The sequence below is a fragment of the Perognathus longimembris genome, chromosome 2, assembly GCF_023159225.1.
Source record: "Perognathus longimembris pacificus isolate PPM17 chromosome 2, ASM2315922v1, whole genome shotgun sequence".
In the NCBI taxonomy this organism is placed as follows: Eukaryota; Metazoa; Chordata; class Mammalia; order Rodentia; family Heteromyidae; genus Perognathus; species Perognathus longimembris.
In genome coordinates this window covers 142,788,991-142,860,403 of record NC_063162.1, presented here as the reverse complement: position 1 = coordinate 142,860,403, position 71,413 = coordinate 142,788,991, and the positions used below count along the sequence as shown (strand labels likewise).

At 45.3% G+C, this 71,413-nt stretch overlaps 2 protein-coding genes across 2 annotated transcripts; both read right to left on the bottom strand.

Annotated features, from left to right (window-relative positions):
• Window positions 1-7,934: 7,934 nt before the first annotated feature.
• Window positions 7,935-17,074, bottom strand: LOC125345663 (zinc finger CCCH-type antiviral protein 1-like). Its single transcript, XM_048337715.1, has 4 exons — window positions 16,671-17,074; window positions 15,223-15,358; window positions 10,569-10,830; window positions 7,935-8,376 (listed from the first exon to the last, which is right to left on the bottom strand). The coding sequence occupies exons 1-4, from the start codon at window positions 17,072-17,074 to the stop codon at window positions 8,225-8,227; spliced, it is 954 nt and encodes a 317-aa protein (XP_048193672.1). The 3' UTR covers window positions 7,935-8,224.
• Window positions 17,075-23,673: 6,599 nt separating this feature from the next.
• Window positions 23,674-65,361, bottom strand: LOC125345662 (zinc finger CCCH-type antiviral protein 1-like). Its single transcript, XM_048337714.1, has 14 exons — window positions 65,033-65,361; window positions 48,723-48,858; window positions 44,720-44,972; window positions 42,342-43,007; window positions 41,985-42,230; window positions 41,062-41,160; window positions 39,589-39,712; window positions 38,850-39,027; window positions 38,110-38,230; window positions 36,505-36,607; window positions 29,959-30,043; window positions 27,960-28,090; window positions 25,704-25,834; window positions 23,674-24,481 (listed from the first exon to the last, which is right to left on the bottom strand). Exons 1-14 carry the CDS (start codon window positions 65,359-65,361, stop codon window positions 24,228-24,230), a joined length of 2,856 nt encoding a protein of 951 aa, XP_048193671.1. The 3' UTR covers window positions 23,674-24,227.
• Between the last annotated feature and the right edge of the window lie 6,052 nt (window positions 65,362-71,413).

Genomic DNA, 71,413 nt, shown 5'->3' with positions numbered 1-71,413 from the left:
ATCATAGTAGGAGACTTTAATACCCCACTCTTTCCAAGAGACAGATCCAACACCCAGAGGATTAGCAAGGGAGCTGAGGAGCTAAGTAACACCATATCCCAAATGGATCTGACAGATCTATACAGAATCTTCCACCCTACAGAGACCCAATACACCTTCTTCTCAGCAGCCCATGGATCATACTCCAAAATAGACCATGTCATAGCCCACACAAAGAACCTCAGCCAATACAAATGTAGTGACGTCATCCCATGTATTATATCTGACCACAGTGGATTAAAGGTAACCCTCAATAACAACGGTTACCACAGAGGCTATACACATTCTTGGAGGCTAACCCCCACACTATTATCCAACACTTGGGCCACAGACCAAATTAAAGATGAAATCAATGAATTCATAAGCCACAATGACAATGAAAATACATCACAAAGAAACCTATAGGACACAGCTAAGGCAGTACTGAGGGGCAAGATCATTGCCCTCAGCACTCACATTAAAAGAATGGAAGCAGAGCAGGTGAATAACCTCACGATGAAACTAAAACAACTGGAGAAACAAGAAATGATCGAATCTAAAATGACTAGGAGGAGAGAGATCACAAAGATTAAAGAAGAGATAAATCTGATTAAAAATAGAAAGACCATTCAACAAATGAATAAGACTAAAAGCTGGTTCTTTGAGAAAATAAATGAAATCGACAGACCCCTCAGAAGACTTACAAAAAAAAAAGAAGAGAAGAGACTCATATACGTAAAATCAGGGACTCCACCGGAAAAATTACAAGTACACATGATATTCAAACAATCATAAGGAACTATTTCCAGAACCTCTACTCACTAAAAAACAATAATTTTACAGAAATAGATCAATTCTTAGAGAAGTATAAAATGCCCAAACTGAACCAAGAAGAAATAAACCAACTAAATAAAGCAATAACGTACGGTGAGATACAGGGGGTAATCAAGAACCTCCCAACAAAGAAAAGCCCAGGCCCAGATGGATTCACCAACGAATTCTATAAAACCTTTTGTGAGGGCTGGGGATATGGCCTAGTGGCAAGAGTGCTTGCCTTGTATACATGAGGCCTTGGGTTCAATTCCCCAGCACCACATATACAGAAAATGGCCAGAAGTGGCGCTGTGGCTCAAGTGGCAGAGTGCTAGCCTTGAGCAAAAAGAAGCCAGGGACAGTGCTCAGGCCCTGAGTCCAAGCCCCAGGACTGGGGAAAAAACAACAACAACAACAAAAAAAAACCTTTAGTGAGGAGCTAATACCAATACTCCTCAAACTCTTCCACAAAATAGAAACAGAGGGAGAAATCCCAAACTCATTCTACGAAGCTAATATCATACTCATTCCCAAACCAGGCAAAGACCCAACAAAAAAAAAGAACTACAGAACAATATCATTAATGAACACAGACACAAAGCTCCTCAATAAAATATTAGCTAACAGGATCCAGAAACTGATCAAGAAAATTATACATCATGACCAAGTAGGCTTCATCCTACAGTGACAAGGATGGTTCAACATCCGTAAATCAATCAACGTAATTCACCACATAAACAGAACTAAAATCAAGAATCACATTGTTATCTCAGTTGATGCCCAAAAAGCCTTTGACAAAATACAACATCCATACTTATTAAAAGCTCTGGAGAGAACAGGAATAGATGGAACATTCCTCAAAACAATAAAAGCCATATACAACAGACCAACTGCTAACATATTAAATGGAGAGAAGCTTAAATCATTCCCCTTAAACTCAGGAACAAGACAAGGATGCCCACTCTCCCCACTTCTTTTCAACATAGTGCTGGAATCCCTAGCCATAGCAATAAGACAAGAGGAGGACATCAAAGGGATCCACATCGGTGAGGAAGAAATAAAGCTATCCCTATTTAGAGATGACATGATCCTATATCTGCAGGACCCAAAAAACTCAAGTCCCCAAACTCCTACACCTAATAAACCATTTTGGCAAAGTAGCAGGATACAAAATCAATCCACAAAAGTCAGCAGCTTCTCTGTACACCAGCAATGTACAAGCAGAAAAGGAAATTATGGAAACAATTCCATTTACAGTAGCCAAAAAAAGAATAAAGTACCTAGGTATCAACCTAACCAAGGATGTGACTGACCTATTTAATGAGAATTATAAAAATCTAATAAGGGAAATCAAAGAAGACACAAGGAAATGGAAAGACCTCCCATGCTCATGGGTAGGCAGAATCAATATAGTGAAAATGGCCATATTGCCCAAATTGTTATACAAATTCAATGCAATCCCCATCAAAATCCCAGTTACATTCTTCACTGAAATAGAGAAAGCAATCCATAAATTCATATGGAACAGCAAAAGACCTAGAATAGCCAAAGCAATTCTAGGCAAAAAAAGCACTACAGGTGGTATCACAATACCAGACTTAAAGCTCTACTACAGGGCCATCATAACAAAAACAGCCTGGTATTGGTATAAAAACAGACCTGAATACCAATGGATTAGAATTGAAGATCCAGAAATAAAACCGCACTCTTACAGTCAGCTGATATTTGACAAAGGAGCTAAAGACATACAATGGAATAAACATAGCCTCTTCAACTACTGGTGCTGGGAGAACTGGGCAGCCATATGCAGAAAACTCAAAGTAGACCCAAGCCTATCACCATGCACCAAGATCAACTCAAAATGGATCAAGGACCTCAATATCAGACCTGAATCCTTGAAACTACTGAAGGACAGAGTAGGAAAGATGCTAGAACTTATAGGCACAGGAAGGAACTTCCTGAATAGAGACCCAGGGGCACAACAAATAGGGGAGAGACTCGACAAATGGGACTACTACAAATTAAAAAGTTTCTGTACAGCTAAGGACATAGCCACCAAAATAGAAAGACAGCCAACGATATGGGAAAGGATCTTTACCAGCACAGCAACAGACAAGGCCTGATATCTATCATCTACAGAGAACTCAAAAACTAAGCCCCTCCAAGCCCAATAAACCAAAACCCAAAGAAGCTAAAGAGAGACTTCACAAGAGAAGAAATAAAAATGGCAAAGAATCATATGAGGAAATGTTCAACATCCCTGGTAGTAAAGGAAATGCAAATAAAAACAACCCTGAGATACCACCTCACCCCAGTTAGAATGGCCTATACTCTGAACTCAGGCAACAACAAATGCTGGAGGGGGTGCGAGACAAGCCAAACACAAAAAACAAAGGGGCATGATCTCCTTGATATACGACTGTTAAGAAGGGGTGATGGAGAGACAGTAGAGACCAGGTCTGTGAAACCAAATACTACTTGTCAAACGGTATTTCCCAGAGGATTGGGGCAGCGCCCCAACATTATGTAACTAAAACCAAACAACTACTCAACATATAAAGGTCAAAAATTGACCTCTCAGGGGAATACAATAGCTCAAAAGCTATGTATGTACATTCATATAAGACTATTGTCGACATAATGTCTAATATCGGCATTACATTTAAAGCCCTAGGCGAATTTTCTTGGGCGTAGGCCATGTGGCTACTGTATATGTTCTTGATACATTGTATATTGTATATATGTCTACTTGACCTAGAGAAGGGAAAGAAAAACAGGGTGTAAGATATCACAAGAAATGTACACACTGCCCTACTATGTAAATGTACCCTTTTTGCACAACACTTTGTCAAAAAATTTGTGTTTGGGCTGGGGATATAGCCTAGTGGCAAGAGTGCCTTCCTCGGATACACGAGGCCCTAGGTTCGATTCCCCAGCACCACATACACAGAAAATGGCCAGAAGCGGCGCTGTGGCTCAAGTGGCAGAGTGCTAGCCTTGAGCGGGAAGAAGCCAGGGACAGTGCTCAGGCCCTGAATCCAAGGCCCAGGACTGGCAAAAAAAAAAAAAAAAAAAAAAAAAAATTGTGTTTAATTAATAAATAAATTACAAAAAAAAGCCTTTGGAAAAATATTCCTCAGTAATGACAGGGAAGCTTTAAAACACAATAATCTATTATTCCTAAAATAAAAATGGTATTATGAATCAATGTACAAAACTTCAAATGCCATTTAGAACAACATTTATACTTTGGCCATCTATCAATGAAAATCAAAAGAAATTACTGCAGACACTATAAAATACAAATAAACTTTATTTATAAATACATAGGAAAAAACATCAAAAGTATATAATCAGATAGATTTTATTTCAGGAATCTGAGGATGTTTTACTATCATGAATACCTGTAATATAATCAATCATCTTGGTGATTTAAATGATAAAAATACTATTACATAAAGATGCCAATTAATTTGACCAAACTTTTAGCTTCCAATAAACAAGAATAGGTATTATTTCTCTTGTATTTAAAACCAACTGACTTCATGTTAAATGAAGAAATGAAAAATAATCTTTTCATCATATTGTTCATATTTAAAGCAAAGTAACAGAAATACATGAGAGAAAACCATTTTCCACCTATGATATCATATTTAGAAAAATGAACTGGTGGGGCTGGGAATATGGCCTAGTAGCAAGAGTGCTTGCCTCATATACATAAAGCTCTGGGTTCAATTCCTCAGCACCACATATATAGGAAAGGCCAGAAGTGGCACTGTGGCTCAAGTTGGCAGAGTGCTAGCCTTGAGCAAAAAGAAGCCAGGGACAATGCTCAGGCCCTGAGTTCAAGCCCCAGGACTGGCAAAAAAAGAAAAAGAACGTGGCTACATAAAACTATGAGAACAAAGACTAATTGCCAAAGGTATTTAAAAATTAACATTTTAAAGATAGACGTAAAACACCCAAAAAAAGCATGAACATAACACATTTATAAAACCTAGACAAAAATAAGAAAACAGTATTATGAAAATAAGTACAATAAAAAAGCCACATTAGGGGCTGGGAATATAGCTTAGCTGTAAAGTGCTTGCTTAACATGCACGAAGCCCTCAGTACCACAGAAACAGAAAGAGCCAGAAGTGGAGCTGTGGCTCAAGTGGTAGTGTTAAGGAAGCCAAAGGAAACCAGGGACAGTATTCAGGCTCTGAGTTCAAACCCCAAGACTGGCAAAAAAAAAAAAAAAAGAGACTTCAGCCTTAATAGAAAATAACTAGTATCTACAAAGCTTAAAGAGTTCATTTCAGATCTAAACAATTCCACTAAAGCACTTTAAAAATATTTATATAACACATCCGTAGAAAAATTGAGTATTAAAAATTAAGTAGGAATGGGAGACCAATATCTTACTGATTCAAACAGATTCAAATACAGAGTTTAATTCAGTATATATTTTTTATTTTTTTGGCCAGTCCTGGGGCTTGGACTCAGGGCCTGAGCACTGTCCCTGGCTTCTTTTTGCTCAAGGCTAGCACTCTGCCACTTGAGCCACAGCGCCACTTCTGGCTTTTTCTGTTTATGTGGTGCTGGGGAATTGAACCCAGGGCCTCATGTATACGAGGCAAGCACTCTTGCCACTAGGCCATATCCCCAGCTCCTATATTTTTTATTTTTTCAAAGTCTTAATCTCCGAGTATTAGAATTACCATGTATAATACATGTTCTCACTCAGAGGCAAAGTATTGGAATGTAACACAACACGGTAAGTCCTACGCTGGTGCCCGAGGAATTCTCTAAGAACCATCTCTAGGGGTCAGGAAAGGTTAATTATTATTTTCAAGACTGTAATTTTGCCAGGGTTCCGAGGCAGCCAGAGATATGTTGTAATGGCACTTATAAAAGAGGTAACATCACATGGAAACACAGAGTCACAAGACAAAACAGCACATTCCTCAAATTGCAGGGGGGTTAATACAAACAGAATTGGTCTACATTTTAACAACTCAATTAAAAGTCAATACTTAATCATCAGAACGTTTCTGACAAAAGTCTCGACTTCCAGCTTCTTCAGAACAACTGGACAGGGGCTGGGAATATGGCCTAGTGGCAAGAGTGCTCGCCTCGTGTACATGAAGCCCTGGGTTCGATTCCCTATCACCACATATGTAGAAAATGGCCATTGCTGGTCTACTTCACTGTTCCAACTCATCCTCCTCGGGCCTGTAGGATTTAAGCCATGCCTCTTGCCCTATCACATGCAGGCGTCGCCAGAAAGAAAAGCAATGTGATTAGGTTTACTTTCCAAAGAGCAACAGGACAGCTGGAGGCAAGGCAGGAGAAGAGAAAGGAAATAAGGAGATCAATGAAATCCACACAACCCAATTAATTACATTAAAAATTAAAGTGAGGGGCTGGGAATTAGCCTAGTGGTAAAGTGCTTGCCTCACATACATGAAGCCTTGGGTTCAATTCCTCAGCACCACATATATAGAAAAAGCCAGAAGTGGCACTGGGGCTCAAGTGGTAGAGTGCTAGCCTTGAGCAAAAAGAAGCCAGGGACAGTGCTCAGGACCTGAGTTCAAGCCCCAGGACTGGCAAAAAAAATTTTTTTTAACCATAATCAAAGTGGGGGCTATTTAGCATTTCCTGCAAAAGTAAAAAAAATTCTAAAAACAGCTAACTTGAAAACCACTGAATTATATCAGCACCTACACCCTGAGTTCAATTCCCAACACACACACAGACAAACACACCAAAAAAGTTTCTTTGCCTCAACCCCTGGACTGTAGGCGTCACCGGTCTATCACTGAGTAAACATCCACCTCTATCCTAGGCACAACTAGATAAGGCCATTTTACAGAATAAATACCAACAAAACGCTCCTTAAAGTGGAATATTAAAGAATTGAATACATTCCAACAAAGATTATAGTGAGCCAATAACTTCATATATAATATATAGGAGAACACAACTCTAAGATGTATAAGAACACATAATGTAAAAGTCTACTGAGCCTTTTAATGTTAAGGGTATACTTTCATATATGTTACATAAGGGTTGCAACAAAAATATATAGAATAAAATGATAGAGTAAATAATAATAATAATAATAATAATAATAATAATAATATGTAAAGATATATTCTCTTTAAAGAAGCTAGCACCAAGGCTGGGGCAGGGCTTGTGGTAAAGCACTGTGTCCAGCATGCATAGAGCCCTGGGTTTGATTCCCCAGTACTATTTCAAAAAAGAAAAGGCTGGGAATATGGCCAAGTGGCAAGAGTGCTTGCCTCATATACATGAAGCCCTGGGTTCAATTCCTCAGCACCACATATATAGAGAATGGCCAGAAGTGGCGCTGTGGTTCAAGAGGTAGAGTGCTAGTAGCCTTGAGCACAAAAGAAGCCAGGGACAGTGCTCAGGCCCTGAGTTCAAGACCCAGGACTGGCCAAAAAAAATTTAAAATAAAAGAAAAAAAAGAAAAAAGACAAAACCTGGAAAACGCAGAATGAGAAGAAAATGCCCCAAACATAATACAGAAAACATAATTTTAGAGAACTGTTGTTGACAACTAAAGTTAAAAAAAAATTACTGTATAGCTCATAACTCACTGTCGTAAGAAAAATTACAGCAATTTCTCACTTTGAAAAGGACATTTCTTCCAATAGAGTTCATGAGGAAAATTTCTCTAAATTAAATAAATCTAGTTTGATGAAAACTTACTACATTGTCCCCATTTCTCAAATATTATGTTTTTGGAGGCAGTTAATATTTTTCTTTTTTAAAAAAGCTTTCACTAGGCCAGGTGCGGGGGCTCATGCCTGTAATCCTAGCTACTCAGGAGGCTGAGTCACTGTAACCCCTCTGTACATCACCTTGACAATAAAATTAAATTAAAATAATATAAAACTGAAACTGCATGGTAGGATCTGCACTAGACTCACCCCCTTCTAGATGCAGAGTTTGTTTGTTCATTTGTTTTGTTTTGTCAGTCCTGGCGCTTGAACTCAGGGCCTGAGCACTGTCCCTGGCTTCTTTTTGCTCAAGGCTAGCACTCTGCCACTTGAGCCACAGCGCCTCTTCCAGTTTTATCTGTGTATGTGGTGCTGAGGAATTGAACCCAGAGCTTCATACATGCGAGGGAAGCATGCTACCGCTAAGCCACATCCCCAGCCCCTGGACTCAAGAGTTTACCCTCTCTTGCTTATTCTATGTTCAACCCCATCTCCAACTTTTGCCTCCCAAGCTGACATTTTCTCCTTTTCCATCTTTAGTTGCCACAAGCTGTGAGGTAGGTATTAGTATGAACACTGTTCATAAGTAAAGAACCAACTGTTACAAACAAAAGCTTATTAGCAAAGCCGTGCTTTCGAATCTTCCAAGATGGTCAAACTTCTCACTTCTCCGATGCCCTTTCAGGTTGACCTGGGCAGGGCTGGCCAGCTGACAGAGCAGGGACAGGGACAAGAGGCCTGGCTTCTGCTGCCCCAGCCTTGTGTGCTCCTTGTTCCTCAAGGTCCTGTGAGTGCTCCGTAGAAGCTGAGTTATCTAAAAGGAAAAATGAAGAGACGAGCTTGCCAATGACACCTTTACTGTCAAAATTCCACTTTATACTGCAGTACCTGCCCGGCGTCCCAGGCCTCTGACAAGATTCCTGATACAGGAGCTTGGAGAGTTAGTTTGATCTGCATTCAAATATATAACTAATATATTAAAAGTGTAACAAGAGCCAGCTAATGGTGGCTCATGCCTGTAATCCAGGAGATTTGAAGATCAAAGTTTGAAGCAAAACCCACGCGTTTCCAATTAACCAGCAAAAAGCCAGAAGTGGAAGTGTGGCTCAACAAACAAAAAAGCCAAGCAATATTGCAAGGCCTTGAATTCAAGTTCCATTGCCAACACACACACACACACACACACACACACACACACACACACACACGAATAAAAGAACTGATGTCAGTGGCTCATGCCTGTAATCCTAGCTACTCAGGAGGCTGAGATCTGAGGATGACTGTTCAAAGCCAGCCCTGGCAGGAAAATGTCTGTGAGACTCTTCCCTCTAATTAACTGCCAGAAAAGCAGAAGTGGTGCTGTGGCTCAAAGTGGTAGAGTGCTAGCCTTGAGTGAAAAAGCTCAGAGACAGCGGCCAGATCCTGAGTTCAAGACCCACAACCAAAAAACAAAAACAAAAACAAAACCTTTCATTAAATGTAATAAAGTGATCTTATACGTTCTTTAACTTCCTAGTTATGAGAGGAAAAGGCGATCTTTTCTGTCAAACCAAATATCTCCCATCTTGTGACCAGTCACTGTTCAGTACTGGTATTTCTTAGAATTCATTTGTTTCTTGTCTTCAAATGCTAACCATCAGCTGTGTTGTGTGGTTTGTGACCAGCCAGCCATGTTAAACAATAGAGCCCCTCCACTCCACCTTGAGTAGGAACTTTTGTTTTGCTTTTTGCCAGACCTGGGGCTTGAACTCAGGGCCTGAGCACTGTCCCTGGCTTCTTTCTTTTTTTTTTGGCCAGTCCTGGGCCTTGGACTCAGGGCCTGAGCACTGTCCCTGGCTTCTTTCTGCTCAAGGCTAGCACTCTGCCACTTGAGCCACAGCGCCACTTCCGGCTTTTTCTATATATATGGTGCTGGGGAATCAAACCCAGGGCTTCATGTATACGAGACATGAGCACTTTACCACTAGGTCATATTCCCAGCCCATGAGTGGGAACTTTTTCGAGAGGTTGGAGTACTTTCTCACTTTCTTCTATTATCCCATCACACCTGGTAACCAATTGAAAAAAGGAGCCCGAGTCCTAGACGAGGAGGAGGGACAGCTTGGATTGGGACAAAAGCCAAGCAGTCGGCCCTGCCCAGTGTGCCTGCCAAACTCTGGAGAGAGTGGCTCCGCACCCTTCCCCGCAGAAGCAAAGAGCCTTCATCCCTCCTTGATCTCTTGTGGATCTATTCATTTTCTGCCAGTGGAGGGCCGTGAGTTTCCAACGTAATTATTGGAGCATCTCCCTCCTCTGCTCCCAGGCCAGCTGTTCAGACGGCTCCAAACGTTTCTAGCTATATGCTTCATTTCAAATGAGAGGATCGGGGCTGGGAATTTGGTCTAGTGGTAGAGTGCTTGCCTCCTATACATGAAGCCCTGGGTTCCATTCCTCAGCACCACACATATAGAAAAAGCCAGAAGTGGCGCTGTGGCTCAAGTTGGCAGAGTGCTAGCCTTGAGCAAAAAGAAGCCAGGGACAGTGCCCAGGCCCTGAGTTCAAGTCCCAGGACTGGCAAAAAAACAAAAACAAAACAAATAACAACCAACCAAAGGTTTACTGTCCTATGTTTTCCAAGGATAAAGGTGCAATGAAAGTAGAAAGTATTTCATCCAAGAGTTACTTTCAAGTGTGTGTGTGTGTGCGTGTGTAGGTGTGTGTGTGTGCACTAGGGCTTGAACTCAGGGTCTCATACTCTTGCTTGGCTTTCCCACTCATGGCTGGAGCTCTCCTACTTGAGCCATACCCGGACTTCCAGCTTTTTGCTGATAAAGTGGCAATTGTCTCTCAGATTTGTCTGCCTGGCCTAGCCCCACGTGTCTCAGATCTCAGCCTCGAATAGTGAGGATTACAGGCATATGCCACCACCAGCGCCTGGCTCTCAAGTGAGTTTCCCTCCTTTCTGCGGTGAAGAATGAAGTACCGCGCTCCCGATGCTTGGTTCTCGGCCCCCTTGGAGATGCCTACCTTTCTTCTCAAGCGTCTGGTGCAACTTCGCATGCTTGTAGGCAGAGATGATCTGAAAATTCACCACACTTGAGATGCTTAGTTCTTGGTCCTCCAGCCACCTGAGGGAGGCAGCGTGGATGAGCTGATGGGACCATCTGCATGTCTGGACTAGGCACTCTCCATGCACAAAGTTCTTGCACACATGGAACTTGGTGCATTTCTCCTTGAGATTGCAGTACCCGAAGGGGGGGCAGCCACCTTTGTTGTACAACAAACAGACCTGGAGCGGAAGTGAGGGAACATATCAAACATGAGAGCTCACTGTGTCTTCTTTTGTTTTTACTTTTTTCATGTGGGTACCGGGACTTGAACTCGGTACCTCGTGCTCTCACTCACCTTCCTTGCTCATGGTTGGCTCATTGCCACTTTGAGCCACATCTCTACTTCAGTGTCCACTTTATTTATGTACTTATTTATTTTTGCTTGTGGTTCTGGGGCTTGACCTCGGGGCCCTGGATGCTGTCCCAGAGCTTGTTCTTGCTTTTTGTTTGTTTGTTTGCTTGTTTATGCCAGTCCTAAGGCTTGAACTCAGGGCCTGAGCACTGTCTCTGGCTTCTTTTTGCTCAAGGCTAGCACTCTACCTCTGAGTCACAGCGCCACTTCTAGCTTTTTCTATATATGGGGTGCTGAAGAATCGAACCCTCCATGTATAGGAGGCAAGCACTCTACCTCTAGGCCATATTCCCAGGCCTCCCACAGCTTTTTGACTCAAGGCTAGCATTTGAGCCACAGCTTCACTTCCGGATTTTTGGTGGTTAAGCAGAGATGAAAGTCTCACAAACTTTTTTGAGCACACTGGCTTTGAGCCACAGTCCTCAGATCTCAGCCTCCTGAAGAGCTACAATTACAGGCGTGAGCCCTCAGCATCTGGCTTTCAAGCCCTAAACCACAATTTCTCTAAGCTGGGAATTACATAGTATCTTCTTTCAACTCTTACATTTAACACTAATTGTAATATTAATTAAGATTACAAGCTCACACCTGTAATGCTAATTACTTAGGAGGCTGAGATCTGAGGATAGATAGAGTCTCAAAGCCACCCTGAACAGATAAATGCAAGAGACTCCTATCTCCAATTAACTAGGAAAAAGGCAGAAGTGGCAATATTCCTCAAGTGCTAATTTTGACTCAAGTGTTTTCACTAGCCTTGAGAAAAAAAGCAAAGAGAGAGCCCATGGCCATGAGTTCAAGCCCCAGTACCAGGGCTTGAAATAAACATAACAAACCTTTAGAATATTCAGAAAGAGGAACGTGTTAAATGACAAGACAGGAATGTAACTGCTTATTCTGAAATATGCACAATTGTAAAGAACATGTAACCTACTTAAAAACAAAACATCCGGGGCTGGGGATATGGCCTAGTGGCAAGAGAGCTTGCCTCCTATACATGAGGCCCTGGCTTCGATTCCCCAGCACCACATATACAGAAAACGGCCAGAAGTGGCGCTGTGGCTCAAGTGGCAGAGTGCTAGCCTTGAGCAAAAGGAAGCCAGGCACAGGGCTCAGGCCATGACTTCAAGCCCCAGGACTGGCAAAAAAAAAAAAAGTTATTTTTTTTGTTTTGTTTGTTTGGCCAGTCCTGGGGCTTGAACTCAGGGCCTGAGCCCTGTCCCTGGCTTTTCTTTGCTCAAGGCTAGCACTCTGCCACTTGAGCAACAGCGCCACTTCTGGCCGTTTTCTGTATAGGTGGTGCTGGGGAATCAAACCCAGGACTTCATGTATGTGAGGCAAGCACTCTTGCCACTAGGCCATATTCCCAGCCCCTGGCATGAATTTTTTAAAACAAACACATAATTTTAATGCAACTTAACCTTCCAAGTTTCTACAATGTAGTTTTACAAATTTAACTAGTTCTAAATCTAATCTGCAAAAGGAAACAAGAACTGATTAAACAAACAAAAAGAAGAATAACAGGCAAAACGACCTCTATTAGCTATCAAAATATAGTTAAACAGTGGGACATAGCGCCAACCTGAAGATCAAGAATAGACCCCAGTCCAAAAATCAGAACACTCTTAAAACTCAGAGGAGTCAGATGCCTGGCTCATGACTATAATCCTAGCTATTCAGGAGGCTGAGATCTGAGGATCGGGGTTTGAAGTCAGCATGGGCAGGAAAGTGTACGAGTCTCTCACCTCCAATTAAACACAGAAAAAGCCAGAAGTGATGCTGTGGCTCAAGTGGTAGAGTTCCTTGGGCAAAAAGGAGCTCAAGGACAGTGTAGGGCCCAGTGTTCAAGCCCCACGACTGGCTAAAAAAAAGGGGGAGGGGGTGCGAATGTGGCTTAGTTGTAGAGTGCTTGCTTAGCATGCATGACGCCCTGGTTTCGATTCCTTAGTACCACATACACAGAAAAAGCTGGAAGTGGCACTGTGGCTCAAGTGGTAGAGTGTTGGCCTTAAGCAAAAGAAACTCTGGGAAAGTGCCCAGGCCAGTTCAAGCCCCAGGGCTAGCCAAAAACAAACAAACAAACACACCTAGGGAGCATAGAGAGAAGTAGGTTGGATGGTACAAAGTTTCAGATAGAATGGATGGTTCTGGAAGCCTCAGGTACAGTGTGATAGAGTTGATAATACATATTGTATCCTAGGTTACTGCTTACAGTAGCTCATGCAGGTCCTTATCACCCCCCCCCCCAAAACAAAAAGAGCCAAAAAATAAAAAGATAAGCATTGACAGGTTGACAGGTGTGGTGGCCCAGGCCTGTAATTTCAGCCACTATAAAGGCTGAGTCAGGGCTGGGGATATGGCCTAGTGGCGAGAGAGCTTGCCTCGAATACATGAGGCCCTGGGTTCGATTCCCCAGCACCACATATACAGAAAACGGCCAGAAGTGGCGCTGTGGCTCAAGTGGCAGAGTACTAGCCTTGAGCAAAAAGGAAGCCCAGGGACAGTGCTCAGGCCCTGAGTCCAAGGCCCAGGACTGGCCAAAAAAAAAAAAAAAAAAAAAAAAAAAAAAAAAAAAAAAGGCTGAGTCAGAGAGATTCCAAGATTAAGGCGAGGCTGGATCAGGACCTTGTCTCAACTGATTGTTGATAGCTCACGCCAGGAAACGGCCAAGGAGAAACCTGTGGCTCCTAAGAGCCGCTTCTGGGTACGGATTCTGCTGCAATGGTGGCCACTGCCCCCTGCACCAAACTCCCAGCTCACGATGGATGACTCTCCTGCCTTTGGACTCCAACATCGTTGGAGTTAAAACAGGACCACCATCATGAATGGCAGTATTCACGATGTGTACAGCACCTGCAAATGCTTATAATAGAATCACGATGCTAAATTAGAAAATCCTGCTTTTGGCGGTGGGGTCTGGCTTGGTTGTTTTGTTTTTATTTCATTGGTGGGTCTCACTGCATAGCAGAGGCTCGCCATAAACTCACAATTCTCCTGCCTCACTCTACGAAGTGCTAGGATTACAAGCATGTACCACCAGGTTGGAAAATTCTACTTGTGATAGTCCCATAATAGTCACGTGGAGTCCTACTTCCTTTTTAAAAATTCTTTATACAGCTAAGCAGAGACAAACATGCTAGTTTGCTATAGTAGCAATTATACTGGGTATAACTTGAGACTCAAAAATTAAGCAGGCATAATGGAATGGTTTAGTTCTGTAATCCCAGCTGCTAGAGAGGCAGAGTTTTGGGAGGGTTGAGGTTTGAGACTAGCCTGGGCAAAAAGTTCGTGAGCCCCCAGCTCAATAAATATGGGTGGCATCAAGTGCCTATCATCCCTCCTACGTAGGAAGAGAAAGACCGCGTCCATGTGGGTATAAATGGGAGACCACAGTCAAAAATAAGTAGAGCAGCCGTCGCTGGTGGCTCATTCCTGTAATCCTAGCTACGAAGAAGGCGAGAATCTGAGGATTGAGGTTCAAAGCCAGCCTGGGCAGGAAAAGAAGTCTGTGAGACTCTTATCTCCAATTAACCACCAGAAAATCAGAAGTGGCGCTGGGGCTCAAGTGGTAGAGCACTAGCTGTGAGCTGAAGGGCTCAGGGACAGTGCACAGGACCCGAGTTCAAGCCCCACAAACAACTAAATAAATAAATAGGGTTTGGTGATTTAGCTCAGTGGAAGAACACTTGCCTGGCAAATACAAGGTCCTGAGTTCAATTCTGGGCTCTGGAAAAAAATTTAAAAATAAAATAAATTTAAAAATAACTAGGGCAAAAAGAGCTAGGGGCGTGGGTTACGTCACAGAACACCTTCCTAACAAGGTTGGGGTCCTATCCTGCTAGGCACACCCAAGTAACACACACACACACACACACACGAAATTGAGCCTAACTCATATAGCTCCCAAGCCACTAGAATTCAGATCTAAAGCCAAAAAGCCAATGAGTAAACTCCTGTAAGAATGTAGCAATGGGGGCTGGGGATATAGCCTAGTGGCAAGAGTGCCTGCCTCGGACACAGGAGGCCCTAGGTTCGATTCCCCAGCACCACATATACAGAAAACGGCCAGAAGCGGCGCTGTGGCTCAAGTGGCAGAGTGCTAGCCTTGAGCGGGAAGAAGCCAGGGACAGTGCTCAGGCCCTGAGTCCAAGGCCCAGGACTGGCCAAAAATAAATAAATAAATAAATAAATAGAATGTAGCAATGGGTTTGCAGTGACTCACCTCTGGTAAAAGGCACGGGTCGTTCTGCAGAAGCAGGATGCGAAGCTGGGCTTCATTGAGGCCAAAGAGCCCATGGTTTTTCAGGACTTGAATATTGACCGGGGTGTGGATGTCATGGGAAAGGGTACAGATGGACCTAGGAAAGTACAACAGCCTTGGGTCAGAAGCCCAGGTTAGGAAGAGGAGGTGGACGCAAGTCCCTTTCCAGGGAGCTTCCTTCCAGCTGACAGGCGAAGTCAATTTCTCAAGTACTGAGAAAATAAAAATTTAAATACTGAGGTGGTCGGATATGGTGGCCCTCGCCTGAAATCCTAGTTACTGGGGACGATGAGATCTGATGATTTTGGTCTGAAGACAGCAGGGCAGAAACATCCTTTATCTTCAATCAACCAGCAAAAGGCCAGGAGTTAGGGGTGTGATTCCAGTGGTAGAGCACAGCCTTGAGGGAAATAAAGCTAAGCAAAAGCACAAGGCCAGCCAGCCAGCCAGGGAGCAGCTTACCAAAATGTGTTTATGCAGAGATTTAGATAAAGCTGCGGATAATAGTGCAACAATAGTGCTATGCTAAGAGCCTAAAGGACACTCGAAGTCATTAAGGTCCCTGAGAATGGCTACAACCCATTTTAACCCTGGGAAGCATTTTTTTGTAAGACCTCACTACAAGAAATGATGCTAAGAATTTAAATGAAAATGTTAGTACGCTGCGCGTAACCTTTTTTTGGACGGTGGCAGAGTCTTGGGCCAAGGATGTCCCCGAAGAGGACTTCAAGTGCAAGAAGTGAACAAACAAATAAAAGAGAGGCCTATCAAAAAGAAAAGGGCTCCAGGAAATGGAAACAAAAGGTGTTTTTTTTCCCTTTGTTGCTGTTTCCACCTTATTTTTCTTGTTCATTTGTTTTTGTTGCCAGTCCTGGGGCTTGGACTCGGGGCCTGAGCACTGTCCCTGGCTTCTTTTTGCTCAAGGCTAGCACTCTGCCACTTGAGCCACAGCGCCACTTCTGGCTTTTTCTGTATATGTGGTGCTGAGGAATCGAACCCAGGGCCTCATGTATAGGAGGGGAGCACTTTCCCACTAGGCCATATTCCCAGCCCCTCCACCTTATTTTTCTTTTGTGTCTGGTCTGGGCCTTTACCCATCATTGGGAGGGCGGGGGTGGGGGGGCACCGTGTGTGGGAAAGGAACTATACAACTGAAGGGGTGACATTGCTCGGGGAGAAACTGTACTCATGGCCTGACTTGGGGGCTGTAACCCCCCTGTACATCACCTTAATAATCACCCTCATAAACTCTGGAAAGTAAGATGCAGTGCAAGGCCCTGCAAGCTGCAGTGCGAGTGTACACACACGCACACACACACACGCACACACACGCACACACGCACGCACCCAGCAGTGGGGCGGCCTCCGGGGGTCCGGGGTCCCCACCCCCCCCTTCCCGCGCCCCTCACCAGCAGTCGCGGTGCGGGCAGCGGCCCAGCATGTGGCGGCGGCAGAGGTGCAGCTGGTCGCAGGCCGGGCACTCGCCGCGCTGGTAGCGGGCGCAGAGGCGCGCGGCGGTGACGGCCACCACCCTGCAGGCCTCGGCCGCGGCCTCCGCGCCCGCCGCGCCGCCCGCCCCGCCGCCCGCCGCCGCCACCTCGGCCTCCGCGTCCCAGCCGCCGCCCTCCGAGGCCGCCGCCGCCGCCGCCACCGCCTGCAGCAGGAAGCGCTCGGGCCCGGCCCGCAGCAGCACCGCCCGCAGCTGGGCCTCCGACAGCTCCACGTGGCGGCGCAGGTCCCGCAGGAGCATGCGGCCGCCGTGCGCGCACAGCACCTTGCTGAGGAACGCGCACAGCGTGGGCTCCGCCGCCATGGCTCGGGCCGCGAGGATCCGCCCCGCCGCCGCCGCCGCCCCCAGCCGGCCCGCGAAGGGCCTCCGCGGCGGCCTGGCCAGGGAGCTGAGGAGGGGCCCGGGGCGCTCCGGGGGCGGCCGGAGGGTGGGGGGTCGGGTCTGACGTCACGGGTGGGCACTGATGACGCTGGAAATGTGATCTGGCCACACTGTGTGTGTGTGCGTGTGTGTGCGTGTGTGTGCGCGTGTCCTGGGGCCTAAGCATTGTCCCTGAACTGTAGCTATGAGCCTGTGGTTTAGAGATATCTGTGGTGTGGTGTGTGTTTGTGTGTGTGTGTGTGTCTGTCCATCTGTCTGCCCTGGGGCCTAGGCATTGTCCCTTTTAGCTATGACCCTGTGGTTCAGAGATGTCTGTGGGGTGGTGTGCGTGTATGAGAGAGAGAGAATGAGAGAGACAGAGAGAGAGAGAGAATGAGAGAGACAGACAGAGAGAGAGAGAATGTTTTGGGGTCTTGTGCATGCTGGTCAAGCACTGTTTACTAACCTATATCCCTAACCCATTAACAGCAATTTTTATTTATTTATTTATTTTTTTTTGCCAGTCCTGGGCCTTGGACTCAGGGCCTGAGCACTGTCCCTGGCTTCTTTTTGCTCAAGGCTAGCACTCTGCCACTTGAGTCACAGCGCCACTTCTGGCCATTTTCTATATATGTGGTTCTGGGGAATCGAACCCAGGGCCTCATGTATAGGAGGCAGGCACTCTTGCCACTAGGCCATATCCCCAGCCCATTAACAGCAATTTTAAGAATAGTAGTAATGAGAGGAATGACTTTGTAGAAAGCAAGACAAGACAGTAGTGAGGAAAAAACAGGCTTGAGGAGCTGCTGTAAGTCTAGATTTTATTGTGCTTGCCGTGGACAATCTAAAGTAAACGGCTCGTATGCAGTTGCCTTTCATAGAAGGCTAGTGGATACGAAGCTACTCAGGACACAGAGGCTGAAAGACCTCAAGTTTGAGACCAGCCTGGATGTTAGTATGACTCTGTCACCGGTGGTAAGTGGGAGTTGGCGAAGATTCCTTTAAACAAACAAACAACAACAACAACAAAAAATGAAGGCCTGACTCCTGATAGCTTATGCCTATAATCCTAGCTACTCAGGAGGCTGAGATCTGAGGATCCCACGCCAAAGCCAGCCTGGCTAGAAAAGTCACCATGAGACTCATCTCCAATTAACTCAAAAACAAAACACGGAAGTGGCACTGGGGCTCAAGTGGTAGAGTGCTAGCCTTGAGCAAGAGCTCAGACAGCACCCAGGCCCTGGGTTCAAGCCCCATGACCACCTCCCCCCCTTCCCCCTTACCCCCCCCCCAAAAAAGGACCCTCCATTCAGGGCTTTTGTCCCAGAACAAGTCACAATGGTAAGAAAATTTGGCAGAACTTTTTGCACAAGCATAAAGAGAGACACCGTGTAGCAGGTAGAGTGGGGTGCTCACAGGAGACACCCCCAGCTGTTTTGACATCACAGCTATTTATGGCTAAAAGAAAGTAGAATTAGGATTTGGTTCCTATCTACCCCAGGGGCACAGGTTACCTTTTGGTCTAACACCTGGTAACATTTTCTCATCCTTGATGTTACAGTATTTGTCATTTGGGCAGAGAGACCTCAAGGTTAGCCTGCTGACCTTGGGTCTCTGTTGTACTTGAGGTTTTTAAACAAAACTTTTGAGTCACTGATGTCTGCACTTTTTTCAGATAAAGGGTAGGTTCTTCACACACTCCTTCAAGACAGGTGTCTATCCTAGATAGAAATATTTTCTTAGTAAATACTGTTTTGGGTCCAAAGGAATCATTCTTCCAGAATCAGTATCTATGATTTTCTTCTCAGTCTTGGAGCATGCTAATCAGCTGGGCATGCAGGCAAGGTCAGAGTGAGAGCTGTTCTAAACAGGTTGCTCTTTTTTTTTTTTAGCGGAATGTTGCTGTTGGTGAGGTAAAAAGCACCGCTTATGGCAAAAGTAGTGCTTCTGTACTTTTGTGTTTTTAATCATGCCCTGGATCAGATGATTATCTCCCAATTCCTGTCTGCTGACTACAAGGGCCTCATTTTTCTCTGGTCTATCTCAAAAAGAAAAAAATACAAACGGGGTCAGTCCTAGCATGCCCTGGATTCATTCCTTCAGGTGAGGGATGAAAAGGGAAGGGCTAGATTTTTTTGAGGGACATTAGGCAACAGAAGCTGTGAAAACTAAGTGTGAGGAGCATTATTAAGGGCTGGCAGGGTGGCTTAGCGGTAGAGTGCTTGCCTACCATGTGAAGCTCTGGGTTCAATTCCCCAAGCACCACGTATAAAGAATACAGCCAGAAGTGGCGCTGTGGCTCAAGTGGCAGAGTGCTAGCCTTGGGCAAAAAAAGAAGACAGGAACAGGGCTCAGGCCCTGAGTTCAAGCCCCAGGACTGGCCAAAAAAAAAGAAAAAAAAAAAAAGCTGGAAGTGGGACTGTGGCTCAAGTGGTAAAGTGTGAGCCTTGAGCAAAAGCTCAGGGACAGTGCCCAAGGCCCTGAGTTCAAGGCCCAACACCCCCCCCCCCACACACACACAGAGGAAAGCCTTTTTGCCCCCTATGTATCACCAGCCTGGCCTTGCCCTGGCACGCTGCTGGGAATGAAGAAACTGGAAGAGGCAAATCACATTTTCCCCTTTCGAGTAAACCCTGTCTTCAATCGATTATTTTCTGGAGATACCTACAAACAAAGTAAGGCAGCAAACCCAAATCAATTATTTTTATTAAGTAATTTCTCAAATTAAGCAAAGAAGCCATAAAACTACTGAAACAAGCAAAAGTAACTGATTGACTACTACAAAAAGCAGACCATGTTATGCTGGACAGATGCTAAACATAGACCAGTGAAGGCCCAAGAGTTTGTTTTTGGTTTGTTTTGCTGGTTCTGAGGCTTAACTCTGGGCCTAAGTGCTGTCCCTGGGCTCCTTTTGCTCAAGGATAGTGCTCTACCACTTGAGTCACAGCACCACTTGTTTTTTTCTGTGACATAATTGGAAATAAGAATCTCAGACTTTCCTGCCCAGACTGGCTTCGAACCCTAGTCCTCAGATCTGACTCCTGAGTAGCTAGGATTGCAGGCATGAGCCATTGGCACCTGGCTCACTGAAGTTTTTTTTTTTTTTTTTTTTGGCCAGTCCTGGGGCTTGGACTCAGGGCCTGCGCAATGTCCCTGGCTTCTTCTTGCTCAAGGCTAGCACTCTGCCACTTGAGCCACAGCGCCACTTCTGGCCATTTTCTGTATATGTGGTTCTAGGGAACTGAACCCAGGGCCTCATGTATATGAGGCAAGCACTCTTGCCACTAGGCCATATCCCCAGCCCTCACTGAAGTATTTTTAGAACCAGAGGTTTGAGAGATTGGAAAGGATCTGACCGAATGGGCAGTTGAGCTAAACTAAGAGTGCTGGACACAAACTAGGTCAGCTGATTCCGTCATATGGGAATTGAATCACAAGATACAGAGAAGACACACTCAGAAGTAGAATCGAGATTCTTTATTACGAAGCGAGCGGACTTATGTCTCAAAGGAACTCAAATTCTGTTCAAAGGCAAAAACTACATGATAGGGATGAGGAACTAAACTTAGCAAAAGCATTCACAAAACCCACACAATGGGGGGGGGGGGGGGGCGGGGCAGAGATCAGGAGCAATCCAGGAAATGAATTCCCTAGAGCAAGACTCTCCTGGAGCTAAGCAACCCACCACACAGCTGTGGTTTGAAGAATGACCCAGATCATGGCTACAGAGTTTTCAGAACTGGGTGACAAGTTCCCATCATCAATTAAGATGTCAAGATGGCGATGAGGACAAATGGCATCACTTAGACCCAGTATCTGGATTTCAGTTCTCACTGTAGGCATCAGAACATGACGGCTTATTGGTTTCGTAGTAAGTGAGGACCACATGGGCACCGAGTAGATGCTGCCAGATGCAGAACAGATGTTCCACGGGAGGAAGAATTGTTCTGCACCTGCACGACTGTCTAATGTCCTGCTGGACGTTTACGTAGGATCTAGCGCGTTTGTCTGAGAGATTACAATTCATCTGTTTTCTCTGAGACAATCCGTAATGTGTCCTGTGCTATTGTTACCTTTGCTTCAGGTACGGTAAAAGCCTTTACCATAGAGAGACAAGGCATATGCCGTGTTACAACTTACTCTAATACTGGTCTTCATTCCAGTGTTACCTCTATCTGTAACCTCTCGTTTCCCTGAATGTCTTTACAGGAAGTTCCCCTTCCTTTAACTCTTAAACCAAACACCCATTCCGAGCAAGAGTAAATGTCTGTCTCATGGAGTATAACGTGGTCATGCCTGAGCATTTATATAATGAATTTCATCTAGTTTTCATTACAAGTTTCTACGTGTGTGCGTGTGTATTGGAACCCAGGGCCTCATGCTGTCATTTGGCTTTTCACCCAAGGCTGGTGCTCTACCACTTAAGCCACACCTCCACTTCTGGCTTTTTGCTGGTTAACTGGAGATAAGTCTTTTGAATTTGTGGATCTGGGCTGGCTTCAAACCATGATCCTCCAATCTCACTCACCCCCACTGCCTGAGAAACTAGGAATATAGGCGTGGGCCATGAGCATTCAGCTTTATTACAAATTTCTTCCCTTCCATGTTTCCATTATAATAGAACATTCAGTTGGTTTTTAAAAAAAAGATATTATTCATGTGTGCCAATGCTACTACCTACGAATCATCTCAGCACAGCCAAAGAGATATTGCAGCAGAACAGCTATTCTGTAAAGGGTAAGCGGGTCTTGGGGTTTATGGTGATCTGCTTAGAGATTGGGTTTCAGGGGACCAGGTACAACTGGCACTTAGCATGTGAGAATCAAGAACGCTGAACATAGTGCAATACACTGCACAGGCTCCAACATTTAGCAATCATTCTCACCCTATACGAATTGTGAATGTCTCTCTGGACATTCATGTAAGACTCACAGTTTGTCTGTGACAATAGCATACTTCATTTTCTCTGTCTCGACAATCTGTAAATTCTCTTGTACAGAATATTTCCAAAGGCTGGGGCTGGGGATATAGCCTAGTGGCAAGAGTGCCTGCCTCGGATACGCGAGGCCCTAGGTTCGATTCCCCAGCACCACATATACAGAAAACGGCCAGAAGCGGCGCTGTGGCTCAAGTGGCAGAGTGCTAGCCTTGAGCGGGAAGAAGCCAGGGACAGTGCTCAGGCCCTGAGTCCAAGGCCCAGGACTGGCCAAAAAAAAAAAAAAAAAAAAAAAAAAACACAGAATATTTCCAAAGGTTATTTCGTTCCTATCACGTACACATCAGTGCTATCATTTGCAAGCAAGTTACCTCATGACTTCCTATCCTAAATGTCCATTCTTGTTGCTGGGTTTTTTTGTTCTCTGTGCACCACAGCTTTAGGGCTCTACTCCTGAGTTCATATAATTTGACTGTAAGTAGGTGCAGTCATCGGACGTCTTATATCTTCTAGTATTGTAAAATTGTGTCCAAGCGGATGTGCCTTTTATTTCCCTTTTTCACTTGTTAGTTTTATTGAATTTTTAATTTATTTCTAAGAACGGCACGTGGTTAGTATACCTAATCTCTGACTCGAATTAAACATTGCACAAAGCAGATGCAGTGAAAGATTTGTCATTAAAGTGTGGAGGAGCAGAAAGGAGCCATTGAGAACGACTGAACTCAGCCTAAACCAACTACAAGGAAGGAAGGCTGCATAGCAGGAGCCAGGAAGAGAAATGAAAGGAGGACATCACCTCTACATTTGTTGCAGGTAAACACATTTCAACTAAGAAATTCTGAAGCTCTAGATACTGATGACAAATCTGACCAACAGAAACATCAACTCAAGTGGAACTTTAACAGGAAATTTTGGCAATTGGCATGGGTTGAATCATAACAGAAAAGGACATATTGATCCAGCCATCCTAAAACAAACCCCAATGGCATTTGATCTACCCTAAGTACAAAAAGAAGATCCTAGCAGAGCCATTTCTATTTCTGTTTCTATATATATATCCAAAAAACAAGTCTGGTTGGCCCTTCTTATTGGCTCAGTGAGCTTTAAATCACCAAAGCAAGCCACTACGGCAGCACTTGGGTTTATCAACCAGGCGTATATGAATCTTGTTAGTGCAACTTAGTCCTCCTAAAATATAGACATTTCGTGACCTGAGAAAACATTCTCCGTATCGACATTAATTACAGCACATGTGGCTTCTGTGCCATAATTCGATCAGGAGCCCAAACGGGCAGTTCGCTCTGGTTGTTCCTGTTCTCACTGTTGCATCTGAGTTAAGCCCCTGGAGTGTCTGTCTTCCAATGAAATGTAAAGACAGAAACTTGTGCCTTACACCAGCTCATTACATAAGACACAGTACTCTATTTAGGTCTGTAGTAATACTTAATTTTTTTTTTTTTTTTTTTGTGGATCATCGGGCTTGAACTCTGGGCCTGGGCACGGTTCCTGAGCTCTTCAGCTCAAGGCTAGCTCTCTACCACTTGAGCCATATCGCCACTTCTGGTTTTCTGGTGTTTAATTGGAGGTAAGAGTCTCATAGACTTTTCAGCCCAGTCTGGCTTTGAACTGCAATCCTAAGATCTCGGGCTCCTGAGCAGCTAGGATTACAGGCTTGAGACTCTGGCACCTGGCAAGATACAGTGTCTTCAGTCCTGATTTCAATAGATATAATTCCATTTCAATGATTCATTTCAATGACTTCAATGAATATAATTTTCTTTCAATTAAACCCAAACAAAACCACCTATGCTATCCTGTAGACTAAAAGAGTAGATGAGAAAGGTTTATGTAATTGACAGAGAATTTAGCAATCAAGCTTTGACCAGTTACAACTAAGATAACACAAATTCTCCTAAGTATTAGAACAATGGGGAGACCTTTACAAACCAGCTCTTCGTGATGATCATGCCCAGAGGAATGACGTAACCAGGAGCGGGGTGCAAACTGGGCATTGGAAATTTTGTGCAGCAAAGCTCGCAAGCTACTGATTTTAAGGCATTAGGTCACGTGGCAAGGAATATCAAAGTCTACCTACTATCTGGTACAATCTAGTCATGTAAGAAAATAAAATGGGTAGGTATCGTTAATAGTCACCATTCCTTAACTAATCACACAGGATTTTTCTGTTTCTACATATTCGATCAAGTACGCTGGGTAAGTCTGACTTTTCTCGAAGATGACATAGACATTAGGATTCAACCGTGTATCCACACAACTGTCGTACATGGGAGGAGGTCTCGTGTACTCCTTATGTCCTTCGATGAAATCTCCAACCAGGACTCGGGCTATAAACATCACAGTATCACAACCATAACTTTTGTGGAAATGGAAGGCTTCTTTGGCAAAGTAATTTCCTAGACATAATGAGAAGAAGATTGAGAATATTATTACAGAGAATCAGATGATAGGGGACTGTGTCCCAATACCTTACTAATATTTAGAAAACCCTCTTATGGGGCTGGGAATATGGCCTAGTGGTAAAGTGCTCGCCTCGTATACATGAAGCCCTGGGTTCAATTCCTCAGCACCACATATGTAGAAAAAAGAGTGGAAGAGGTGCTGTGGCTCAAGAGGTAGAGTGCTAGCCTTGAGCAAAAAAAAGCCAAGGACAGTGTTCAGGCGCTGAGTCCATGCCCCAGGACTGGCAACAAAAACAAGACAAATAAACAAAGAACAGTGTCTAGGCCCAGAGTTCAAGCCCCACAATGGGCCAATTATTTTCCCCATTCCCCATGAAAAATCTGTTATCCGCTAGCATGGCATTTAGGCTCCATTTCCAGTCTGCTGTGCTCAACAAACTTCTCTAGGATAATGTTGCCAAAAATAATCTACCCTTAGTATTGATTGGGATGCATTCCTACAGTTCCAGCACAAAGGAGGCAGAGGCAAGAAGAGCACAAGTTTAAGGCCAGCGTGGGATAAGTACTGAGATCCTGACTCAAAAATAAATAAGACGCCCCTGTAAAGCAAGGAAGGTGCCCTTCCCTGGCTGAGAGTTCACAGGGCCGCACAGCCTGACACCGTCATCCAAATCCAAGGCACAGCAAACGGCCACTGGACAGAGGACAGGAAAGATGCCCATTTCCCAAAAAAAGTCAACATTCAGTTCTTTGTGGACTCTTTTGGGTTTTCTCCAGAGGCATTTTTTTTTTTCGGCCAGTCCTGGGCCTTGGACTCAGGGCCTGAGCACTGTCCCTGGCTTCTTTTTGCTCAAGGCTAGCACTCTGCCACTTGAGCCACAGCGCCACTTCTGGCCATTTTCTGTATATGTGGTGCTGGGGAATCGAACCCAGGGCCTCATGTATACGAGGCAAGCTCTCTTGCCACTAGGCCATATCCCCAGCCCCATGAGAGGCATTTTTTTTTTTAAATCTCTAAAACAAGAGTTCAAGCCCAGCACTCAACCCTAGATCAGTGGAGCTATTATAATGCAGGTCTTTAAGGAACTGTGAACTTATTTTCCCTACATATCCACTGAGCTCCAGACATGCTTGCTTACTCCAAAGCAATTCCATGTCCCTCTTAGCAGAAGCATGTAGAGTACGACTCTGCTAGTTAGTTAATTCTAGTACAAACCTTTTCCATACTTGTCTTCATGAGTTCCATGGCTGTAGTCGAAATTATCTGCACAGATGGAATCTACATGGGCACGTTTTGTTGCATAAAAGAGAAGTTTCTCCTCTTTCTGGTTCATCGTCAGTTTCTTCCTATGAGAAGGAAGTGTAGGATTTACCACCAAGACATTCCCTTTCCTCTAGGTAATAGCATCCATCACAAATGCAGTCTAATTATCTTGAAATCATCTTAAATCGTCTGCTTTCAAAATTGAAATGTGAAAACACAGTCAAGAGTTCATTGTATATACCACCAATTAAGTTCATTGTATATACCACCAATTAAGTTCATTGTATATGCCACCAATTAAATAAGGGAAACCAGATGCCCGTGGCTCACACGCATAATCCTAGCTACTCAGGAGGCTGAGACCTAAGGATCAAGATTCAAAGCCAGCCCAGGTAGGAATGCCCATGAGATTATTCCATCCAATTGACTACCAAAGAAGCCAGAAGTGGAGTTGTGGCTCAAGTGGTAGAGCACTAGCCTTGGGCACAAAAGCTCAGGAATGGTGCACAGACCCTGAATTCAAGCCGCAGCCAGGACTAGCACCCCGCCCTCCCACCAAAAAAAACAATGAGGGCTGGGGATATAGCCTAGTGGCAAGAGTGCCTGCCTCGGATACACGAGGCCCTAGGTTCGATTCCCCAGCACCACATATACAGAAAAAACGGCCAGAAGCGGCGCTGTGGCTCACGTGGCAGAGTGCTAGCCTTGAGCGGGAAGAAGCCAGGGACAGTGCTCAGGCCCTGAGTCCAAGGCCCAGGACTGGCCAAAAAAAAAAAAAAAGACAATGAATGAAAGTAAGGGAAAGGGGTTGGTGAAAGGGACGTGAGAGTGTCAAAAAGGGTGACACTGACCCAAGATGCCTGGTACTTATAAACTGCTTTGTTAAATGCACCTCCTATGTACAACTACTTAAAGATAATACTCTGGGCCTGGGCACTGTCCCTGAGCTCTTCAGCTCAAGGACAGAGCTCTACCACTTGACCACAGCACCACTTCTAGTTTTCTAGTGGTTAATTGGAGATAAGAGTCTCACAGACTTCCCCACCTGGGCTGGCTTTGAACTTGGATCCTCAGATCTCAGCCTCTAGAGTAGCTAGGATTATAGGCATGAGCTACAGGTGCCTGGCTAAAAATAATTTTTATTTTAAAATAATAATAATTTTAAAATAATTTGAGCACAATAGCTCAACAGCTACATACATATGATTATATAAGATGAGGCTAAGCAAAATGAACTCCAAGAGATGGAAACCGGAGGATTTTACTGTTGTCATTATGTTTAATGTACTAGGTGAATTTCCTTTGACATATTTCCTGTGGTCACTGAATATGATTCTGGTACACTGGAAATTGTATATATGCTGATCTGAACTGGGGAAGGGAAAGAATAATGGAAGGAGGGTGTAACAAATATGACAAGAAATGTACTCACTACCTTATTATGTAACTATACCCTCTCTGTACATCACCTTATCAATAAAATTTAATTTAAAAAAATGAAACAGTGGGGCTTGGGATATGGCCTAGTGGCAAGAGTGCTTACCTCATATACATGATGCCCTGGGTTCAATTCCCCAGCACCACATATACAGAAAATGGCCAGAAGTGGCGCTGTGGCTCAAGTGGCAGAAGCCAGGGACATTGCTCAGCCCCTGAGTCCAAGTCCCAGGAATGGCAAAAATAGAGAAAGAAACAGTGAAGGCCAGAGCTATAAAATTGTGAAAACTTTTTAAAGACACTTAGAAATCACTGACCTGTAAATTTAGCAAACTAAAAGAGGGGAACTCAAGTTTATACAATGGAAAAACTACTAGAAACAAACAAACAACTGTAGGCTATTAAATTTAAGCAGTAAATATAAACTGAAAATAGCTTAGCAAACTCCACTTTTCTATAAAGAAATCTCATAATGTAGCTGGGTACTGGTGACTCCTACTTGTCATCCTAACTACTCAGGGGGCTGAGATCTGAAGATTGCAGATCAAAGCCAGCCCAGGCAGATAAATGTGTAAGACTCTAATCTCCAATTAACTAATTAACCACCAAAAACCTCAAAGTGGAATTGTGGCAAGCGGTAGAATACCAGGTTTGGATGAAAAAGCTAAGCAGAAGCATGAAGCCCTGAGTTCAAGCCCCAATACCAGCATCAAAAAACAAACAACACACAAAAAAGACCCCACAAAACCAAGCCCAAATGTGGCCACCAACCTTTCAAAAGTATCCAAGAGTTTTTGATTGTTGATCTTTTTTATCTTTTCAATCTTGAAATTTTTCATAGAATTCTTAAAGTGCTCGCTCACTTTTGCATATTCTCCACAGTTGCTACTGAGCTCCAACAACTAGAACAAACGTGAAACATGTACATATGAAGCCGGAAACACAAAAAGCGTGTTGCACGAACATGTGTGCCCACCCCCCCAGTCCACAAGGACCATTGCCAGGCTTGGGGCAGCAGGTAGGACAGGCTGCCTTGGGCCAGCCTGTCCAGGGCCTGGTCTCCTCACACTTATGGCTAACAAAGATGAGGACTAAAGACAAAAGGACACCTCATGGGCAGCCAGAGAGCTGGCAGGTTATTTGCCAAAAGCTCCAAACCCGGCACGTTGACAAAGCAATCAGCAGTAATTGCACAGCGCAGCAGACCTCTGTACAAAAGCTGAAGGGAGATGGTCTAGGCATGATCTTGCAAAACGAGGCTAGGTGAGATACACAGAGCCAAGTCACGGTTACTTCTGAGTTACAGTTTTCTCATCTGTGAAACAGAGGTATTGCTAGGTGCTAGTGGCTCACACCTGTAATCCTAGCAATTTAGGACACTGAGGCTTGAGGATCACAGATCAAAGCCATCCTGGGCAGAAAAGTCCCCATGAGATTCTTTTTTTGTTTGTTTTGTTTTTGTTGCCAGTCCTGGGGTGTGGACTCAGGGCCTGAGCACTGTCCCTGGCTTCTTTTTGCTCAAGGCTAGCACTCTACCACTTGAGCCACAGCGCCACTTCTGGCATTTATCTATATATGTGGTGCTGAGGAATCGAACCCAGGGCTTCATGTATACGAGGCAAGCACTTTATCACTAGGCCATATTCCCAAACTCCCCCTCCCCATGAGATTCTTTCTACACTTAACCACTCAAAAACCAGAAGTGGTGCTGTGGCTCAAAGTGATAGAACCGCTAGTCTTGAGCAAAAGAGCTTAGAGACAATGCCCAGGCCCTGAGTTCAAGCCCCACAAATGACCAAAAAAAAAGGCTGAAGTGGAGCTATAGCTCAAGTGGTAGAACACCAGCCTTGAACAGAAAAGGCAAGCAAGAATTCAAGCACTAGTACCAACACAAAACAACAAGAGAAAAAACATTTATAGGAAGGAAGGAAACGTGGATTTTTTTGTTGTTGGTGGTGATGGTAGTGTTTTCTTCTGCTTTGGTTTTTTTTGTTTTCTTTTGGAGGATAAAGGGCATACAGAAACGGGGGGAGGAAGGATGAACAAATGCAATCATGCTATTTATTAGACACAATGTGGAAAATGATCTCCGTCACTTGTGGGCAGGGATGGGAGGCTAAAACTGGAGGAAAGTGAAGGAAGGAGTGACATTGTCCAAAAAAAGAAATGTACTCACAGGGCTGGGAATATGGCCTAGTGGTAGAGTGCTTGCTTTGCATACGTGAAGCCCTGGGTTGATTCCTCACTACCATATATATAGAAAAAGCCAGAAGTGGCGCTGGGGCTCAAGTGGCAGAGTGCTAGCCTTGAGCAAAAAGAAGCCAGGGACAGTGCTCAGTGCACAGGCCCTGAGTTCAAAGCCCCAGGACTGGCAAAAAAAATAAAGAAAGAAAGAAAGGAATGTACTACTTATCACCTGACTTCTGAAATGGTAACCACTCTGTACAATACCATAATAATACCAATAAATTATTTTTTAAAAATCTACACATACACAAAAAACAGGCATTATGATCTACCTCATAGGGTTGTGGTGAGAATTTGCCTGGATGAGAACATGTGGCTAGGCCCTCAAACCACTGCATGCCCTACAGGTCAGCTGTTTGATGGAAAAGCAACACAGTCCCATTTCAGGTCTGCCTTTGAATCTGAATGCCAGCGATTTACAGAGCGCATCCATTCATTCACACAGAGGAGCAAGCATATGGGTATCACAAGTCCTTCCCCATCTTTAAAGGAATCCCCCGCCAAGCACGGAAAAGCCACGTACCTCATAGGCATTGGAGGAGTCAGCAGCCTGCTGAGGAGGCACATTTGGAGTTACAGCTTCTGACTTGCTCACCAGAGACTGAAACCTACACATCAAGGAGAGAGAATTCACTTGGTTCCCATTCCATAAGCTCAAATGATGTTCTACCCCAACTTACGGCCATGAAGCCGAGATTTCCTAGCGAAAAACACAAACTGCTGTATTTTTTTTTTTAATTAAACATCCTTGCATATCCTGATGGAGCTGTACCAGTAATCAAGGTTGGTGTTTGTTTTTGTGCCAGTAGCAGAGCTTGAACTCAGAGCCTTGAGCTCTCGCTTGGCTTTTTCGCTAAGGCTGGCACCCTTGAGGCACACATCCACTTCTGGCTTTTCACTGGCTAATTGGATAGAAGAGAATAAATAAGTGAGTCCCATGGACTTTTCTGCCTGAACTGGCTTAGGATCACAATCTTCAGATCTGCAGTCTCCTGTGTAGCAAGGATTACAGGTATGGGATACCAGCAGGGTACTGGCAGGGTTTGTTTCTTTTTCTTGAAGTAGAAACTATTCATTATTTTTTAAGTTAAGTGCTGTTTTTCTACTTGTTTACAATCTAAAAGCACGCTTTTTCTTTTTTTCTCCCTATTTCTGCTCAACTTCAAAGGAGCAAGAGCTTCTTTGCCAATGACAGAGACTCAAGTACAGGAGTCCAGGAGAAAGACCTCGCCTTTTCCTGTGTGAACTGCATTTCAGGGTAACAGACCTAAGGAAAAATTCTTTAGATGAGTCACACCTAATAGCTCCCAGAAAACAGAATTTAAAACAAAACAACAGATGTCATTTTGCAACACATAATGACATACTGGACCTAGCCTGAAACTATTCAAGAGACTATCAACAGCATTAACAATAGACCAGGTGAGGAATTCTGTAATGGAAGGATCAGACTGCAGTGACTTAATCTGCTTCACTAAAAATAGGACAATGGGATGTTATGCATGCCCTTAATAAGAGGTGACAGGATGTACAAAGCATCCTTTGTAGCAGATTGACCCAAACTGGACCTAAATCTAATCAGCCTCCTTAATCAAATCATCAATTGACAGAAATTATCTGTCAAATGACCCATCGGAAAACAGTTTAGTAAATTTTGAATTAAAATTATCCAGCTTCTTAAAAGCATAAACACAATGCATGAAAAAAGTAGAGGGAAGGTGTAATAGAGTAAAAAGGAAATTTAAGAGACCAATCAACCAAATGCAATGTACGGATAATGTTTGGATGCCAAAAGTTCATTTAGAAGACAATGGCAAAACAGACACCATGACTTGAAACAAGTATTAAGTGATATTAAGCAATTACTGTCTGATGTGTTAGGTGGGTTATTATTCAACAGTCTTGTATATCTGTTAGAGACATACCTAATACATTTACAGAGAAATGACAGCCTTTGTGGGATTTACAAAAAATGTTACAAAAGGGATTCACATAGAAAAAGAAGTCAAACTATCCCTATTCCCGGATGATATCAACTTATATCTAACAGATATGAGACTGCATTCCCAAGCTCTTACAGCTGATCAAAAACTTCAGCAAAGTAGTAGAATACAAAATCAACCCATAAATATCAGTAGCCTTTCTGAAAACCAACAATGTACAAGCAGAGAGTTAAATCAGAAAAACAATGCCATGTGCAGTAGCCTCAAAAAAAAAAAGAGAGAGAGATAGATACATAGATACCTAACCAAGGAAGCAAAAGACCTTCATCATGAAAACAAAAAAATTATCTAAAGAAAGAAATAAACACAGCACCAGGAAACAGAAAGACCTTCCCTGTTCATGGATAGGTAGAATTAATATTGTGAAAATAGCCAGATCACCAAAGGCAATGTAGAGATTAAATGCAATCCCCATCCAAATCCCAATGACAGCTTTCAATGAGAGAGAAAACAATCCAAAAATTCATATGGAACAACAAAGGCCTCAAATAGCCAAAGCAATTCTAGGCGCAAAAAAAAAAAAAGCAACACTGGTGGCATCACAATCCCAGACCCCTAGCTCTACTGAGCTATATTAACAATAGCTTGATAACAGCACAAAAACAGGCCCAAAGATCAAGGGACCAGGCCAGAATTCCCAGAAATAAAGCCGTATACCTCCAGTTATTTTACATTTGAAAAGGGAGCCAAAAGATACATGGTGGAAAAAAGATAGCCTCTTTAGTAATTGGTATTGGGAAAACTGGACATTCATATGTATAAAACTAAAATTGGATCCCTGATGGATAAAATGGGATGCTGCTGCACCAGGATCCAAAGTAGATCAACCACCTCAATGTCAGACCTGAAACTCTGAAAATACTGCAAGAGGGAATAGGAGAAATATTACAATTTATAGGCATTTTTTTTGTTTGTTTTTGCCAGTCCTGGGGCTTAGACTCAGGGCCTGAGCACTGTCCTGGCTTCTTTTTGCTCAAGGCTAGCACTCTGCCACTTGAGCCACAGCACCACTTCTGGCCTTTTCTGTTTATGTGGTGCTGAGGAATCGAACCCAGGGCTTCATGCATACAAGGCAAGCACTCGACCACTGAGCCATATTCCCAGCCCAGATAGGAACTTTCTGAAGAGTCCTAGAGCAAAACAAATAGGAGAGACTTGACAAGAGAAAGACAGCCAACAGATTTGTACCAGCAATGCTTCAGACAAAGGCCCAATATCCAAAATATACAAGGAGCTTCCCCCCCCCCAAGAAAAACTAATAAACCAATCCATAAGTGGGCAAAGGAGAGACTTCTCAGAAGAATGCAAAGAGACACAAGAGGAAACGGGCATCATCATTGCTGGCCATAAAGGAAATGCAAATCAAAACACCTCTGAGACTCCCCCTCGCTCCAGTTAGATTGGCTACCATCAAGAATTTGAACAACAAATGCAGGGGGAGATATGGGGAAAGAGGAACCCTATTGCACTACAAACCACTCTGGACAGCAGTCTGGAGAGACATCAAAAACCTAAAGAAAGAACTCCCCTGTGGCCTAGCAACTCCACTCTTGGCCTTCCACCCAGAACATTACAAGTCAGGATAGAGCACAGACACCTGCATATCCATGTTCTCTGCTGCACTAGTCCTAATAGCCAAGCTATGGAAACAGCCCAGATGCCCTACAATTGATGAGTAGATCAATAAAATGTGCTATGTCTACACAATGGCATTTTACTCATCCATCAGAAAGGAGGAGACTGCCATTTGAAGGGAAAAGGCTGAACCTAGAACAAACCATGCTAAGTGAGGTAAGCCAAGCTCAGAGAAACCAACAGCCCAAGTTGTCTCTCATATGTACAAGTTAGAGCTAAACTATAACCGGACATGATAACCTCTACAGGGCTTTGAGCATTCACACACAGGCAGACTAAAGGAGGAATCCTTAGGGGAGGAACTGAAAGGTTTAACTTCTCATGTAATTTATGGCAGGGATGGAAGGGAGCAAATGAGGGAAAGCAAAATAGGGTGACACTGGTCAAAGAAAGATACTGATTACCTGACATAAATTCCAGTGAGAGTGAGCACCCACGGCTCACGCGTGTAAGTAATCCTAGCTACTTAGGAGCCTGAGATTCGAAGTAAGCTCAGGAATTAAAATCTGAGACAATACCTACCTCCAATTAACCAATAAAATGCTAGACCAGAGGCATGGCTCAAGTGGTAAAGCACAAGCCATGAACAACAAAGTGCAGTAAAAGATCTTGAGTTTAAGCCCTGATGGTACCAAAAAATAAAAAGGAAAGAAAACAAGGAAGGATTGGGGCTAGGAATATGGTCTAGTGGCAAGAGTGCTTGCCTTCTGTACCTGAATCCCTGGGTTCAATTCCCCAGCACCACATATATAGAAAATGTCCAGGGCTGGGGATATGACCTAGTGGCAAGAGTGCTTGCCTCGTATACATGAGGCCCTGGGTTCAAATCCCCAGCACCACATATATAGAAAACAGCCAGAAGGGGCGCTGTGGATCAAGTGGTAGAGGGCTAGCCTTGAGCAAAAAGAAGCCAGGGACAGTGCTCAGGCCCTGAGTCCATCCAGTCCCCAGGACTGGCAAAAAATGACAATATTAAAAAAAAAATACACACACACAAAAAATGAGTACTGAAACAAGATGAGAAAATATGGGCACTGATGTAAGGCGTTGTGTTCATAGCAGTTTATTACATGATTCTCTACATTGGTTGATATTTAAAATTTGTCAACCTCACAGCAATGACTCTTTTGAGTGGATTTTTGGCAGTCTAGGGGTTTAAATACAGGGCCCTACACGTAGGCCATGCCCCGACCTTTTTTTCCCTCTCTATTATTTCTCAGGTGTGGGCTGAAGTATCTGCCAACGACACTTAAAAACCAAGTGCTTTAAGGGAGAAAGTCTGTCTTGCATTTTCTTGGGAGGTGCTGTGGATTGAACCCAGAGCCTTGTGCCAGCCATGCAGGCAATCTACCACCGAGCCACACCTCGGCCCTTTTCTGCATGGGTTATTTGTGAGGGAGGACTTGGCTTCTACCCTGGCTGGCTTGAGCTGTCATCCCTGGGCTTCCCTAGGTCACTGGGATGCTAGGCACTCAACACAGCGCCCAGCCATTAGTTGAGATGGAGTCTCCCCAACTTTCTTTGTAATGTCAGGACTGGCTCAGAACTGCTATCCCACTTACCTTCTAAGTAGATATGATCACAGGTTTGAACCATTATTCCTGACTGAAAAAAAAACAATTTTTTGTTGGGAGCCAAGCTGCAGTTAAATTCTTCCTGACCTCTGGCTGTGTTTTCAAGGACGTGCAAGGACATGGCTTAATGGAAAATGGGAAAAGCTTTACTATGTCTGCCAGAGTCCATTCTTATGTTAACCAACCTCATTCTGTCTTAGCTATCATTGGGTATTGCTAACTCCAAGCCTTTTTGTGTTCTGGAATTTTAACCATATGCTACTTCCTGGTTTTCAAACTGCATATAAGCTGGAAGTTAAGAATAAACATGGCTGCAGTCTTGAGCTCAATCTTGAGCTGCAGACCTCCCAAACCCCATCATTTGTCTCTTGTCTTTTTTCTCTTCTCTTGTAGTTTTCTTTTTCTTTAATCCTTTACCCATGTAAAATGAAAACCCTTAGAATGAGAGATTGGGTTGAATTTTCAACAATTTAACTGAGATTCCCACTCTTTATTTGCATACACAGTGCAGGGCAGATAGTAAAGCCCTGGGTTCAATTCCTCTGTACCTCATAAACAGAAAAAGCAAGAAATGGTGCTATGGCTCAAGTGGTAGAGTACTACTATCGTTGAGCAAAAAGAAGCTCAGGGACAGTGCCCAGGCCCTGAATTCAAGCCCCAGGACTGGCAAAAAAGAAAAGAAGCTAGGTCTGACATTTGCTTTGAATTCCATTTTATATAATCATACTCCAACCATCCAGGAGGAAATTCCCTTCCAAGAAGGTTCATGAGCAATGTAGACTTTACTGACTTCCATAAGCAGACAGTACTTACAGTAAATCCCCACCACAAAATTTCCTTTGAAACTCCTTTCTACATTCCTAGTTAATGCAAGTGAAATGAAACTAAAAACCAAAGCCAACTCCTAGATCTTTCTCCAAAGCCCTGAATCCAACAGCTCCATCGACCCTTTTTCCTTAGCCTCTCATGCTCTACAAATCTACCCAGCCCAATTCAAGGCACTCAGAAGAATCTACGGTAAAATAAAAACCCAGAACATTCGACTGTTCCTTCCACACAGCCCATGAGTCCAGCCACCCACAGGTGGAGAAGCTGAGGCCTGGAGTATCTTAGAGACTTATATAAACCTTGGTGACAGAAACGGGTTTCCTGGTCTACTGCTATTTCTCTACCAGTGCTAAGGATGGAAACCCAGGGCCTTGTGCCTGAACTGCAGCTCTGGCTCTCACTTCTAGTATTCCACCTGCTAGGTTTTCAGTCACACCATGTTGCTTCACAATTCCTTTCCTCACACACAATACACAAGGAAATGACAGGGCTGAAAGGCTGGAAGTGGTGCTTTAAAGATTGACACCCCTTTCTCCCCCCCCCCCCCCATCCTATTTCCTCAGGCCTGTAGGGACACCAGGTGAACCTCAAGAGAGGAACCTGCTTTGATAGGCAGGCAGGACTTCACACCTAGGCCCAGCTGTAAACAACCCTTTGTAGGGCCCCAACTGGCTAGACCTAGTGACTCCTTCATTAACCTCTGCCTCCTGGCTGAGACCCATATAAGCCTGGTCCCAAATTCACCCCCTAGAACAACCTCCAAACCTGCCATCCCTGGTTGAACATGAGTTCCCCCTATTCCTTTTCTCTTCTCCATTTTCCCAACAGTGCTGTGGCTCATATGCTACCCCTTCAAGCCTCAGGACTGGCAAAAAAAAAAAAAGCGGGGGGGGGGGGGGGGAGAGTATAGTGGCAGGCAAGCAGCTTTCCAAGAACACAGGATGATCCAGATGCCACAGATACTTGGGTGATGAGGCTGCGGACACCCCAAGCACCTGCATCATTCTAACAGAGCTTCAGAACACTTACATGGCCCCTCTTCGGATCCGCACTACATCCAAGGAGGAAACAAACACCGGCCTTCTGATCACGTCCTTCTGCGTCATGGAAGCAATGTTTGTCTGAATCATCCCTTAAGAAACAAAAATAAAAAAATCAGTCTTAAACAAACAACTACACAAGCAATACTTGCAAAACTGTTCGGTGTAAGTGAACTGAACACCTCCGGGCCGGGGGGCGGGACGGGGGAGGGAAAGGGGGAAGAGGGAGGGGGGTATGAGGGACAAGGTAACAAACAGTACAAGAAATGTATCCAATGCCTAACGTATGAAACTGTAACCACTCTGTACATCAGTTTAATAATAAAAATTTAAATTAAAAAAAAAAGACATCTCAGGCAAAAAAAAAGTAAAAATGGAGCTGGGAATGTGGCTTAGTGGTAGAGTGCTCGCCTAGCATGCATGAAGCCCTGGGTTCAATTTCTCGGTACCACATACACAGAAAAAGAGCTGGAGTGGAGCTGTGGCTCAAGTGGAAGAGTGCTAGCCTTGAACAAAATGAAACCCGGGGATATTCCTAGGCACTGAGTTCAAGCTCCATGACTATGAAAACAAAACGAACACTGTATCCTTTGTTGCCCTAATTAAAAGAGTCTGATTCCAAGTGGTGAAGGTATCTTTAGAAATTAATCTGATGATACATCAAAGGAAGAGACGTGCTAAGGATAACAAACAGCACCTATTTAAGCTGCTTTAAATCAGACACAGGTGATTATGGGTTGCAACCAGTAGCCTTATCTTTAAGATTAAAAAAAAAAAAACAACAAAAAAAACAGCTGGGAACATGGCTTAGCAGTGGAGTGCTTGCCTTGCTTGCATGAAGCCCTGGATTCAAAAAGCCAGAATCTGGCACTGTGGCTTAAGTAGTAGAGGGCTTGAGCAAAAATAAGGCAGGAATAGTGCCCAGGCCCTGAGTTCAAGCCCCAGGACTGGCAAAAAAGAAACAAAAGGACTGGGGATATGGCTTAGTGGCAAGAGTGACTGTCATGTATACATGACACCCAAGGTTCAATTCTCCAGCACCACATATACAGAAAATGGCCAGAAATGGCGCTGTGGCTCAAGTGGCAGAGTGCTAGCCTTGAGCAAAAAGAAGCCAGGGACAGTGCTCAGGCCCTGAGTCCAAGCCCCAGGACTGGCAAAAAAAAAACCAAAAAACAAAAAACAACAACAAAAATCCACAGAAGCTTGGTGCTAATGGTTCATGCCTGTAATCCTAGCTACTCAGGAGGTACATACACATCTGAGGATTGTGGTTCAAAGCCAGTACTGGCAGGAAAGTCCATGAGACTCTATCTCCAATTAACCAGCAAAAACTCAGAAGTGGAGCTGTGGCTCAGGTGGTACAGTGTCAGCATTGAGCAGATAAGTCTTAGGGACAGCACTCAGGTCCTGAGTTCAAGCCATAGGACTAGCACGTGCTCACATACAAAGAACCTTTACCCTGGCGTGTCCATGACCCTGAGTATGGCCATGACCTTGGGTATGTCCATGACCCTGAGTATGGCCATGTTTAACAACTGTTCCCTCTCCCACAGACACAGAAGGTTCTGGCTTCCAAGGACATATAACTCACCTTGGAAACTCAGCTCATACTTCTTTGAACCCGCCTGAAATGGCACAACTCCCCTGGGGCAGAACTGATAAAGGGACTCCAGGTACGAAGAGTCGATGTCTGAACTGGGCTGGTTGTCAAGCTGGTTCGATTCAATTAAACACAAACAAAAAAGGTGAAGGATTGGTGTTTAGGCGATCTGCACTGTTCTGGTTATAGTTTTATTTTAGCCAAAAGATTTGAACAGGAATGTGGCTCGCTTCTTAAGCTAGGCTGCAAGGGATTCTGGGAAGGAGCACACGCACCTACTTTTGTTAGGGAATGTATAGAAGCTCCCCACCCAGAACTCTCAGACCCTGAGTTCCCAGGACTGGCACACACACAAAATCTTTCATTAGAAATACGATCTAAGCTGGTCATCGGTGGCTCATGCCTGGAATCCCAGCTACTCAGGAGGCTGAGATCCGAGTGAAAACACTAAGAGACACTAGGAGAACACTAGGCCTGTGTTCCAACACCAGTACCAGCACGCACAAGCATTCACAAACACATACATTCGTACACACGTACACGTACACACACACACACACACACACAGCAATTAATCTGTTTGTTTCCCAGGCCTACTGCAGTATGTGGGAAAAGACAAATAAGTGTTTTCCTCCATATCCAGGTATACTGGCTTCAAGTATTTTGTTCATAGTTGCTTAGATCGTTGTCTTTTGTTGTTTTGAATCTCTTACAGTAGGAAAGGCGCTTACCTCTGCCCCGTACTGAATCCACTTGCCAGACTCGTGCCTCCAATACCAAAGCCATTTGGTGGTGAAGACAGAGTTTGCCAGCTCTTGAATGGCAGCTGAAGGAGTGGAGAGGCGTCGGATAGGACGGAAACCACAAAGCATCTTCTGGAAGTCAATTTCCCCGTGTTTGACTAAAAGGCTGAGAGAAAAGTAGAACCCGATGAGAGGCTCGGCGGCCTCCACGGGCCTTGCAGCCTCCATTCTCCCCTCCTCCTGTCTCCCACTTGAGATGTGCCCCTCGCCCATCATTTATGCTTCAGCCATTTCTCACATAGGCTCTTCCACCTGGCCAACTTGGACTACGAGCCCTACTTTCACGATTCCCCTCCTCCACCCCCCCACATAGTCGGGATGAAGGACAGACCACCCCAAACACAGACATCGACAGAGATAGGGTCTCTAACCACAATCCTCCCAACCTCCATTCCTGAGCCACTGGGATTACAGGCATATGCCACTGAGCCTGGCCTCACGTCACACTTTTTTAAAGGTTTTACAGCTCTAAAATGAATGCAATGACCTCTGCACTATGTTTTTCTGCAGGACACACAGCTGGCATCAACACATAATCATATCATTGTGCACTTCATGAGTTAGCAAGTATTCCCAGAATTCGTGGCATGAGCCGGGCTCTGTGTGCCATGAGCCTCGCACTGGGCGTGGCTTTCCTCCGCCAGAGTCCAGTCACTAACTCACTCACACGGGCTTCTCAGGGTCACAGTAGGCCTCCTCGATCTGCTCCATGGCCTGCAAGTCCAGCCAGGTGTTGGAAATCAGCACCTGCCACTGGTAGGGCAGGTGAAAGTGGATTTTGTTGCAGTTGCCTAGAAAGAGAGACAGGAGTCTGTGGATGAGGACAAAATTCAACCGAGACCATTGCTGGCTCCCCCAGCCCCCCAACCCCCCAACCCCAGAGCGTGTTCTCCACTCTCTGCCAACATTTCCCTTCCATGGCTTCCTGGCTCAGCTTGCATTGCCCCATGGAAGAACAAGCTCAGAACGGGACTCAAGCCCTCAGAAACTCAGGTTCCTTTACTGCCCACGGAACTTCATCAGGAAATAACTGCCGCGGGGCACCGGTGGCTCACACCTGTAACCCTTGGCTACTCAGGAGGCTGAGATAGGAAGGGCTCATTCCCCAATTTATAGCTACCTTTTCTCCCCTCCCCCACAGCAGCCCAGCCTTTACACCCATCCCTTCCAGAAAGATGCTTCTTGACCCGATTTGCACTTTGAATCCCCTTAGCTAGCCAAACCTAGATAGTGACTTATGTGTATGCAGCCCTTTTCATTGCTGGATAATGTGAAGCCTCACTCTAATCACAAACCTTAGAAGAAAGATGGCTAAAGGACAGTTTAGCTTATGTCCCCTTTGTGTGACCAGCCTGGATCCAGCCCTGGGAGGGTGGGGGTGGAGAAATGGCTATTCAATGAAACTCAAAAATGAGTTTGATATAAGAGGCCCCTGATACAGGACTCTAGCTGTTTGGGTGTCTTTTATTCCTCCCCACCTCCCCAAATGTCATCTTCTTTGTTACATTTACATTGCCTTGAAATGTTCAGATGATATATGACTGCTTTCACACAAAAAGGTACTACAGGGAAACCCCCAGATTGGCAGTGTAAGCGGTGGCGAGCTCAGTACTATGTAAGCACCAGTCCCTATCATTAGAATGGCTGCTATCCAAAAGAAAGGAAGTGAGGAGGGGGAGAAGGGGAAGAGGGAGAAGGAAAGGAGAGAGAAGAGGAAAGGAGAAAGGGAGGGGAGAGAAAGAAGGGAGGAGTAGAGAGACGAGAAGGTAGAGAGACACAGAGGGAATGAATGCCCATGCTAAGTAGGCTCTCTCCTTCTTTCATTCCATCCCAGGCACCAGCCTAAGGCGGGCTGGCCATTCCTCCCACGTTAATCCTCTGGAAATGGCTTCCCATCAAGGACAGAAAGAGAGGAGTGTCTTACTTATCTCCTTGGTGCTAGTAAACATGTGGAGAAATGTGAACCCTTGTACCCTGCAGGTGGCAATGAAGAATGACCCATCCACTATGGAACATGGTTTGCCCCAAATGAAATATCTAATTACCAGTTCTGTGTCTGGGTATTTACCTAAAAGACACAAAAGGAAAGTCCTGGGGAAATACTGGCATGCCTGTGCTCAGAGCAGAAGCTTTGTCTCACCTGCCAGTTGACAACCCCGATACAGGTAGTCTAGGCAAATTTCCTTTGGTCCAACATTATTCGTCGTAGATGTGATACTTGAGACCCCAGACATAGAATCTGTAAAACAAGAACGAGAGTAAGTGCTTCACAGTTCAAACAAACAAATTAAAAACCCAAGGCTACACGGTTTCACCAAAAGAAACAAGATTCCCTATTGCTCCCCACAACCTGGGACAGGACACTGGAGCAGAAGAAATGAGGACAGAGAAATTAGATAGAGCAAGCCCAGGGAGCAGGATTTAAGGTTCGAGGCTCACTCTTGAACACCCAGTTGTATAAGCAAGCCTAATCACTTAGTTTAGTACAGGGAAGGTTACCATATGTACATGCAGAAAGTAATTACAAGCACTGATATGAAACAGAGTTTGTGTGCATTTAAGTAACTGGCTCCCCTATTGCTTCAGGGGAAAAACTGAAACTTACACATCACTTAGATGATATCCTACTTTATGTTTCAACCTTTCCAGGGCTCAGTTCTCAGCCTTCTGTGTAATAATGAGGCAGCCTTCCAACCTCTTAACCCTTTCCGAGCCTCATAGCTCAGCTTCAGAACTCCCTATAGTTCCCCAAAATGGGAACCACGTTCAAGAAAACTTCTGGGATTCACATTGCCAGATAGCTACTCCATACAACAAAAATGCCAGCGACAGATAGGCCTGTGGTACACTCTGATTGTGCTCATCTCAGTTCTAGCAAATGCAGCCATATCTTCTATGTGGTTCCATGGTTTGGTTCTTCTCTGTCCTTATACTTTGGTCCCTTCACCACTACCACCCTTTATCCGTGAGCCTCTAACTGTAGTCAGATTGACGAAACTGCTACCACCCCGTCTCACGCACTGCTACAGACTCAACACGGTGCCCCTCTGTGCAGTGACTTACTCTGGGAAGAGACTGTGGTCCTTTGTGAGTGCTCATTGGTGGAGCTCACAGGAGTGTGGGCAGGGCCTTGGGCCCCATAGTCTGCAGCTCTGCTGATGGAGGAAGGTAGAGATGACTGGGGCAGCGTGTGGACTTTTGTAGAAGCAGTGGCTATCCCAGGTGTGGCTGGGACCTGCCTTGGTGAACCCTTACTTCTCAAGGAGAATGCATCTTTTTCTCCAGTGACTGCTGGTTCTAAGCCCAAACCTGTGACACACAATTGATCTGCATTAGTAAACTTCATTCACAATGTGAGTAGCGTTCTTTGGTGTGTTGAGCATAGCTCTACCAGTCAGACTGGGTTCCCTTCATATTTACCATTCAAAAATGTCAATCCTGGGTTATTACCACCATCAGTAATTTTGCCAGTGGCCTGGAGATCACAGAAAGCGCTTCCGTTGTTCTGATGGTTCCTAGGTAATGCTATTTCTCGCTGGTCATTGGTGGCAGCTCTGTAGTTAGCAGATCTTGGGCAAGTTAGATCTGTGGCCACTCCATCAGCCTGATGTTTAAGAAGGACTTCCTGGATGTCTTGAGTTCCACTCTTGCCCTTGACGTTCACGTGATCTGATGCAACAATGCCCAGGCCCTTGCTGGAGGCAATGGATGTTTTTGTAACACCAAGGAGAGAGCTAGAAACAACCTGATTAGAGGCTGAGTCAGCATGGTTCCTGTAAGAAAAGTCGTGGAGACCATCATCCTTGGATGCCCTCTGGCTTCCTCCTGCTTGAGCTGTTGCTCCAAGACTGGCAACCTTCGAAGAGGCTGAGGAAGGCTGAGCCTGATCCTTGCTCCACACATAGCTGAAGTTATCAAAGAGATGCACGTCATCCTCAACAAAAGCCGAGAAACCAGTGCCATCTGGGCCGGGTGTGCAGGCCTTGTAAGCAGATGAAACGAATTCTGGGCTGGCCTGATAACACCGGTCTTGACTTTTGCTTCGACCTCGCGATGCCTGTGGAGCTCTATGATTTGAGGAAGGAGCTGGGAAGAGGAAAATAAAAGAGCCAAATAATGAAGAGTTCACAACATTCAGTTTCTATCACGGTGTCTCCTCTGCTTCTCCAGCCTTGCTGTCCAAGTGCTGTAATTTGTCCTGCCAGGCACCACTAGCTCACGCCTGTACTCCTGGCTACGCAGGAAGCTGACATCTGAGGACTGACATTCCAAGCCAGCCCAGACAGACAAATCCAATTAACCAGCAACAAGCTACAAGTGGAGGAGTGGATCAAGCAGTACAGTGTCAACCCTGAGTGAAAAAGTTAAGGAACAGTGAACACCCAGGTTCTGAGTGTGAATACTAGGACTCGGACGGACACACAGACACACGGACACACACACACACACACTCATTTTATTTCCTTCTTTGAAGAAGAAAAACAAAGCTGGCCACTGGTGACTCACACTTGTAATCCTACCTACTCAGGAGGCTGAGTTCAAGCCCCACGACCCCAACCCCCCAAAAAAGAGGAAGAAGGAAAGAAGAGAGAAGGAAGGAAGGAAGGAAGGAAGGAAGGAAGGAAGGAAAGAAGGCAGATTTAGCAGTGTACTTTGGAAAATTGTAACCATTTTTCTAATCTGAGGGAAATGCTGCCAAGTAAAAAATACCAAATTGGAAACTCAAATATATACTAATGAGAGCTGGGAATGTGACTTAGCGGTAGAGCGCTTGCCTAACATGCATGAAGCCCTGGGTTCAATTCTTCCGCACCACATAAGCAGAAAAGGATGGAAGTGGCGCTGTGGCTCAAGTGGTAGAGTGGTAGCCTTGAGCAAAGAGAAGCCAGGGACAGTGCTCAGGGCTTTGAGTCCAAGCCACAGGACCTGCAATACACACACACACACACACACACACACACACACACACACACACACGTGATTGCAATCAGATTAAATGGCACATTCATGTGAACAAAGTTTGGAAGGGAAATGTAGAAAGTTGAATGTAAACAGGTACAGCAGTTATAGGGGTGGTGCTTTTAATTCCTAGAATACTTTTACGGGGTTACTGGGGCTTGGCTGGGCATTTTCCCAAGGCTGGCACTCTACCACTTGACCCACAGTTCGAATTCTAGCTTTGTGGTTATTAATTGGAAATAAAGAGTCTCGATGACTTTCCTTCCTGGGTTGCTTTGGAGCTGGAATCCTCAGACCTCAGCATCCTCGGGAGCTAGTGTGAGAAAAAGCAATCTGTTCTGTCAAACCTAAGTACCTCCATCTTGTAATGTCACCAAGAGATACTGATGTTTCTGAGTACTGGAATTATATGCTTCTTGACTTCAGTTATAACTATCATCTGTGTTGTCTGTGACCAGCCAGTCATGTTAAAGGTATGCATCCTTACCCATGGATTTATAGGCCACTTCCACCTTCAGTGGGAACTTTCCACTGACTTTACCAAGCTCCCCCAATTGTAAACCTAACTCCTTAACAAGGAGAAGGGACAATGTCACCCTCTGGGTTAGGATGAAACTGAGAAGAACTACCCTGCCCAGTGTACCGGCCTAGCCTGGGGACAAGTAAATTGCCCTGACCAAAATCTCCTATATTGCTGGTGTTTGTATTCACTTTCTGACACCAGAGGGTCATGTGTTCCCAACACTGGGATTACAGGTGTGAGCCACTGTCCCAGGGCTGATTTCTTGGAACCTGTTTATTTGATAGCTCTATGGGGTGACTGAAGGGCGAGCCCATACCTCTGGAGCGGGGTGGGTTCCTCCGCACATGCTTGTTGTTGCAGATGTCTTGAATGTTCTGAACCATGTCAGGGCTCAGGCCATGCTCTCGCATGATGCTGAGTGCCGTCTTGTCCATCAGGTTGTGGGACCTGTTGCAGTTGAGGTATCTGCAGTTCCCGCGGGTGAAGTGTTCACAGATGTGCAGTCTCTCACAGGGGACATGCTCGCTGCACGTCTGTTTGCGCCCCTCTCCTTTGTAATCTTTGCAGATCTGCAGAAGAAAGAATGCTCATTCGCCAGACACAAAATACTTCTGGTATCTGCCACACACTTTAAGGAAGGATCAATGCACAGGCATTTCTGAAGCATGTAGAGAAATGCACTCACTACCTGACGTATGTAACTGTAACCCCTCTGGACATCATCTGGACAATGAAATTTTTTTTTAAAGACCAAAGACAGGGCAGGAGTTGAGATGCTATTTCGCTTTTCTCTCTGTTTCTCTCTCTCTCTCAGTGCTGATATTGAGACTTGAACTCAGGGCCTGGGTGCTATCCCTTAGGCTGGTGCTCTACATCTTGAATCACATCTCCACTTCTGATATTTTGTGTGTGTGTGTGGTTAATTAGAGATAAGACTCTCAGATGGTCCTGCCTAGACTGGCTTTGAACTGCAATCCTCAGATCCTAGCCTCCTGAGTAGCTAGGATTACAGACTACTAGCACCCACCTTTCCATAATCTTCAATGAGATGCATTTAACTGATGTTTTATTTAAGTCAGAACCCAAGGCATGCAAACTAATTAAGGCACAATGGTGTGGAGGCAGATACCCAGTACTCAGGAGACTGCAACAAGGGACTAAGAATGTGAGGCTGCGTGGTGAGTCTGAAGCCAGCTTGGGCTATATGTTGAAACCCTGTCTCAATAAATTGAAGAAGAGAAAGAAGCCATCGCTGGTGACTCACACCTGTAATCCTAGCTACTCAGGAGGCTGAGATCTGAGGACTGTGATTCAAAGTCAGCCCGGTCAGGAAAGTCTGTGAGACTCTTATCTCCAAATAACCACCAGAAAACCAGAAGTGGTGCTGTCACTCATTCAAAGTGGTAGTGCACTAGCTCTGAGCAAGAGTTCAGGGACAGGCTGGGAATGTGGCTTAGCAGTAGAGTGCTTGCCTTGTATACATGAAGCCCTGGGTTTGATTCCTTAGCACCACATAAACAGAAAAAGCCAGAAGTGGCACTGTGGCTCAAGTGGTAGAATGCTAGCCTTGAGCAGAAAGAAGCCAGAGACAGGGCTCAGGCCCTGAGTTCAAGTGATACAGCATTAGCTGTGAGCAAGAAAGCCCAGCCAGAGCAAGGCCTGGAGTTCAAGCCCCAGTACTAGTGGATATTAGGGTATATGAGTTACCTGTGTAACTGTTGGTGAATTCAAAACCTGGTCTCCGCTGGGAAAATGTTCAAGTTTCTCAAATGAAATTTTTAAAAGTATAAAATTAAAACAAAATGTTCTTTTTAAATTAAAAATAGAAGCTTAGGTTAAATATACTATTAGCTAGCTAGCTACAGGGACCAGCTGCTCACACCTAGTTGAGGAAACAATGCCTTCCCAGCCTGTGATCTAAATCCTGACCACAGGCAAGGGGAAATTTCATTATTAGCTCAAAGCAAGCTTCAGACAGGACTTTACAGCCCACTCACTAAACATGGGTGCTGCAATATGCAGGAAAAGGGATACAGGCCCCTAATAGGTTCGTTTCTGGCTTTTTCTGAGCAGTTTGTTAGAGATAAGAGTCTCACAGACTTTCCTGGCTAGGCTGGCTTTGAACCATGATCCTCAGACCTCAGCCTCCTACATCTCTGTTTTGAGGTCATGAGGAAAACATATTGAGCTGAATCAGTAGGTGTTTAACCCACAGGAAGTCCTCAATAGCTTCCTTCTCATATGTGGTAGTGCTTCTGCCTTCTATGCGCGCCTCTCTTTTCAGAGTGAGACAAACGTACCTACTGAAGGATTTCTTTCAAGGCAGACACCATGCTTTGCATGCATCCTCTGATCCTCAACTCTGCATATCTATGGTGTAGGAAATTTAATCATCCACCACTGCCAGGTGCTGGTAGTTCATGCCTGTAATCTGAGCTGCACAACAGACTGAGATCTGAGGATCCTAGTTCAAAGCCAGCCTGGGCACACAGATATCTGACACTGCTTTCTACCCATCAAAAAGCTCTAAGTGGAAATGTGGCTCAAGTGGCAGAGCATCAGCCTTGAGCAAAAAGCTGGGAGAAGCCCCTGAGTCCAGCATGACCAACAGACAATAATCATGGACTATTGTCTCCATCTTCTAGTAATAGAAGCTCCATGTCTAGGTAGACACATTGGCATCAGGAAAGAAACTACATTTCCCAAGCCCCCTTTCAGCTGACATATACCCATGTGTTAAGCTCTGACCAATGAGGTATGAGAAGATATACCATGTCCATGTTGTGTGTGTGTGCGCGTGCGTGCGTGTGAGTGTGTGTGTTTCTGGGGTGTGAACTCAAGAGTTCTGATCTTGCTGGGCAGGCACTTTTTTTTATTTTTTGGCCAGTCCTGGGCCTTGGACTCAGGGCCTGAGCACTGTCCCTGGCTTCTTTTTGCTCAAAGCTAGCACTCTGCCACTTGAGTCACAGCACCACTTCTGGCCATTTTCTATATATGTGGTGCTGGGGAGTTGAACCCAGGGCCTCATGTATACGGGGCTAGCACTCTTGCCACTAGGCCATATCCCCAGCCCCTGGGCAGGCACTTTATTGCTGAGCTATGTATGCAGCACACACTTTCCTCACTAGCTATATGGAGATCAGATCCCACTTTTTGTCTGGGCCCACACCTCCACTGCAATTGGCCTACTTTCTGCTTCCCTTTGTCACCAGGATGACAGGCATGAGTTACCATGGTCAGTGTCTTCTGTTGAGATGGAGTCTCACAGAGTCTCCTGCCCAGGCTGGTCTGAACCTGAAGCCTCCCCCATCTGAGCCTCCTGAATAGATTACAGGTGTGAGCCACCTCACCCAGCCCAGGTTACATGTTAAAAGGAAATTGCTTGCATTCTATTAACTTCCTCTTTACATTCCTGCTGCCTAGAAAATGACAAATGAGAACACCTTGTACCTAGGGAGCGAAGACCTATTTTAGAGGTAAGAGATGAGCTATGGGCCTAAGTCCCGGATGAAATCGTAGGGTTTAGCTGCCTGCCCATAAGCTTATCTGCCTGCCCTTACCCAGGTAACACAAGAGTTGACCAACTTTTCTCTAACAAATCAAGACAGAAAATACTGTAGGCTTTACAAGCAATTTGGCCTCTGTTGCAACTACTTAACTTGCCTTGGTAAGTTATAATATGTAAACAGACGTGGCTGTGTATTGTGGCTTTGTGTTTGTTGTTGTTGTTTTGTTTTTGCCAGTCCTGGGGCTTGAACTCAGGGTCTGGCTTCTTTTTGGTCCAGTCTAGCACTCTACCATCTGAGCCACAGCACCACTTCTGGCTTTTTCTATATATAGGGTGCTGAGGAGTCAAAGCCAGGGTTTCATGCATGCGAGGCAAGCACTCTACCACTAGGCCATATTCCCAGCCTGTGGCTATGTTTAAATAACCTCTGCATTATAGGTTGCTGACTAAGAAATAAGTAAATAGATCTTAAATAGATCTTGAACCACTATAGGTAGGGTGGGGAGTCTGTTCCACAACACCCAGTCTGTATTCTCATCTTCCCTGTGCTCTTTTAAATGTCATTGTAAGGTCACCTCCTCCAGGAAGCCACCCTGAAGGAATGCTTAGTTGTTTCTACTATGTCATTAGTTCATCTTTGCTCACACTGGGCTCCTGGCAGGGTGGCAGAGGAGATGGCACCCCAGACAGCTCAGCAAAGCCTTCATTCATCGCCACCTCTGGAGCCCTGGTGCTGACTTCAAGGTTTCTCTGTGCCTTCTCCAACATACAGTACTCTCCCGGTCATCTCAACTGAGAAGTCCCCACTCACCTCGGGTATGAAGAAGGAGTCGCTTTGGACGAGGAGTACGGCTAATTCCTCTTGGTTAACCCCCAAGAGCCCGTACCTTCTCAGGACTACCAAGTTCTCCTCGGAGAAAACATCATGTGAATATTTGCATAATTTCCTAGAAGAAAGGGAACAACTTTCAGTGCTTCCATGTTACAGAAAATTTCACTCAGGGCTGGGAGTATGGCCTAGTGGCAAGAGTGCTTGCCTCCTACACATGAAGCTCTCTGTTGGATTCCCCAGCACCACATATATGGAAAACGGCCAGAGGGGGCGCTTTGGCTCAAGTGGCAGAGTGCTAGCCTTGAGCAAGAAGAGGCCAGGGGCAGTGCTCAGTCCCTGAGTCCAAGGCCCAGGACTGGCCAAAAAAATATTTTTTTCACTCAACAAAGTGCTCAAGTGGTCCCAAGCACAGGGTGACCCCGCTTAAAGAATACCATTTAAAAGTTGGGCACCAAAGGCTCACGCCTGTAATCTAGCTGCTCAGAAGGCTGACATCTGAGGATCACAGTTCAAAGCCAGCCAGCCCAGACAGGTAAGTCAGTAAGACTCTTATCTGCAATGAACCACGAGAAAACCAGAAATGGGGCTGTGGCTCAAATGGTGGAGCTGAGGGACAATGCCCAGGCCCCAAGTTCCAGCTCTATAACTGCCACCAAAAAAAAAAAAAACCCAAAAAAGACTAGGAGCCAGTAGCTCTCATCTATAATCCTAACTACTCAGAAATAGAGCTGGGGATATAGCCTAGTAGCAAGAGTGCCTGCCTCGGATACACGAGGCCCTAGGTTCGATTCCCCAGCACCACATATACAGAAAACGGCCAGAAGTGGCGCTGTGGCTCAAGTGGCGGAGCGCTAGCCTTGAGCGGGAAGAAGCCAGGGACAGTGCTCAGGCCCTGAGTCCAAGGCCCAGGACTGGCCAAAAAAAAAAAAAAACAAAAACAGAAATAGAGCTGTGGCTCAAGTGGGCTCAAGTGGTAGAGAACTAGCCTAGAGTAAAACAAGCTCAGGGATAGCAGGTGCTAAGCTCAAGCCCCAAGCCAGCGCGCACGCGCACACAGAAAGCAACTAATTAAACCAAACAAACAATTTAATCCAGGTGCTGATGGCTCATACCAGCAATCCTAGCTACTCAGGAGGCTGAGAATCCAGGTTAAGTAAAAAATGCTTCCTTAAACCATGTATATTGGTAAACAGTGGTATATAGGGTAAAAAAAGACAACTACAAAAGCAATACTTTCAAAACTGTTTGATGTAAATGAACTGAACAACTCATGGATGGAAAGGGGGAGGAGGGAAGGGGGAATGAGGGACGAGGTAACAAACAGTACAAGAAATGTATCCAATGCCTAACGTATGCAACTGTAACCTCGCTGTACATCAGTTTGATAATAAAAATTTGAAGAAAAAAATGCCAGTCTGAGTAAAACTTGCAGGCAGCCAAGCAGGAGGTGTGCAATCAGAGAGATGTTTGGAAGACGCTGCTACATGCTGCTATGGCTGAGTCCGGATTCAGCCCATCCTTTTCAACATGGCAATTCCGTGTGGGTTAAAAAGTTAGTCAAGGACAGACGGCAGCCATCTAAATGGGACTTTACGTCATCATCGTGACCACCACCACCACCATGGTCAAAGCAAACAGGACCCTTGCCTGGCTCCATCACACACCTAAATCCTGGTGAAAGGCCACTTGGTACCTGCTGGAACTGAGATTCCTGTGGGACATTTGTTCTGTAACTCCTCCCCAGCCTGACCTGAGAAAGGATTGCTGGCTGGTTAAGTTGTTTGAAGGCTGGTGGAACGAACAGGTGTAGCCCACAAGACAGCCTCCTTTGTCAACTTTGGTTGAAGTAACTTGGTTACTTTAGGTGAAGTTCTAAAGGCCCAAGGTAGCCCTTTCACTGGGAAAGCAATGATTTGATTCATACAAGAACCAGTGGGGAATGAAGTGGGTTATGTCTTCAAGCCTGAAGCCTGACAGAAGTGACACTATTTTGTCCCCCAAGGAAATAGGCCCCAACCCAGGTGTTGTTTGCTTAACAGGTTCGGTGAAAATCCACAGGTTGTTTGCTCCACAGGTTCCGGGGGGTGGAGGGGGGTGGGGAAGCCCAAAAATGTTCCATCTGCCCAGAATTCTAGGAAAGAAGTCTAGATTTACTAATAATGTTCATTTTTCCTTTCTGTGCATTTTCATATACATAAAGCTCTGGGTTCGGTTAGATTCCTCAGCACCACATAGGTAGAAAAGGCCAGAACTGGTGCTGTGGCTCAAGTGGCAGAGTGCTAGCCCTGAGCAAAAAAGAAGCCAGGGATAGTGCTCAGGCCCTGAGTCCAAGCCCCAGGACTGGAAAAAAAAAAAAAAAAAAAAAAAAAAGAAACTGCTCTCTCTGTGGCGGCAGGATTTAAAAAGTCTCTGCCCGCTGGGTACTGGTGGCTCACACCTATAATCCTAGCTACTGAGGAGGCTGAGATGTGAGGATTTTCCCACTGGGGGCAGAAAAGACCTCAAGAGACTCTTATCTCCAATTAAGCACTCAAAAAAATGAAAGTGGAGCTGTGGTTCAAGTGGTAGAGGCTCAGGGACTGTGCCCAGGCCTTGAGTTCAAGGCCCGCACCAACAAAAATAAAGTTTATGCCCCCAACCAGTTACTGGCTTTTGCAATAAAGACTCCTATGATTTGGTTTATTAAACGTGACATCCTTTGTTCTCTTGCTGATTGGGATACAATGCCCCAACCTCAACTGCTTCTTCCCGTCTTTATCTTCATCCTAGCTTTTTTTTTCTCTATCCCTCGCCCAGGCTGGCTTTGTACCCAGATCCTCACAGCGCCCGGCTCTTGGTCCTAATTTCAGCACTCATCAGTCATAAAGGCTGTTTGCATGCAGCTCCTGTTTGAGAGTAAGTACAAAAGCTCAAATCTCTGACAGGATTACAGAGAGGTCAGAATGTTATGCCTAGTACTTAATTCTTTAGTCACAATAATTCTACTTTGGGAAACTAAGGCCCAATAAAATGACAAATCCAGGGTCCCTCAGAGAAGAGCCTGAATCTAAAAAAAAAAAAAAAAAAAAAAAAGCAACCAAAAGCTCTCATCTGGAAAAACTAACGCAGACAGATGTGAGACCTTTCTAAACAACCAACTAAAAATTACTCTTCTGGGTACTAAAACAAGTGTTTTCCATTACTAAATGCAAGGCTGGAGCTTGATACTTGTGGCTGACACCTGTAATCCTAGCTATACAGGAGGCCTGAGGATTTTGGTATAAGGCCAACCCAGGCAGGAAAAGTCTGTGAGACTCTTATCTCTAGTAAGCATGAACACTCCTCCCTCAAAAAAAAAAAGAATACCAAGCAAACAAAAACAACAGCAACAAAACAACAACAAAAACAGAAGCGGTGCTGTGTCAAGTGGAAGAATGCTACCCCTGAGCAAAAGAACTCAGGGACAACACCCAAGCCATGAGTTCAAGCCCCAGAACTGGCACCAACCTCCCCCACAAAAAAAAAAAAAAGGAAGAAAAATTAGGAGCCAAGCAGTGCAAAGGGGCACAGATGATACTTGGGGTACAGTGGGGATACAAGAAAATGTCTAGAAAAACGATGTTCAGGATTTGCATAAACATGGGCTCCGCAGTGTGAGTCTGACGGAGGAGATGGTGATTTCGAAAGTGCCCCAGGCTTCCTTCTGATCAGCCTCTCCCAACAATGGTGCCTGATATCGACTGGCAAGTATAAGCCAGGAAAATGGTGGGAAAGCCTGCATTGGCTTGTTGGGGTTCTTCAAGCTAGCGCTTCTCTAAGAGTATTCCCTGATCACCATTCTCAGCACCATCGGAGAAACTGTCAGAAATGCCGTTTCCCAAAGGGCCCCACCCCAGACCTGCCAGGAACTTTTCCAATGTGCAGACCAGCCCCAGACTTCCTGCGTGAGTATGTCTGAGGATGGGGGGCTGAGAAATGAACATGATTCCCTCTCACTCTCTCTTTTACCTCGCTCTCTCGGAAGGTATTGTACTTAAACCCAGGATCTCAGCTTTCTTGCTGAGCATTTTGCTGGTTGAGTATTTTTTAAAAGTCCGACTTTTCTACCTTGGGTGGCTTTGAACCACCATCCTCCAGGTCTCAGCCTCCGGAGTAGCTGGGATTACAGGTGTGAGCCACAGACGCCTGGTATTGAATGAACTTTCCTAACAGACTGCCAGGGAACGGTGGGTCTGGCAGAAGGTTGATTAGAGCTCTCTACTGCCAGTCCAAAAACAGCTTTACAAACCTTTCTGAATTTCCTGTCACAGAGCAAACATTTGTGGAAAGTTGCCCCCACTCAGAGCAAACAAACCGCAAGCCATCAGCTTGTGGGAATAGGAAATGGTAACTGTAAAAAAAAAAAAGCCAAGATGGCCTTAAAAGAGGCAGAATTATCTCTTTTTCAGGAATCCCAGGCTCAAAGCCTCAAAGTCACACGGCCTCTGCTTTTCCATTCTCGACCCAGATATAAAATGTTTTTTTTTTTTAATTAATTGGACATAAAATTTTTTACAAGGTGTTGTGCAAAGAGGGTGCAGTTACATAGTAGGGCAGTGTGTACATTTCTTGTGATATCTTACGACCTGTTTTTCTATCTCTTGTCTAGGTCAGGTTGACATATATGCAATATACAATGTATCAAGAACATATACAGTATTCACAGACTTGGTCTCTACTGTCTCTCCGTCTCCCTTTGTTAACAGTCAAATATCAGGGAGATCATGCCCCTTTGTTTTCTGTGTTCTAGGCTTGTCTTGCTCAACATTATTTGTTCAAGTTCTGACCATTTCCCTGCAAATAACAGTATTTCACCATTCCTAATCGCTATGTAGTATTCCATTGTATATAAGTACCATATTTTTTGGATCCATTCGTCTGTGGAGGGGCATCTGGGTTGTTTCCATATTTTGGCTATTGTGAATTGTGCCACGATAAACATGGAAGTACAAATGCCTTTTTGATATCTTGGATTTTGCTGTTTAGGATAGATGCCTAGGAGTGGTATGGCTGGGTCATAGGGTAGGTCTATATTGAGTTTTTTGAGAAACCTCCATACTGTTCTCCAAAGTGGTTGTACTAATTTGCACTCCCACCAACAATGGAGAAGGGTTCCTCTTTCCCCACAGCCCCTCCAGCATTTGTTGTTTCCTGAGTTCAGAGTATAGGCCATTCTAACTGGGGTGAGGTGGTATCTCAGGGTTGTTTTTATTTGCATTTCCTTTACTAGCAGGGATGTTGAGCATTTCCTCATATGTTTCTTTGCCATTTTTATATCTTCTCTTGTGAAGTCTCTCTTTAGCTCTTTTGCCCATTTCCTAATAGGTTTATTGAGCTTGGAGGGGCTTAGTTTTTTGAGTTCTCTGTAGATGACCGATATCAGGCCTTTGTCTGTTGCTGTGCTGGTAAATATCCTTTCCCATATGGTTGGCTGTCTTTCTATTTTGGTGGCTATGTCCTTAGCTGTGCAGAAACTTTTTAATTTGTAGTAGTCCCATTTGTCGAGTCTTTCCCCTATTTGTTGTGCCCCTGGGTCTCTATTCAGGAAGTTTCTTCCTGTGCCTATAAGTTCTAGTGTCTTTCCTACTCTGTCCTTCAGTAGTTTCAAGGATTCAGGTCTGATGTTGAGGTCCTTGATCCATTTTGAGTTGATCTTGGTGCATGGTGATAGGCTTGGGTCTACTTTGAGTTTTCTGCATATGGCTGCCCAGTTCTCCCAGCACCAGTAGTTGAAGAGGTTATGTTTATTTCATTGTATGTCTTTAGCTCCTTTGTCGAATATCAGTTGGCTGTAAGAGTGCGGTTTTATTTCTGGGTCTTCAATTCTAATCCATTGGTCTTCCGATCTGTTTTTATACCAATACCATGCTGTTTTTGTTATGATGGCCTTGTAGTAGAGCTTGAAGTCTGGTATTGTGATACCTCCTGCACTGCTTTTTTTTGCCTAGAATTGCTTTGGCTATTCTAGGTTTTTTGCTGTTCCATATGAATTTATGGATTGGTTTCTCTATTTCAGTGAAGAATGTGGCTGGGATTTTGATAGGTATTGCATTGAATTTGTATAACAATTTGGGCAGTATGGCCATTTTCACTATATTGATTCTGCCTACCCATGAGCATGGGAGGTCTTTCCATCTCCTTGTGTCTTCTTTGATTTCCCTTATTAGATTTTTGTAGTTTTCATTGAATAGGTCCGTCACGTCCTTGGTTAAGTTGATCCCTAGGTACTTTATTCTTTTTTTGGCTACTGTAAATGGAATTGTTTCCATAATTTCCTTTTCTGTTTGTCTATTGCTGGTGTACAGAAAAGCTGCTGACTTTTGTGGGTTGATTTTGTATCCTGCTACTTTGCCAAAATGGTTTATTAGGTGTAGGAGTTTGGGTACTGAGTTTTTTGGGTCCATCAGATATAAGATCATGTCGTCTGCGAATAGGGATAACTTGATTTCTTCCTTGCCGATGTGGATCCCTTTGATGTCCTCCTCTTGCCTTATTGCTATGGCTAGGGATTCCAGCACTATGTTGAACAGAAGTGGGGAGAGTGGGCATCCTTGTCTTGTTCCTGAGTTTAGGGAGAATGATTTAAGTTTCTCTCCATTTAATATGATATTAGCAGTTGGTCTGTTGTATATGGCCTTTATTGTTTTGAGAATTGTTCCATCTATTCCTGTTCTCTCCAAAGCTTTTAATAGGTATGGATGTTGTATTTTGTCAAAGGCTTTTTGGGCATCGACTGAGATAACAATGTGATTCTTGATTTTAGTTCTGTTTATGTGGTGAATTACGTTGATTGATTTACGGATGTTGAACCATCCTTGTGACTGAGGGATGAAGCCTACTTGGTCATGATGTATGATATTCTTCATCAGTTTCTGGATCCTATTAGCTAATATTTTATTGAGGAGCTTTGCACCTGTGCCCAGCCACACCCTGAGACTGGTCTAATTTGACTGCAGTGGGATTCCAGGTGATTTGAGACTCACAGGCTGGGCCTGTCCCATTCAATTCTACGCTCAGATGTTCACCTCTGAGCTCTAAACTCACCAAGACAGTAAATAGAGGGCCAGCTACACAGCAGACAGCAAAGGAAGACAACAACCTGAGAAGCTTTGATAGCCATTTATATGCTGAAATACCTCTTCTGTTCTCCCCCCTTCAACCTCATCGGGTTGATGAAAAAAAATAGGTAGTTAAAAGATACTATAGAAATGATTCAAACTAGGAATATGGCTTAGTGGTAGGTAGAGGGTTTGCCTTGCATATCTGCATATCTGTGGCTTGTTATTTGAGGGGCGAAAACAGGAAGCAGCTCACCATAATATAAACTAGTCAGGAAAAACAAAATGACCAGGATATGTGAAAAGATAAACTCGGGGCTGGGGATATGGCCTAGTGGCAAGAGTGCTTGCCTCGTATACATGAGGCCCTGGGTTCAATTCCCCAGCACCACATATACAGAAAACGGCCAGAAGCGGCGCTGTGGCTCAAGTGGCAGAGTGCTAGCCTTGAGCGGGAAGAAGCCAGGGACAGTGCTCAGGCCCTGAGTCCAAGCCCCAGGACTGGCCAAAAAAAAAAAAAAAAAAAAAGAGCAAAGATAAACTCTAGGCAACAGTAGTCTAAAGAATAAAAGGTTAGGGAGCAAAAGCCCAAATAAAATAGTATTTGAAAGTCATAAATCTTTTGTGCTTCTGATGTTTAAGAAAGATGAAGTCAGTGGCCCAGTACTGGTGGCTCACACCTGTAACCCTAGCTACTCTGGAGGCTCAACCTGGGTCAGCAGAGTCTGTGAGACTCTTGGTCTCCAATGAAGCACCAACAGCCAGAAGTAGAGCTGTGGTTCAAGGGGTAGAGCACTAGCCTTGAGCAAAGAAGTTCAGGGGCAATGCCTAGACCCTGAGTTCAAGACCTACAACTGGTACCAAAAACAAAGAAAAAAGATTACGTCAGTGGCTTAGGAGAAAGTAGGGATGGGTCACTGGGTCAAGGACCCTTAGAACAGTGAGGAGAAACAAGAGGAAGAGAGACCACGTGAGCAGGCCGCAAAGTGTGGGGAGAAGGGTGGAGCTAGCAGAGCAGCCGACTTTAACCACAGCTTCATTACCCAGAGCAAGTGGGGGAGAAATCAAGCTCCAGGTGGCTGCAGCACCATGACCTCGGTGTGGAGAAAACAAGCAGATCCACGCAGCCTCAAGTCTGCAAGAGTCCTCACAACCCAGGCCCCTTTAAATGGGGTAAGGACAGAGGCAAGAGGCTGAGGCGCTCTACATATCCTACAGTTCTATCAAGAGCGAGATGAACACCTGAGCATTAGAATTACCTAGGGCCTGTGCTAGAATCCCCATTGCCCAGCCTGGAAATACAACTCGGTGCTAGGTGGTTTGCCTACCACGTGTGAGGCCCGGGGTTCCATCTCTAACACTGCAAACAAACCTTAAAAAAAATTAAAACTAAATGAAGCCCTGGGTTCGATTCCGCAGCACCACATATATAGAAAACAGCCAGAAGTGGCGCTTTGGCTCAAGAGGGAGAGTGCTAGCCTTGAGCAAAAAGAAGCCAGGGACAGTGCTCAGGCCCTGAGTCCATGCCCCAGGACTGGCAACGAAAACAAAACAAATCAAAACATTAAAACTAAAAACATCTGAATCCCCAGGCTTAATTCAGACCCAGTTAAGCCTTTAAGGATATCCTAGCGTTACTATCTTTGAAAGATTTCCCAAGGATCTGCCATGCAGCCAAGTTTCAGGATGCATAGCCCTAAATCCACAACGGGACTGAAGAAAAGCAGAGGGAGAGAAGAGAGTCAAGGATAGGAGGTGGCAGTGGTATTACCAAAACAATGGTGACTAGAGAAGAAAAGTCATTCGGGTCTTCTCTCCACATTTGTACTTCCCAACATAAATTCCTTTGAAATTTAAGAGCAGGGTGATGCATACCTGTAATCCCAGCTACTCCTGGAATCTGAGACAGAGGGGAGGACTGAGGCTGTAGGCCAGAATGTGTAAAAGCTGGGCCAAAGTGAACAAGGCTCTAACCCAAGAATAACTCAAAGTAGTAGTATTTACTGGGCATGGTGGCTCACACCTGTGGTCCCAGCTACTCAGGGGGCAGTGTCATGTAGTGAATTGGTCTGAAATAGATTAAATGCTCGGCTCTGTATGGAAAAGAGTTGAAAGATGATGTAACAGGCCTCTACTATCTCCTCAGTCCAGCTCCCCTGCTGACTTGATTCAAGCCACTTCTGATTTCACACTGGACTGAAATCCTTGGTCCTCCTGGGGTCTTTTACACCTCTGCCCCACCCATCTTAGACCCTTGCCTAAGTTAGAACCATGGAACACTAGGAAAACTCATCTGTATTTATTTCAGATGTTTATTTTTTGCCATCCCTGTATTACTAAAACTTAGGGAAAGTATTGTGTTTCCAGGTATAGATTTGTCAATATTTAAAGAAATTCTGATGCCAGGCACCAGTGGCTCACGCCTGTCATCCTAGCTACTCAAGAGGCTGAGATCGAAGGATCACCATTTGAAGCCAGCCCAGGCAGGAAAGTCTGCCAGACTTTTATCTCCAATACTCAGGAAAAGCCAGAAGTGGCGCTGTGGTTCACGTGGTAGAGTGCTAGCCTTGAGCACAAAGAGGCTCAAGGACAGAGCCCCAAGATGGCAAAAAAATAAAATAAAAAAGATTCTGATCATTGTTCCCTGGAACTTCATAATCTCACCGAGTTTCTTTAATTCTGCAGACGTGGAAAATCACATTTCATCAAATGAAACTGCAGCAAATCGGAAGAGAACAGCAGTTCCCAGATGATTCTTCACTCTGAGGTGCAGGCCTTTGTATCACAAGGGTGGAGAAAACAGCACATGCTCAAGGGCTACAGCCTGACTATGTGACTCTTGGGACACAGCTCAGATGACTAGAAGGAACTTCCAGCGAGTGTTACGGGGCAACTTCACCCACCCACACCCACGCATGGCACATGTATGCACTTGTAGCTGCAAAATGCAGGCCTTGAAAATGTCCCACTGCACTCACTATATTATATAGGATTCCACTTCAAGGGAATGTCCAATATAGACAAATCCATACAGAGAGACAGCTGGTTAAAGATTTCTAGAAACTGGGAAAGGGTTGAAGGAGGAGTGGCTACTGCTGGGTGTGGGTTTCTTGGGAAAGTGATGAAAACATTCTGGAATTCGATAGTGATAATAGTTGCACAATATCATTACTGACTGTGCTTGCTAGCTCTGATGTGTACCCCCACATCCCTTTTTTTTTTTGCCAGTCCTGGGGCTTGAACTCAGGGCCTGGACATTGTCCCTGCTTCTTTTGCTCAAGGCTAGCACTCTACCACTTGAGCCACAGCACCTCTTCCGGCCTTTTCTGTTTTATGGTACTGAGGAGTTGAACTCAGGGCTTCATGCATGCTAAGCAAGCACTCTACCACTAAGCCACATTCCCAGCCCTGAAATGTACACTTGTAAATGTGTTTCCATCTATTTTAAAGAATAGTCAAATAGTGAGCATGTGGAGTCAACATCTCTTAATACTTAAGGTAAGCTTATTAAATTCCACTATTAGCTAATATTGATTGCACACAAAGAAACATACCAAAAGATTCTAAGCAATCAGGCATAGAAGCAAAAAACAAAAGAAAAATCAAAGGCAATCTCAATTTCTATTTAAAAAAAAAGAGATTCGGGCTGGGGATATAGCCTAGTGGCAAGAGTGCCTGCCTCGGATACACGAGGCCCTAGGTTCGATTCCCCAGCACCACATATACAGAAAACGGCCAGAAGCGGCGCTGTGGCTCAAGTGGCAGAGTGCTAGCCTTGAGCGGGAAGAAGCCAGGGACAGTGCTCAGGCCCTGAGTCCAAGGCCCAGGACTGGCCAAAAAAAAAAAAAGAGATTCACTAACGTAAGAGAAAGCTATCTAGCCAGGCCAAGGTGGCTCACGCCTGTAATCCTTGCTACTCTGGAGGATCTCAGTTTGAAGCCAGCCAGGGCAAAAAAGTCCCCATGAGACTCTTATCTCCAATGAACCAATCAAAAACCACAAGTGGTGCTGTATCTCAAAGTGGTAAGGCACTAATGGTGCTAAGGCCCTGAGTTCAAGCCCCACAACCCACCAAAAAACCAAGGATGAAAGAAAGCTGTTCATTTTAACAAATCACAGCAGTAAATTTGCACAGCCACGGGAGGGGAAGGGAAAGGAAAGCCCAGGATGGGAGGGTAGTGGAGACAAGAGAACAAGGAAGAGGAGAGAAAGGCAGGAGAGGGAAGAGGGGAGGGGAGAGAGGGAATGGGGAGAGGAAGATGGTAGAAAAGGACATGGAGGAGAAAGGAGAGGGGAGGGAAGGACAAGAGAGTGGAGAAGAAGGGAAGAAGGAAAGGACAGAAACAAAGAAAAGAGGACATGGAAGGGGAGAAAGGAGGGGGAACGGGAAGGGAGAAAAACGAAAGTAGGGGCTGGGAATGTGGCTTAGTGGTAGAGTGCCTGCCTTGCATGCATGAAGCCCTGGGTTCGATTCCTCAGCACCACATAAACAGAAAAAGCCAGAAGTGGCGCTGTGGCTCAAGTGGCAGAGTGCTAGCCTTGAGCAAAAAGAAGCCGGGGACAGTGCTCAGGCCCAGAGTCCAAGCCCCAGGATTGGGGGAAAAAAAAAACAAGTAGCTTGTGATGTCATGAATAGATCTTCAAAACAACGTTGAATAAAACACGGGACTGGGGATATGGCCTAGTGGCAAGAGAGCTTGCCTCGTATACATGAGGCCTTGGGTTCGATTCCCCAGCACCACATATACAGAAAACGGCCAGAAGTGGCGCTGTGGCTCAAGTGGCAGAGTGCTAGCCTTGAGCAAAAGGAAGCCAGGGACAGTGCTCAGGCCCTGAGTCCAAGGGCCAGGACTGGCCAAAAAAAAAAAAATTTTAAAACACATCAATACTTCATTTTGTACACAGACAGAAATGTGTATATGAAGAAATTTTAAAATCCTAAAACAGCAGGGTACCAGAGTCATGATTGAGATTACTTCTGGGGAAAGAGGGAGAATGAGACTAAGGGAATTCTTTTTTTAATGTTCCCCAAGGCCTACTGTATTTTCATTTGCCTATTTATTTGGCAGTACTGGGATTTGAACCCAGAGCCTGGTAGACTAGACACTGGACCACTTTTTTTTTTTTTTGCCTTATTTTTGACAGCTTTTGACAGCTTATACCCAGGCTGGACCACATCCTTCCTTTTGTCCTTTCCACCCCGCTGGGATGACAGCGTTATAAACAGCTAACTTTCTGCCTGGGCTGGCCTTGAATCACAACCCTTCCTATCTCCATGTCTCAAGAAGTTATTTTTTCATCTGTAAAGCTATGAAACAAAAATGAAAAAGGCAAGCATTCATTCTCAGAGGTGAGTTACAGTACATTCTCTATCATGTCTGGCATATATTCAGAGTACACATACTTGATGTATATTCTCTTATTCTTTGTACATTTCAGTATTCTTCCTCTCAATATATGAAACAACTAGTCTCCTCATTTACCCACCCCCACCTAAAGTTTCTACTAACTAAAAGAGAAAGGCAAAGGCGTACAAACAGGAAAGGGTAAGGAGGAAACACCCATATTGGCATAAACCACAAAACCAGTGGAAGGCACTCAGAAAGTTGACTTGAAACAGTTAAACAGCAATGGCGCTTGCACACAGAATAACCTGAACTGATGGGAAATGACACTTCATAGAACTATTGTTCAAGGAATAGTGAGAAAACCATGAATCTGGTCCAAATGTCAATCAACACTGCCAGCTACCAGCTATGGGGCCACAAGTAAATTTCTAAATACTTGGTGCCAAGTTCCATTTGATTAACATTGGGTGTATAGTATCTAACCTCAGGAGCTATGAGAAAGATGAATTTATATAACATCTCTAACAAGCTTACCTCAGAGCTTGGTTGGTACTTAAGGATTTGTTCAATAAATGTTAGTTATTGTTGATGTCAGAGCTAGAACTTGATTTCCGTGTGTGGGAATATTATTTCAGCAAAGCAGATATTAATATCCAAAGTAATGTGCCAAGAGAAACAATTCTACAACACCTAAGCAAGCTTGATTACCCACTGAAAAGCACAGGTGAAAGCACTGCAATGAGGGAAAAAGAAATTATAGGACAGAACAAAAATCCTATCTAAAGAAACCCAGGAGCTGGTGGCTCACACCTGTAATCCTAGCTCCTCAGGAGGCTGAGATCTGAGGACTGCAGTTCAAAGTCAGCCAGAGCAGGAAAGCCCATGAGACTCTCATCGCCAATAAACACCAAGAAGCAGAAAGCGCAGCTGTGGCTCCAATGGTGAGAAGCACAAGCCTGGAGCAAAAAAGCTCAGAGACAGTGCCAAGTCCCTGAATTCAAACCCAGGATCCAGAAAAAGGGAACTTGGGATTACTCAAATAAAAAATAGAGTTTACCTGTTAGAGATAATTACCAAAGTAATTATGAAGCAAAGCAAATGACTGCTAGGATTTAAAAGAACTTGTTCGAGTTGAGGATGGTTGTGGAGAGAAGGCAAACTAAAACAAGACCAGCCATGTTTGAAAAGTGATGAGTCAAAACGATAGGGATATGGAAGTTCATCACTCTTCCCTCCATTTTTGGAGTATGTTTACAAAGAATAAAAAAGAGGAAAAGTTGAAACTGTTAAAAACAAAGGTCAACACTAGTGGGAGAAGAAATTTTCAAAGCAGAACAGAAAAAAAAAATCAGGAAACCTTGCAACCAGTTGTTATTCAGAACAGTGTGCGAATGTGCTAGAATGTTCTTTCCTTTTCTCTCCTCTTCCCAGTCTCCTTTCCCTGCTTACTTGGGATCTGAGCGTTTTCACTGAGTTTTTGTGTTCCAGACTAGTGCTTTACCACTTTGACCAACAGATCCGCTTTCTTTTTTCTGGTGATTAATTGGACATAGGAGCTTCCCAGACTTCCCTGCCCAGGCTGGCTTTGAACTTGGATCCTCAGATCTCAGCCTCCAGAGTAGGTAGGATTAGTCCCTGCATGGAAACACACTTTTAAATAGTTACTTCACAACATGTTAAATATCTTATTAAGGGAGTCCATCCAAACAATTAAAAAAATAAGTTTTTGAAGCATTCTAAACAAGTAAATTTATTGGGGGAAAAAGATTACCTCACCCACTCCACCCATTTAAATCTCTTTATGTTCTTGTTAGCCTTTCCGGCCTTAGGGTCCTCAGCTCCTCCCATTAGCCCCCAGATCCACCCATATCTAAACTCCCTGCCCTAGAGCTATAGTGGGCCACTCCCACTCACCATCCAGACCTACCTACTTCCCCTTTAGCCCCAGAGAAGCTGCCACCTGGATAAGATGACAGGTTGCTCCCTCTCCTGTGGGAGACAAGGCCCCAGTAATAAACCTCCTTATAAACCTTCTTCTCCTGTCCTCCACTCTCTCAGCTTGGTCCCCTGGGGTGATTGAGATAAACCCTTTCAGTTTCCCTACACACAGATGAAGGTGAATGACTAGGATCTCAGCCTCCAGAGTAGCTGGGATTACAGGTGTAAACCAGCAACCAGCTTCACCTAAAGCTTTTTTTTTTTTTTTTTTTGGCCAGTCCTGGGCCTTGGACTCAGGGCCTGAGCACTGTCCCTGGCTTCCTTTTGCTCAAGGCTAGCACCCTGCCACTTGAGTCACAGCGCCACTTCTGGCCGTTTTCTGTGTATGTGGTGCTGGGGAATTGAACCCAGAGCCTCATGTATAAGAGGCAAGCTCTCTTGCCACTAGGCCATATCCCCAGCCCTCACCTAAAGCTTTTAAGGACAAACTTTTTACCTATATCAGAGTTTGTTGTTGTTTTCCTTTTTGAGTAGATAGAGCCTATGGACAGAAAAGATGTGAAGGACATAGATTCATGAATCAGCCTTTCATGAATCACACTTTTCCTTAATGAGCTATTAATGAGGAAAAGACACTTCTCGCAGTACTGAGGTGGGGGGGGGAGGGCGGGGAGGAGAGGAGGAGGAGGGAAGAGGAGAGGAGATGAAGGGGGGGGGGGGAGGAAGAAGGGGGTGATGGGAGGGAGAAGAAGCTGGATAGGTCAGAGAGCCTGCCTGGAGGGAGTTGACCTCCATGGTCACGAGATTGTTCCATTCCTCAGACCCAGGAATCCGGAGGCCAGGCCTGAGTAGCTAGTGTGTACTTGGGAGCCATCTTGTCATGGCCAACTACTCCTCACGCCATCGTAGGTGTCACCTCCTAAGTGTGACAAGTAAGCCCCTTACCAGGAGATGTTTTATTCCTTTTTTCTTTTTTGAAACCGTGCTGGGGATCAACCCAAGGCCTTGCGAGGCGCCCCAGCCCTGAGCTACAAACATCTCCAGCTCCTCACGGTGGAATCCAGAAGCCAACGACATCAAAAGGCTTGCACGCCCCCCGTGGCTCGGGTCTGTAGTTCCAGGCCACTCAGGAGACTCTCGACTCCCATTAGCCAAGCCGGAGCTCAAGGCCCTGGATTCAAGCCCTGGGAGCGGCACAAAAAAATCAACACTTAAAAGAGCAAACGGATCCACCACCGGCAGAGGCAGGGATGGGCTGCAGGAACCCGCAAGATTGGAGAGCGGTCCGTGGAGGGGCCGAGGGCCTGTCTGTCAACGGGGAAGCAGACGGGGAAACACTCGATCTTCGGTAACCCCGGAAAGGGCCCTATGGCCCGGTGGTGGTGTGTGACCTGGCCCCAGCCAGGAGGAGCCGTTGCTGGTTGCTACGTGCGGTGTGGACGGATGCCGGGGTGCTGGGCGAGAATCTCAACGCGACCAGGGAACTCAAGTGAACAGGGGAGACGATTCAAGCTAGCCCGAGCGTTGGAGGCGTTTTCCCTTCGCCCCCCAGATCTGCCTCCAACTTCCCTAGGCTCTGGCATGCCCCCCCCCAAAGTATTTTATTCAGATTCCGGTGGGCGGGTGGGCAGGGTAGAAGGTGAGCCTGGATCACACACCACCACCACCACCCCGGGAAATGTCGCCCTGGTCATATACAAGGGACGTTCTGGGGGCGCTGATAGGCAGGGGCCCCGCCAAGACAAAAGGCGCGGGTGCCACCGGGAGGGAGTCTCTCTCTCCAAGTTGAGCAGAGGAGAGGGTCGGCAGTGAGATGCCCGGAACTCCCCCCGGGGGGGAGGGACAGCAGCACCCACCCCCCCACCCATCCACCCCGGTGGGGTTGGGAGCTGCGGGAGGAGCCGCTGCTCCCCCGGGGTGCACTCACCGATCCGCCGGCGAATAGTGGCAGCGGCCCAGCAGGTTGAGCTTGCAGAGGTGCAGGTTGTCGCAGCCTCGCTCGCAGACCTTGCGACGGCAGACCCGCGCCCGCGTGTTGGCCACCACGGTCCAGGCGCTGCCGGTGCTGCTGCGGGTCTGGAGCAGCACGAAGCGGTCGGGCCCGGCTTCCTCCAGCACCTGGCGGAGCTGCGCCCGGGGCAGCGCGATCTCCGCCAGCAGCGCGTCCAGGGTCATGCGGCCGCCGTGGGCGCACAGGAGCTTGACGAGGAAGTCCGCGGGGTCCACGGGGTCCGCGGGGTCCGCGGGGTCCGCCATGACGACGAGGACGACCACGCTCGGGCCGGGCGCAGGCAGCGCGGGACTCGGCTTCAGAACCGAAACTCGGGCGGGCGGCGGGCGGCGCGCAGGGACCCGGCGCTTTCGGTTTCCGATTCCTCCGGAGCGTCCCGACGTCAGGGAGCCCGGCGACCTCTCTGACGGCCAGCCGCGATCGCGAAGGGGGAGGCGTCCGGGGGAGGTGGGAGGAGGGTGGGGTGTGGGGGGGAGTCGATCACGCACCCGCCAATCGGCCCGCGAGCGCGGCCGCAGCTGGCCGCACCCCTTTCCGTCCCAGGCTCGACGACGGTGGGGTTTTCCCCCGGTGGCGTCCCGCGAAGCCTCTCGGGGAAGAAGAGGAAGTTGGAAGATGGTGCGGGGACTCCGGGGTGGAGGTCTGGTAAAGCCAGCCCCCCAGAGGCCGGTGACGCCCCGGGGGCCCCCCTCTGGCGGTGGCCCCACCCCTCCCCGGAAAGAGCTGACCCTAACCGGGCTCGAAAACCAGTCTTTTCCCCACCCGCCCCTCCACCCCTTCCTGGTCCTCGCCCGGGATCTGCACTCGAGGAAGTGACCTGAGCGAACTCCTCCAAGCCGCCCGAGTGAAGCCCCGCGCGCCACCGGGGGTGTGGGGGGAGCTCCCCAAACCTGGATCCCGGACCCGATCGGGATCGAGATGGATGCGTGCGCTTCGTGGCGGGGAGCACAGCCGAGCCCTCTGAAGGAACGATTGCTGTGACTTGATTGCTTTTTCTTCCCGAGGAGATAACACGCGCACACGTCACGCACCCAGGCTCGGATTTGCCTGGAACTGCCAACTGCGGTGTCCCCCAAATCACAGGGGTTTTCAGTCTCCTGATGGTGAGAAGGCACGAGTGGACACAGAACGGGATATCCCCAGGATTTCGGGCCGCTTCCTTCCCCCGTCTCCCCTAGATGTGGCATGAAGATTGTTTCTCAGTGAAACCTTGGTGTTGATAGAAGAGGTTAAGAAAGAAAAAGTGATCTTAGGTTAAGTTTGCCTTTGCTGACCAAAGCGGGAGCCTCAGAAAGCTGTGTTTAAGGTGTGTGTGGTGGGGGGGGGGGGAGGGAGGTGTTTGCATTCACCTGCTGCGGGAGGAGGGGGAAATCGGTTGTGTGTGCGTGTGTGCGTGTGCGCGCGTGTGTGTGTGCGCGCGCGCACTAATAGCGATCCAAAGAAGATGTGAGATCTAAAAGTCAAACCCGAAACTGAAACTACTGGGCCAGTAGAAGAAACAGAACTTAGAGGCATAGGTAGAAACTTCTTGTAAAGAGTCCCGGAGTGTAACAGATAAGAAAGAGACTTGACAAGTGGGAGTACATCAAAATAAAAAGCTTCTGCACAGCTAAGGACATAAGTTACTAAACTAGGAAAAGAGCCTACAGACTAAAAGATCTTTTTTTTTTCAGGTCTTTGCAAAAGTGATTTTTTTAATTTAAATTTCCTGAAATGTGACTGCTTTTCATACAAAGCAAATAATGGTAAAATACTCGAAAGGTTTCATATACTATTTTCTCCTTGTCTTTATTGTTCTATCGTTCTTTTTTCTTTCTTTTCTCTCTCTCGGTGGAGGAAAGAAAGTCCCTATGCTGCTGCTGCTGCTTCTTCCTTCTTCTGAAGTGATGAAGATAATTAATCTCCTGCTCTTCTACCTTTCAACAACAAAGTATTGCTAATACTGTTCTGTAGCGTTCAATGTAAAACTTTTATTGTTCTGTAGTGTTCAATGTAAAACTATTCTGAAGCTGGCCCCTGCTCTAAAATTATGTCGTTGTATTTACCCAACTTGCTCTCGTTATGCCAAGTCGCGAAATGACCACCAAGAAGACCACCAAAACTCAGATATTCCAAAATGCAAAAGCAAGGGAAGGCTTTTTTCAAGGGAGCCAGGGCCCCGAGCTGCAATTGCACAGGGCTTATAAAGGCAAAAAAAAACCAAAGTTACAGCAATCAGGTGTTCGAGCAAGACAAAAAACAAAGTTACAGCAATCAGGTGTTCAAGCAAGATTAGGACACAGGTACAAATCTGATTGGCTCAGGGCTTTAGGCATTCTTGAGAAGGTTACAGTTAAGCATTCCCAGGCGGTTAGAGTTCTTGTCCGCCTGGGCCCTAATAAGCTTGCCCTGGGTTTGCTCATAGTTTGAACAGACAACAAAACGGAGGCTGCCTGAAAATGGGGTTTACTTTAACTCTTCATTCCCCTCTTCACTCTGAACTTGTTTTCTTCTGTATTGATCACGCCTATAACACCCCCCCCCCCCCCGAGAGTTTCATCCTGTTTTGCCACTGGTTGTTAGATAATTTCCAGTGAAGATCAAGACTCCCTGACCTGTTGTGCTGACACCTCTTGGAAGTAACAAGCCCCTATAGTTAAGCTAAAGGAAAAATTCCTGTTGTTTGGGGGTATATAAGCAGCCTTTTGAGATGGCCCGGGACTGCATCATGAGATCCCAAACTGTATCCTGGCTTGTAGTATTTTCTCACTCAGAAAAATCTTTTTTATATTTACTCTGAGTGTCTCATTGCCTATGGACCTGTGGACCCCACAACACTTCTTCCTCCTCCTCCTCCTCCTCCTCCTCCTCCTGCTCCTCCTTCTCCTCCTCCTCCTCCTCCTCCTCCTCCTCCTCCTCCTCCTCTTCCTCTTCCTCTTCTTCTGGGCTATTTTCTGTTATAAGTTAGTTTGATGGACTTCATGATGTTCTTGACTGTTCTTTATATTTAAAGGTATGTTACTGAAAGGGTCGAGAAGCGCATCTGCGGAATGGAGCACACCAAGAGACGTTACGTTCTCATGCAAAAGCAAAGGGTTTATTGCGGGACCAGCATGCTGGGGCTCACAGAACTCACAGGAACTGAGAGCCCCGAGTGCAGAGAGCTTAGGGTTTTTATACAGTCACTCGATGAGGAAGTCTAACTTTAGGTCATAACGGTTACGTAGGTGGAGAGCAGATGTCCGGCCAGATTACATTGAGCGATTTTACCGGGAATTGTGGAGTAAATACACTTCCTTGAAATCTGGCGGGTCAGTGTAAAGTCTCATCCTGTTTGTCATATTCTATTGTTAGTCCTATTATTAGTATCTAATGGTCCATCCTGTTTATCACATTCTATTATTAGTCTATTCTTAGTGTCTAATGGCTACTGATTGCAGATGTTTCCTTTATATTCTTTGCAGACGTTTCCTTTCTCTTATCAATGTCCAGCGGTTACCGACGTTTCCTTTCTCTTATCAATGTCTAGCGGTTACCAATTGCAGATGTTTCCTTTACATTACTTTGTGTAAATGTTTTTGAATTATTGTATCTAAGATCAGAGATTAACATACTTTATTTATTCAGTAAATGTGACATATAGGTAATATAGTAAAAGGCATGGGGGCTGGGAATATGACCTAGTGGTAGAGTGCTTGCCTCGTATACATGAAGTCCTGGGTTTGATTCCTCAGCACCACATATATAGAAAAAGCCAGAAGTGGTGCTGTGGCTAAGGTGGTAGAGTGCTAGCCTTAAGCAAAAAGAAGCCAGGGCAATGCTCAGGCCCTGAGTTCAAGCCCCAGGACTGTCAGATAAATAAATAAATAAATAAATAAATAAATAAAATACATAATTTGTGGAAGCTTTAATCAATTCAAAAGTAACCCAAAACAGAATGCAAACCTTGGATGGATCTTGGTTTGTTGTTTTTTTAAACTAAATCTATTCTTTTTTTGATTGAAGCATTGAGTCCATTAATGTTTCGGGTTATTATAGAGAGGTGTGTCGTGTTTCCTGCCATTTTCTTCATTTCCTGTATTTTTTTGGTTTTTTTTCCCGCCTCTTACTGTGTTTTCTTTTTGCCAGTCCTGGGGTTTGGACTTAGGGCCTGAGCACTGTACCTGGCTTCTTTTTGCTCGAGGCTAGCATTCTGTTACTTGAGCCACAGCACCATTTCTGGCCGTTTTCTGTATATGTGGTGCTGGGAATCGAACCCAGGGCTTCATGTATAGGAGGCAAGTACTCTTGCCACTAGGCCATATCTCCAGCCCCTTACTGTGTTTTCTAAATTGATCTTCTAGTGACTTTTGTTTGATGTGCTTCTTTGATTATGATTATTTTCTTCAGACTGTACTCCTCCCTTTAGAATTCTTCGTAATGCTAGTTTAGTGATAATTAATTCCTTTAATATTTGTTTGTCATAGAAGATCTTTACCAGCAATGATATCAGACAAACACCTAATATCCAATAGATACAAGGAGCTCAGGACATGAATCCCTCTCAAACCTAATAAGCCAATCACTAAATGGGCAAGGGAGCTAAGGAGAGACTTCTCAGAAGATGTAAAAATGACAAGAAACATGAAGAAATGTTCCTCATCCCTGGCCATAAAGGAAATGCAAGTCAAAATAACTCTGAGGGCTGGGAATATGGCCTAGAGGTAAAGTGTTTGCCTCATATACCTGGTATACCACATCTATAGAAAAAGCCAGAAGTGGCGCTGTGGCTCAAGTGGTAGAGTGCTAGCCTTGAACAAAAAGAATCCAGGGACAGTGCCCAGGCCCTGAGTTCAAGACTGGCAAAAACAAAACAACTCTGAGATTCTGTCTCACCCCAGTAAGATTGATCAACATTGTGAATTCAAACAACAACAAATGTTGGCTAGCATGTGGGGTAAAGGAACCCTACTGTATTATTGGTAAGAATGTAAACTAGTACAACTACTGTGGACAGCGGTCTGGCGGCTCCTCAAAAAACTAAACATAGACCTTCCTTACAAGCCTTACCACACCTGGGCGTCTACCCTGAATATCATGAGCCAGGATATGGTAAAGACACTTGCACATCCATGTTTATTGTTGCACTATTCACAATAGCCAAGACATTGAAATAGCCCAGATGCCCTGGAATAGATGAGTGGATCCAAAACATGTGTTACCTATACACAATGGAATTTTACACAGCCATTGGAAAGAATAAAATAATGTCATTTGCAGGAAAATGGATGGGACTAGGGCAAATCTTGTTTGTAAGGTAAGCCAAACTCAGAAAGACAAAAGGCACATGTTCTTTCTGATATGGGGAAATGAGATCTAAAATGCAGTAGGATATGATAAACTATGCAGGATGCTAGATACACACAGTGAGGAAGTGGCCCTGAAGAGCTCAGGGCCAGCATCCAGGCCCAAAGTTCAAGCCCCACAACCAACTGAAAAAGAAAAAACAAACTTTAGATACACACAGTGAGACCAAGGGAGGATTCTCTTTTGTTTTCGTTGTAAAGGTGATATACACAGAGTGTTGTGCCAAGTCACGAAACAACCACCAAGAAGGTCACCGAGACTCAAACATTCTGAAATGCAAAAGCAAGGCAAGGCTTTATTCAAGTGAGCTGAAACTCGGGCCTCGTCCTACCCACCAACACAGCGGAGGTTAGGAGGAAGCCCCAAGCTGTGATTACACAGGGCTTATAAAGGCAAAAAACAAAGTTACAGCCATCAGGTGTTCAAACAAGCAAGATTAGGACACAGGTACAAATCTGATTGGCTCAGGGCTCGAGGCATTCTGGGGGCAGTTAAGAGTTAAGCATTCCCAGTGGTTAGATTTCTTGACCGGGTGGGCCCTAATAAGCTTGTCCTGGACTTGCGCCAGGACTGGTTGGGACCTTCCAGAGCTGGGTTGGGGGGGGGGCAGCTGAAACATTTTAAGAAGGGCTGAACCCAATCTGGAGTGTCCCTGTCAACTAGTTCCCTCCAGGTGTCTATATAAGGAATCTGGTCTAGATAGTCTAAATGAGGGGCATCGATTCAAAGCTCCCCTCAGTTGACCAATTAGCCTCAAGGATGGGCCATTCTGACTTGCACAGGGTGATTTTCCTCCTTATGGGCCACACCTTGGTTCTGAGCTATCTCCTTGACCTCCCTCCAGTGAGCTAGGGTCAAATCTAGGGGGCTAGATGGAGGTCCCCAAGATAGAACATTACCCATAGCTCTGATCAGATGTTTAGTTCAAAAGGCTACAAAAAAAAATACAACACACAGGCCTGAGAATAAGAA

Coding starts and splice junctions, on each gene's coding strand:
- LOC125345663 (XM_048337715.1), bottom strand. CDS start 17,074: ATGGCGGCGGAGCCCACGCTGTGCGCGTTCCTCAGCAAGGTGCTGTGC. Junction 15,359..16,670: donor TGCCCGCACCGCGACTGCTG/GTGAGGGGCGCG, acceptor GTACTTTCCTAG/GTCCATCTGTACCCTTTCCC. Junction 10,831..15,222: donor ACCCGTGCCTTTTACCAGAG/GTGAGTCACTGC, acceptor CTTCCGCTCCAG/GTCTGTTTGTTGTACAACAA.
- LOC125345662 (XM_048337714.1), bottom strand. CDS start 65,361: ATGGCGGACCCCGCGGACCCCGCGGACCCCGTGGACCCCGCGGACTTC. Junction 48,859..65,032: donor CACTATTCGCCGGCGGATCG/GTGAGTGCACCC, acceptor CCTTTCTTCTAG/GAAATTATGCAAATATTCAC. Junction 42,231..42,341: donor AGGATTGACATTTTTGAATG/GTAAATATGAAG, acceptor TGTGTGTCACAG/GTTTGGGCTTAGAACCAGCA.